Below are 72,089 nucleotides of genomic sequence, written 5' to 3' on the forward strand. Positions count from 1 at the left end.
GCTTGATTTCTTTGATTCTTCAACATTACTCGAAATCTTCGTCACTTCCAAGTACTCCAGTGATTCTGAACGTGTTTAACTCAGCATCATAGTTGTTGACGATCCATAGCTATAACAATATATAAAAACAAGATGTTTTTGTATTTTTATACATTATCATAGTATTATTACACAACATCAAAGTCCAATTGTATCACAACTTTGACAACAACACTATGGTGATATGTATCACTCCCACTTAGTCAATACTTCATCTCACATGAAAACCACTCCCCCTTACATAATGATCGGTAAACCATATGTATTTGTAGTGTGAACTACACATTAATTCTCCCCCTTTTGTCAATATAAATTGGCAAAGGTACGAAAACTAGTGGGATCATAATGAAGTTCTCATTGAGATACTTCATGACTAAAAGAAAACATATCAACTTTGTTTCGATGATTTCACATAATCGAAACTTAGTGTATTCATCAAGCAGTTTATAAAGATACAAGAAAACTTCTATAATATTCCACAGGCGCACTCCCCACAAAGATTTGGCAATTAACCACTACTTCAAATAAGAACTCTCCCCTATAAAATATCATTCACGAAAGAACAACAAGAGCGACCTTACTTTTGCAATAAAAGAAGGATTTATTTGGACATTAACAAATTACATGTGAAAAGACGAGGGTACCCAAATATACCTCAATCTAAAACTTTTCCACCTATAGGTCTTCTCGCTGAAAGTGATTGTCTATGGACTGAGTCGAGACAATACAACAAATCGGTATTCACACTTTGTGTGATCGTCTATGGATACGAGGTCGAGACAATACAACAATCAAAGTGTGATTACTTGAAAATAGGTTCGGACTTAACCGAACTTTACATGATCACTATCAAGTAATACGTAATTAACGTTTGTGTATTTTACTTCTAATTATAATAAAAACAATTATAATTGCGGAAATAGAAAAGTAAAAGACACAACAAGATTTTGTTGATGAGGAAACCGCAAATGCAGAAAAACCCCAGGACCTAGTCCAGAATTGAATACTCTCAGAATTAAGCCGCTATACAAAATATGACAAACTTCATATAGTTGAGACCAAGAAACTAAATCTATAGTTCACCTAGTTTCTTTGTTATCCCTGCGCTTCCGACATTCGATAAGTGCACGCACTGGAATAATTCCTTTGGTTCGTATTCCAAATAGTAAAGGAACAAAAAATCTGTTTGGTAACAACTATATTCAATCTCAGTGATATGAGTTTGACAAAGGCTATTAGTTTAAACCAATAAACTCTTTTGTTGGGTTTCAGATCTATCTATCCAACAACTACCGAAGCAGCAGAGTTTAGACTTTGAAATAAACTAATATAGAATCCACCAAGATACTATATAATGATGTCGATCTACGCAACTAATTAATCAAATCTATCAAAGATAAATTGATTATAGTTGGATCCCATCCGATCAAGTTTTGGGCACACCAGAGATTATGAAACCAATAAGAATTCTTCATTGTCTTCAAATCTTCTTAGATCTTCAATAAACACATGCACACCACAACTTGAATCTCTTGTGATTAATCACGCACAGAGCAGAGTCTGTTAACAATGGATTATCACAAGATGTTCTTTAGAGCTACAAACAGTCTTAAGATCCTTGTCGAAACTCTAAAATAGTTTGAGTGAATCTTATATCAGAAGAGAAGATTCTCAAGCATAAACAAACTAGGTGCAATCAAAGTTCAACCACCGTTAGTCAATCAAATAAATCGAAAACAAAATAAAAAACCGTAATTATCTAGTTTCCCACCAATGGTACTAATAGAACTTCTCAATACCAATGAAGACTTTAAATTGAGCGGCCGTAAGAGATTTCGCCTAATTAGGTTACTCTCCTCTCCGAATAGGCGGCTACACCAGTAACAAAATAACAAGAGGTAGTTTGTTGTCATGAAGGATTAACTTGCTAAAAAGGCAAAATTCAAGTATTTATAGACAAGGAAGTTTGGATACTAAAGAATTTCCAAAACCGAAAATATTCTCAAAGATATTAAATAAGGCACAAATTCGTTTTCCATAATTCCTGAAAATGCTCTGTCCCAAAATAATGATCGAAATCTCTCAGAAAATCTCTAATAAGTAAATGCACATTACTAATTCTTATTTTCCTAAAAATAAAGTTAATAACCTTAATTAAAAGATTCTTAACTTATTTGTGTTTCGATCTTGGTATTCTTTTCCTGTAGATATTAAGGAATAACTTTGAACAATAAAAGATAAACATTATTGTACGTGTTCAAATTATGTCGACATCCTTACTTTGTAAGTCTTCTTTCATACTTACAACCTTGAAACCGATTTGCCACACTTCCACACAAGTTTAGAATTGGTTCATCTGACTTTCAAGAACTATGCGATTGATCAAATAACATTCAATCACAAATCATGGGTTTAACGGTTCTACCAAAATAAGTTTAGGTTCTACCTCCATGTGAGTCTTGTGCATAGTCACACTAGCTTTCCAAAATTCTGTTGACTAGGTACTAGGATCAGTTCCCCACGTATATATGGTATCTAACTTATATGTGTTGCACATGTCCATAGGATCGGTTCCCTTTTGCCTAAAAACGTGTTGCACATGTTCATATGATAGGTTCCTCTTTCTGCTATAAACTTGTTGCACCTCATACAAGGATCGATTCCCCTTTGTGATGTACTGCACCTCTTACTAGGATCGGTTCCCCTTTACCCATATTTGGTCAGACACGAACACAAACTCGATCATACCATCTCAGGTGATTACTTAAGATCGGTTTTACTAATAAAAGTTATACCAATACATAAGTCAGGCCTTTGTGAATAGTTTTACCAAGAACACAAACAAGTCGTGAACGGTTATACTCAATCACACATATTGGTTGTTCATAAGATACGTAATGAATAACAAAACCAATAACACCTGGCGATTTCCTATTCGATTCGCAAACAAGTTTATGAACTTACTTCCTTAGAACACATGAAAAACATTGTTCCCTAGGATGAAATCCTCACCTCATACCCATACATAATCACAATAACATTCAAATGATTATGGCGATGTCTTATCTACAAAGTTTAATGGTTAAGCAATAAACCTCGTATTGTATTCCTTAATACTATGTCTATCTAGATTTCAAACATGCTTCGCAATTATGTTTTCAATATGCACGACTTGAAATATACGTTAGGGAATGAAACAGTTCAAGTCAAATATCATTAACCTCAAGTGGAAGGATGATGTTGTCGTTGTAGCTCCTTGCTTCTTCACATGTTCAAGTATTCGCAATACTTGTAAAGTCTCATTATCCGAATACTTTCAAGCTAACCTAAATTGAAGGTTGTGATCGATGTTGAAGAATCCGATGAGGATCCTAAGGTTGTCAGGGAAGAGCCGGATGACGAGGACATGGAGGATGTCGAGGATACTTCTCTTAGTCCATACTAAGATGATATTGATGAATATTTTTCTAAAGATATCTCTAGTCCCATTCGTACTGGTTCTGTGGAAGGTGATAACCTTCATGTTAATGGCAGCTCTCCATTGGTGGTCCAAGTTAGTACTCAAGTTGCGATTCTTGCTTTGTTGCCGAAGGTACCTGCGTTTTCTGTTCCTAGTGATTTGCAGCTTGTATCTTTGGCTACCACTAGTGCCGTGGTGGTATCTTCCAAGAGTCTTCCATCTTCTCCTGCTACTTCGCTCTATTCAAGCGGTTCGTTTGAAAAGGGTGTTGCTCCAGCGGTGAGGGTCAGCAGCTCAGAATCTCAGCCGAAGAACAAGGTTGTCATTTCACTTGCCAGATTCTCCTTCAATGCTACGCCCACCTCATTGGGAAGTGCTCAGTCTATTTCTAATGCCCATTTTAGCAAGGCTATTGGACCTCCACCTTCGTCACCAGATTGGACCGTACTGGGTAATCTTCCTTCTGCTGGTGACATGGACTTAGGTGGTATTCCTAGTCAAGCATTCTCTTATATTCCCAGCTCGTCCGCCATGCCATTTATTCGTCGTGATGAGGATCCAGTATTTTCGCCACATGCTCGTTCTCAAGCGATTGGTAGGGTTTTTACTGATCTTGAGAAGGGTAAGTTACCTGAGAACTTGAACCTCGGGAGCTCTGACGATGCCATCCTTGAATCTGTGCTTAGGGATTCAAAGGGATTTTTTTTCTGCTGAGGTTGATCGTCGTCAGCTGACTGATTCTTTGGAGATTGCTTCGAGACTGGATGTTTTGACTGTTCAGTATCAGGTGGCCAAGGATCTATTCTTTGATCCAGATTTTCTTCGCTCCAGTCAGAGCTTTGGTGAAATCCGTAGGGGTAGTATCCAGGAGATGGAAGATTTCATAGATACCTACGCTGATTTCCTACCTCGTCTATCCCTGTTCTCGGTAAGTGGTTTCTTCCTCATCGTTTTATGCATTGTTTAGAACCTTAGCCTGTTCTTATGCTCCTTTATTTGCATCTTTGCAAACAAATTGATGTTTGGTGCATCTTTTCAAGTTTTATAGGGCTAAGTGTACTCACTTGAATGCTTTGTTGGAGCGTGATCTTCAAGATTATGCCTTTGTTAGTGCACAACAACCTTCTTCTGGTAATGCCTCTACTGTTGCCAAGGTACCTTTGTTGGAGAACGAGATGAGGAAGACTCAGAAGTCCTTAGAAGCTTGTTTGCTAGCTCTTGAGAGATCCAATAATGCGTTGAAAGTTGCGGAGGAGGGACACCAGGCTGCTGATTCTGCTTTGGCCGCCAAATCCTCCAAAGTTATAGTTTCGTTCCTTCTTCCTTTTAGCTTTGTTTTTGTTTTCGCCTGGTAGCATAGTCCTGAGAGGGCCTACTCCTGCCAGCTGGTAGCTCCGGTGAGCTTAGAAATCTTCGGGAGAAAATATCCAAGTTTAACTCCGATGTTTGGTATTATCAGAAGAAGTCTGATAGGTTAATAAACGTGAATGTTCATAATGAGGCCCAAATCTCCCTTGAGTTTGCTCATAATTCAGAAGTCGTGAAGAAGATGGTTTTGCTTCGCAAAGAATGTGATGACACCCTCAAGTGGAAATAGGATCTCATTTTAAAGCAAAAAGGTGATATTTCCTTAGTTGATAAACGTATCTCATCCCAAGAGATTATCCGCAAAAAGTATCATGCTGATTTTTAAGATGCCCGCGCTTCTTTGGCTAAGGTTACTGCCGAGCGTAATGTATTATCTTCCGAGGTTCGTTCTCTTAGGAAAAAGCTTAGTGAGGTTTCTTTAATTCCCTCTCCCATTCCTCATGCATCTTTGGTCAAGAGATTGGAAGAGTTAGAGACTGTTTACCAGGTTTTATCCTCCGGGAATGCTTCGCTCCGGATAGATGTGGAAAACCTCTGGACCGAACGCGATACTCTAGTAGAGGATCTCAATGCTGCTGAGGAAGATCTTACTGAAGCCCAGTATAGTTTAGAGGATTCCCTTAGGCATGCCATAGGTAGCTTAGGATTTTCTTATTCACACAACCTCCTTCTTCCCCAAGTTGTCTTTGTTTCTTACTTATCCCTTGTTTATCCGCGGGTCTCCAAGAGAAGCTCGTAGGCCTGAATGCTAAGATCATCCATCTTGAAAGCCAAGTATCTTCGTTGGAGATATCTCATCAGTTTGACGTTGCTGCAAAGTTTAAAGTTGAGTCGCTTCAGCAAGACAATGACCATCTTAGTGCTCAGATGATAGAGCTTCGTCGAAAATCAGCTTCTGACATGGAGGTTCAGTCTTCCCAAATGAAGGTGCAATTCGAGTGTTCGGCTATTGATTACATCAATAATGCTTTTGCAGAAGCCAAGCTCCAAGATGACAGAGTTGTGTTTCCTTGTCTTCCTTATCCTTGATTCTATCGTTTCAGACCTTGTTTAAGTAGAACCTTCTTTGTTGTTTTATGTCCTCAGCTGAGGTATCTTCTTTAGCTGAGATGTCTCCCTTCTTTGAAACAATGCTTTTATGGTGGTTTGAACTTTTGTTATCTGCCATGCAACTTTTTAAGAATGCTAGACATATTTTGGTAAAATTTTCACCTATATCACTGCATGAATATTTATTTAGATGTAACGTGTCTAGTTGGTCGTGCAATCGAGTCATCACAAGGTGCTAAGTCATGTTTAACCTTTGGTGGAACATTCAACTTCCTACCAGGATATCATTTGGCCAGAAGGTATCATGGTGGCGAAGGTCTCTACGTGGGAAATATTTTTCCTGTAACCATACGCGTTCAGCGCGATGGCTGCTTTACTTCGACAAAGTATCTCTATAGGGGATATCTTATTTTTTTTCTTATGACTCATGGAAGGATTCGTCACCCCGAGGATCCGAGATTGACATATGCGTTGTTATGCCTTGCCTTGCCTCATCGTCACTTCTGACGGAGGATGTATATTCTAACCCAATTCTATAAATTAAAGCTATTTCTTTTAACAAAAAGCTTCTTTCATTGACCTTTTCTTTTTCAGGGATAGAACATGGTGGGATATCTCCTATACCTTTCTTATCCTGGGTGATCACCATTCTCTTATGGGTAGTACATTTTTAGGTACATCACATTGCAAGGGTGTTGTAGCACTTCTTCTTTTCTGGTTCTTAGGTAGTAAGACCCTTTTCCGGCGATATCATGTATGATGTAGGGCCCGTCCCATGTCGGAGCTAGCTTGCCCCACTCCTTCTTCTTTTGATAGGGTGTCATCTGACGTAGTACGTATTCCTCAGCCACAAAGTTGCGAGGGATAACCTTTTTGTTGTATTCTCGATCTAAGCTTCGTTGGTAATTCACCATCTTTTATAATGCTACTTCCCTTATTTCTTCAAGGTCATCGAGCTTTCCTAACATCAAGTACGTTGTTACATTTTTCTCCCAAGCCTCTGTTTTTGTTATTGGAAGTATGACCTCCGTTGGGATGACTGTTTCAGATCTGTAGGTCAACATAATGGAGTTTCCTCCGTAGCTGACCTCCTTGTAGTTCGATAAGCCCATAGGACATTGTATAACTGTTCGCACCACCTCTTTTTGTGTACGCACAATTTCTTCTTTAAGTTAATTTTTATGGTTTTGTTGGTTGCCTCCACTTTCCCATTGCTCTTATGATATATCGGAGTTGACTTGTTCTTCTGAATGTTGAATGTATCAAACAACATATCGATGTTTTTTCCTTGTAGCTGTTTGCCATTGTCCGAGACTATAGAGGATGGTATTCCTAACCTGCATATGATTTGCTCGAACAAGAATTCAAAGACACCGGTGTCTCTAATTCGTGCCAAAGGTTTTGCTTCCACCCACTTAGTGAAGTAGTTTGTGGCTACGATAGGATATCTTCTTTTCAATGTTCCCTCTATCAGAGGTCCGAATATATCAACCTACCATTTGACGAATGGCCATGGGCTGATAACCGAGTTAAGATCCGTTGCTGGTGCTTTGATTTTTCTGGAAAAGCGTTTGCATCTTTCACATCGTTTAGCCATTTTCTTTGAATCTTCGACCATGCTTAGCCAGTAGTATCCTTGCATTTTGGCTTTGACTGCCAGGGACCTTTTTCCTCTATGGTTACCAGCATCCCCGCTGTGTATATCATGGAGTATTTTCCTTGCTTCGGTTCGTGAGAGACATCGCATTAGAGGTTCAAGAAATGACCTACTATACAATATTCCATCACGAAGGTTGTACATTGCTTCTTTTGACTCGATTTTTTGAGCTTCTTTAGTGTCGGATAGTAGTGTACCTTTGTCAAGGTACTGGTGGTTTGGAATTCTCCAATCATCTTTTGCTTCGTTTACGCTATCTTCATCTGACATGGGTTGATCTTTGTCGGACTCATTTTCTCCTTCGTCCGATTCTTTCATATCTTCATTTTTTTTTCTTTGTCTGCCTCTGTCATGGCCCGAGTTTGAACAACGAAGGTCTTCTTAGTGCCTGAGATTGGTCCTTCTATCGTAGGCTCGTATATCCTTCCAATTTTCACGGCGGTGGTGTTTCTGTCCCTTAACATCGAGGATGAATGCTAAGGCGTCTGCATGTCTATTTTCCTTTCGACATACATGTTTGAATGTTATGTTGTTGATTTTGAATGCGTGCTCCTAGGCTATCTTCAAGTATGAAGATAGCACCGGATCCAAAGTTTGGTACTTGAGCTCGATTTTTCTAATGGCCAACTGGGAGCCACTAGTCAATCGAACATCTGACAAGCCCAACTCCCGTGCCAAGCGTAGACCATGTATAACCGCCTCGTATTCTGTGATGTTATTGGTATATTTTTCGAATTATAACTTGAATGCATAGACGAGTTGGTCTCCTGCAGGGGTCGTTATTACGATCCCAATGCCCGCGCCTTCTCCGTTAGAGGAGCCATCTACGAAAATTTTCCACCTTCATGAGTTTTGAGGTTCCAGCAAATCCTCCGAGTCCTGCCTATCTTCCTCCATTCCTGAGATGTCATCTATTTCTGCTTCGTCGCTGAGAGGTAAGTCCGCGAGAAAGTCTGCCAGGATTTGTGATTTCTCAGACTTCCTTGTTTCAAAAATTATTTGGAATTTTTTGATCATGGCATTCCATTTTGCCACCATTCCAATTCTCTCTGTGCTGCTGAGAATTTGACATATCTGCGCTTTGTGAAGACTCGAATGGTACGTACGTCAAAATATATCCTTAGTTTTTGTGTTGCCATTACTAAGGCATATATGAGTTGTTCCACCTTGGTATAGATGCGCTCCGTCGAACTGAGTGTTTTGCTGATCTAATGGATGGGTTTTTCTTCTCGCCCTTGGTCTCGTACCAACACTGCACTTACAGCGTAGCTTGTTGCTTCTAAGTAGACGGCAACAACCTCTCCTGGATCCGGATTCTGCAAGTCTGGTATGGAGGCTAAGTACTCCTTGATCTTCTGGAAGGCTTGTTCGCATTCTGTGTTCCACATGAACCTGCTTCCTTTTCTTAGTGTATCGAAAAATGCTTTTCATTTGTCCAAAGACTTGCTATGAATCTTCGCATGAAGGCTAAGATTCCATTTAATTTTTGTACGCCTTTCAGTGTTTTTGCATCTTCATTATTGCTCTGACCCTTTCGGGGTCTACTTCTATTCTTCGTTTAGTTACCAAGTACCCTAGGAATTTTCCTGAGGTTACTCTGAACGTACACTTCTCCTGATTTACTTTCATGTGAAAGCTTCTCATGGCTTCGAATATCTCATTTAGGTCTGACGGGTGATTTTTTTCTTATTTTCTTTTGACAAGCATGCCGTCCACGAAGACTTCCGGTATTTTGCCTATCCATGGCTTAAATATTTTTTCTACCAATCGCTAGTATGTTTCCCCCGCGTTCTTTAGTAAGAAAGGCATTATTGTATAACAATACAAGTCTTATGGGGGTAAAGAATGCAGTATGCTCATGATCTTCTTCTGCAAGTGCGCTTTGGTTGTAACCGTCCATAAAGGATAGTCAATATTGGATAGCGGGTAGTTGTCCATGGGGAATGCCTTGTTGAGCTTGCTAAAGTCGATGCAGATATGCACGCCTCCGTCCTTCTTAGGTACAATTACCATATTGGATATCCACGTAGGATATTTGATTTCTCGTATGATCCTGCTGCTAGAAGATTTTGCAACTCCTTTTCCACTGTCTCCTGGTAGATATCAGCCACCTTGCGAATACGTTGTTTGAATGGTGCAATTTCTGGTTTGATCCGAAGATGGTGGGAGACCAGGTTCGGGTCAATTCCTGGCACGGCATCCATTGACCATGTGAAGATATCTGTGTATTCTGTTAGTAGTTTATGCAATTGAGCTTCCTCATCTTCTTCCAATAATGTTCCGATGGTGATCGTCTTTAGCCCATTCTCCGTTCCAATGTTGATTTTCTTTGTTGGTTCCATCGGAAAGAAGGTTTGCTTCTGAGGTTGAAGAGGAGTGTGTTTCTGTAATTGTCATTTAGCAGAAGTGTCCACTACCGGAGTAGTGGAGGTACTTGATTCGTGGGCCGAGGGTGCTTCGGGGACTTTGAAGCTCCATTTTTTACTTCTTTGGTGTTCTCCCTCCTCCTTTTTCTTTAGTGAACCGGACCTCCGCTAGATTTCATATCCTTGCATCCAGAACGTAGAACCTTGTGTTGGTTACTAAGGGACCTGCACTTACTTACAAGATAATTTCTCCTTTTGGTCTAGAGACTGCTCCATTGAAACCGTAGATTGTGCAAGTGGATGAGTCCATTTTCTCAGCTTTTAAGACCATACATAAGTAAGGTTCATAGAACAACACACTTAATGAGGTGCCCCCATCAATGAGGATCTTCGTAACGTTCCATCCATGGATTGGAAGAGTGATCACAAGAGGATCGTTGTGCATTTCGACTTCCTGTTTGACATATCTTGTTGAGAATGTTAATGGCGTAGCTATCTATTCTTCCCAAGTGCTAGTTGGTGGTCCACTTAGCTTGAATACCTCGTGGGTTTCTAGCTTTTTTCTGTTTCGAGCTAGCTCGAGGATGTCTTCGAGCAACTCCTCCTGGCCTCCGTTTGAGAATGTGATTATGTTAATATATTTGCCATATTGTGGTATCTTTACCCTTTTCTTAGGCGTTGCCTCAGTTTCGGCAGGTTGTATTTGTACGTACTCCATGAATTTTCCTTCGTCTATAAATCTCTGAATTGTGTTCCTCAGGTGGTAGCATGTGTCTGTTGTATGCCCGTAGTATTGATGGTATGCATAGTACCCCTTAGCATCCTTTGTTTTATCCGGTTGCTTCCCCCAAGTGTTAGGGTATGGAAATCCCGGCTTTGCTCCTTTCTTGCTTAGAATGTGGGAGAAGGTTATGTTTAGCTTTGTGTAGACTTTATCTACAAAGTCTTCCCTTTCCCCTGCTTTTTTCATCTCCTTATTTTGATCTTTTATCCCAAGAGATGGTTCTGCCCCCTGCTTCGTTTTGTCTTTTAGTTATCTCCGGAATTGGTTTCAGAGAGTTAGTTCGTTGCGGAGTCGTTGTTGTTTTGGTTTGTGCCATGGGGTTGTTTTTTTGAATTTCCTCGAGTATGATGTAGCGATCCTGGACAACTCGGAGCTCCCCTTTGGAATCGAGAGCTCTGTTGTGGAATTCCACGAAGATAGCTGAGGTTCTATCAAGTCCGTACTTATAGCAATTAATGCTAATTTCAAGATTGACTTTCCAAATTGCTTGGCACGTATTTTGCCACCTGTCTGTGTATTGCATCAATGTTTCCCTGGGTCCGATTAGGAACAACAAGAACGAACTAAGATTTTCATTCATCACTAATGATGTCAAACATTATACAGAAGTTTGATGGATGGTTCACCATAGTAATTCTGAATTTTCCAACGAAGAACTGGTGAGTATATGTCTTTGTATCTTTGTCCTCATTGAGAAACTGCATCATAACAGTATCTTAACTAACTTTTTTTATGTTTTTCAGAAATCCATCGCTCAAATCAAAGTTACTGAAGAAAACGGAAGAGAGTTTAAACATTTTTAATGTTATGAACTCTATAGATAATATCGCTGGAATTGATGTAGTTTGATGATATTGTTGTCGTTATGAAATTAATAAGTATATAATTAATTTAGACAATGATAAGAACTTCTTTAAATGTTTTCATTAATTAATATTAACGTCACTTCTTTTATAAGATATAAACTTAAACAATAATAAGAACTTGAAATAATTACATCAATAAAAACCTATCACAATCTTTGGCCTCCTGGTTTTCTTCATTTGACATAACTTCTATTCAACGCGCTCTTAAACAGTTTTTTCTTTGTTTTTGAATTTACTGTTGTTAACTTTTAAAACTGGAGCTTTTCTTTGCTTTTAAACGAAATATTTTGCTAAATTAACTTCTAAAACTTGCACAGATCTTTCTGTTTTACCATTTTCTATTTGTTTTTGAAATTACCAAAAATTTTATTTACGGTAGCCTCAAGTTTTGCTTCACAGAAAAGACAAATTTCCTTATGAGACATTTCAAAAGAAAGATTGAATTTTGGTGTGAGTTGTATGTTTAAATGGGTTGGATATTTATATGGGGAAAAATAATCGTTTGAAAATCTGTCCGTTTCCGCCTCAATTAGAGACAACCGACTCAAGGTGATCCGAGCCTCGTCTCAATGTGCTTCGATGCTCGATTCACTAGGTACCGAGTCCCGGCTCAAAGAGAGCTGGTCGACTCCAACTGAGCCATATGACTTATTTGGATTCGAGAAACCTTTTCCCCGCTACCCAAAACTCAGTTTTTCCATCCACATGTGACATGCATATTATCAAATTTATTGTGTCCCATTGGACTTGCTTTTAGGCCACCTTCCCTACACTTAGAAGGGGTGTTCTAAAGTTACGAAATGACTAACTTATCCTTTATTCTTGTTTAAATTATAACTAACTTAATAATCTCTTTCCTAAACCTACTTACGACACTCTAATTAATAAACACAAAGACACAATTTTTTCTACTAACCAAATTTCATTATATAGTTTGAAGGTTCAAATTCAAAAAAAAATAAAATAAAATACTTTTTTCCAAAATCATTATATTCTCCTTCTTCTTTTCTCTCAGTAACTTTTTTTTTTAATTATTCATTTAATATTATACTAATCACTAATTTACTTAACTTAATTATTATACTAATCAATACTCTAACTAATCATTACACAAACTTAATAGGAATGATAATTTTGGTTTTAACATAAATATTTGGATAAGGGGTGGCTTCAGTTTAATTCTAAATGTATTACCAAAAATAAGATCATGATCCCCTCAAAAAAAGGATGGTCCCTACAAAATTGTTCTGAAATTTGGGCTAGTAAAAAAAAATTATAATCTATATTGGGATTCTTCTGAGAGGTACCCATCCACAATTTTAATTTTATATTCTTTAATTATATTTTTATTTTATCATTTTTGTTAACCAAAATCACATTTCAATTTATTCAAATCAAAATATTAATGGCATGATCGTTGTTGATGGTGGATTATCGAGGAAGGTTAATTTTATAAAATCATAGTTTCGTATATTTCTGACCCGGCTTCAAACGGATATACGAAATTTATATTTTATATCTAGACATTAAAGTATTCGGTACGATGATCTCCGACTGATCATGTAAGATCTTCAAAGCATAATTATATAACGACAATATTAAAGTCTCTCGATTGAGCTTTCAATATTCCGCATATATTAACTTATGTATAGAACCTTAATGATTGGACGTCTCCTAGATGAGTTGACCACTAGTATATAGCGATAATGTCTTCAGGATGTGACTGGCGTTGGTCACAATTTCCCTTCAGGTATTTCCTGACTATGCAGAACGAATATTCAGAACGAGTACGATGCTCTTGCTATCTCATACCCCGATTCTCGAATCAATTTAATGCTTCTAGAAAGATTGCATGCTAGTATAGAGCGACATATTAATTAATTCTAGAGCTATATTCATCAGCTAAATTTCTAGAAGCTATTATATTTTCACCATAATATTTTATTACTTCAATTCACGGTTGAATATTCACCTTTTGGGCATATGGGCCACCACTGAGTAACCGCCGAGAAAATAGTGCAGGTGTATTTAATATAATGCTCAAACTAGCACCTAAAAGCGTGGACGAATGAGGATATGGAAAACTCATCGAAGGAGAAGAGAAAATACATAAAATAATAATAATAAATAAATCGCGGGACAGGGCCCATCAGCCGGCCGACCATGCCGTCGAAGCCGCAGCCGTATTTTGGCTTTTTTAGAACTATATTATTGGGGATGCACATATTTCGGTTTGGGGGCTGCACAAGAGTCATTAAGTAGTAATCCATATTATCCCTTATCCAGCCATTTTTAATAATGGTTGATTTTCCTTCCATTAGATTAGTGTTAATTAAGGTGATTATGATTAGTATATAAAATAGGATTAATAATATCGCTAATAGAAAATCAGAACTTTTTTTTTTCTCATTTAGAAGACTAAGAAAGGTGGTTTTGATGAATTTTTTTGAAAACCTTGGGAGCAAAACATCTCACCCAAACCCTTAAAATACGCAGGAGAACCTTATAATCAACTCATAATAACATTTGATTTGGGAGGAAAATCTGGGTTTTTGATTTTACGGCTGGGGTATAATGCCGACTCAGCCGCCATTGTTTCGTATGGATGGAAATCTAATAACTTCAAGACGTAATTCTTAGACACGATTGGGTGAGGATGAACTCCTGGCTCCAGAATCTCCTGTGTCTTTCACGGCTGGTAAGTCATCCGTGAATGGAACAAACATCTTGGTAATCTAACCGTTTTTTATGTCGAGACTCCCAATTAATTCATTTGTTTTTCTTGTTTGACTTGGACCAATATGGTTGAGTATCTAAAAAAGGCTATTTTTTTCAAAATATAAATAAATTAGTTGTTACATGATTGAACCCTATAAAAGGAGACCCTTTTATCATATTTTCCTCACCTAAATTCTAGTCTTAAGATTTCAACATGGTTAATCCAACCCCTACACTTAAAAAGAAAATTATGTTATTATTATAGCGTAGTTGTCGGTCATACAACATAATGAAGATCTCGACGTTGACATAGATCAAACATCTATGTCTTTTTGGAACCGTATATTAATAATTTTTGTGGCATTATACGGAAATCAAAATTCAAAATCTTTGGCACTCGTCAAGGACAGATTCGAGAAAATCTGCGAAGAATGCGAAGTACTCAAACATGAAATTAAAGTCGTAAAGGAAGCCCAACCCACTATGCCGTCTGCTATAAAAGTAAGTTTAGAATAATACGTTTCATTAGAAATTTTTTTCAATAATACCATCTAACATTTAATTGATTTATTTGTTTTTCTAGTGATGTATATGAGGAAGTCGGTAGGGAAAATTTTTTAGTTTGAAGATTGCTTCGGTATCTTGGAAAACGGTACCTATGATTTTACCATATACTATTGTTGATGGTGGGTTTTAGTTTAGGGCGAAAACTGTAAAATTCTGTCTAACTGACCCGGTGTCAGAAATAGTAGACCTTGATATGTCTATATAACGCAAAGAGTCTGAAGAATATATTAAAATCTGATGAGTGCCTATGATGCTCCTCATATTGTATTGAAACTCAATCTCCTAGATGAATTGTTCACTAGTATAGAGCCTAATGAGTATTTAAGCTCCTAGTTGCATTATTCACTAATGAAATAAAGCCATTTAAAAGTGATGAGTTCCTATGCCACTTTACATATATATGTATTGAGCAATTCAGTATATGATGAGTGCCAAATATTGTATATATTTATCCCTTTTTGTTGGCAATTTAACTCATCTTTTATGCATTAATTCTACATTTTATCCCATATTCTGTATTTTCATTGTTTTCAAGAATAAATATTTTTATTAATTAATTTTGCATTTTTAGGTAATAAATAAAGTTCGGATGAGTCGCGGGGCAAAAAGAGCAGAAAAGTAGTGAAAAGCCGGGAGAAATTACGCAAGGAAGCCGCGAAGAATGGTGCGCACAACCTCATTTTCTACACACAAAAGCGCCTCCGTTCTCAGCCGTCAGATCAGTTCTCAGAAGCATCCAACGGTCGCTCCCTTGCTGTTCATCAACGTTTGATATCTCCGCCTTACACTACAACACCTAACTCCATCTCACGCCGTTAGTTTCGTTGTATCTCATCATCCTACGGTTGCTGAAGGCTATGTTCCATATTATCGTTGGATGCATTTCAGATGGATCGATCCAATGCCTATCACTCGCCGAACATCGAAGTCTGATGAGTCCGATAAACACCGGAACACCAAACCCTATCTACCCTAACCGATCACACTTTTCTCTCACTCGATTTCCTCTCTTCTCCTTTCTTCTTCACAGCAACCTCCATCACCTGCTCCTCTACCTGCTACACCCATGTCCACCACCATAATCACCACCTACACCAACTGCCACCAACTACCCCCCATATCTGCAAAAACCCATCCACCTAGCCTTTATTGTTTCATCAAACCCACACTCACGCCTCTGAACCCTAGGGTGTGGAGTTGATGAAGTAATTCATGCTAGACACAGCAGCAGGAGCGTGAGAAGAATCAGAGCAGAGAGATAAAGCATGGGTCGACGATGTGGTGAAGACCTGTCAATCAAATTAGGTAAAAAAAAAATTCAAACCCTAGGTCTGTAAAATTAGGGTTTTTAATTTAGGGTTCATAGGTCCTTTTTTTGTATAAATTGAACACAAGGGTGTCGAATAGAGGGTGTTCTTGGACTAGCCAAGTTACCAATTAGGTCTAATTTTAGTTTGTAAAATTTTAATTTCAATTTCAATTTATGCCTGATACTGTTTTAATTTAATGTTAATTTCTTGTTTGCATGTTGTTTTAACCCCACTGATAATTCCATGTTAATGTCTACTTTCAATTTCTTTTGATTTTCAACTTCAATTTCTTTATCAATTTCACTGTCTTATATACACTGTCCATGTTTAGTCTAATTTCTAGTTTCATGTTTAATTTGATGTTAGTGCACTGTCCATGCTAGGTTGTTTTATATCTGTTAATCCTCATTGTTTTGTCATTGTTAGTGCCATCTTTAGTTCACTGTAGTTGTTGTTCACTGTTGAGTAATGGAATGATAAGTTAAAACCTGGGTGCATTGTGTTGATTGAGTAGTGGGGAGAAACTAGTGCTCACTAGTGACAATGAGCAAGCTGGTTCTCTTCCCACTCTAGATGAATGCCTAAAGCCATTGCCTTGGCTTTGCTTTTCTTTTCTTTTTTTTAACTGTTTTGTTACTTCTTCTCCTCCCTGCCCTTGGCTAACAGCCTTGGTTTATTTGGTTTTGTTTCCAGTACCTTTGCTTCACTATCACATTTACTTCACTTTCTGTCACTAATTCAGTTACACCAAAACAGCTCAGTTGTGTTTGAACACAACACAAAAATCTCTAGGAAAACAACAATAGCTCCCTCCAAGTCCCTGTGGACAAACCCCTGCTTATTCACTTTCTACTTTAGATCCTGTGCACTTGCAGGTGTAAATATAACCATAGTTTTAGGTTTAATTCCTTACCTATCAAGTTTTTGGCGCCGCTGCCGGGGACTCGGTAGCGCGCTGTGTTGTCTCTTTGTTTTTCTTGCATTCTTGCTTGCTGACCATAACCATCATTCCCTTCTTGCACTGTCATCTTGCATATATTGCATTGTTAGCTAGTGCATCTTCTTGCATATACTGCATATTCATAGCATCATTGCATCTTGCATTCTTGGTGTAACTTAGTGTAAGCCTGTAGCTTTAACTGCATATCATTAATTGTTGTTAGTTTGCTAGTTTATTGTACTTCATCTTAGCTTAGTTTGCATCATTGTAACCTTGTAAATATTAGTTACATCTTGCATTTGGTCTTTGCATTGGCATAAACTGCATACCAACCATTTTTTTTTTTCTTGACATATTGCATCTGTTCATATTTGCATTCTGTAGTTTTAGTCTGCATCTTAGTTTAGCTGCATTCTGCACTCTGCAATTCTGCATTGTTCAATAGTCATCTGCTTTCTTAGCTTCTTGTCATTCTGCATATTAACCTGAAACTGCAAATGCCTTCTCACTTTGATTGCCAACTGCACTGCACATCTGTAGCTGTAACCAGCACTTTTGTTCTACCCATTTCCCCTGCCACTTAACCTGCTTACTGAACTAGAACTGAACTCATAATTTGAGTGTTCAGGTAGCTGGTGCAAAGAGAAAAGAGCTGAAAATTGTCCTAGTGAAGCCATTGTCCTGTAACATATCCTCTGCTGGGTTGTAAGAACTTGACCCTTGTTGCTGCTGCCTTGCCTGCAAGCCCTGAACTGAACCACCTGCTGCTGCTGGTGCTCTTGTGCTGCTGTGGTGCTCCTGCTGGTGCCAGGCCAAGAATCCTGTGAGCTGCTGCACCTGTTGCTGTGCTGCTAAGGCTGAAACTTGCTGAACCAAAGCTGCAGCCTGAAACCCAAAGCCTGCTGCTGGCCTGTTGTTGTTTGAACTGCAGTAGTGACCCTGCTGCCAAGCTTCTGTTGCTGGGCTGTGCAATAAAGAAACAAAAGCCCAACTGGGCTGTAAGCTGCAGAAGGAGATTGAACCAAGCCCAACTGGGCTTGAGTGTTGAAGCCAAAGCTTAGGATGATCCAAAGCCCAACTGGGCTTTTGCAACCAAACCGAACAGCTGGGCTGTGCTTTATAGGTAAGCCTAAACCCATTAAGAGAACCCAACCTGTGGGCTTCCATTTTTAATTTGTGGGCTTGTAATAATTTTTGTTTTTCTTTATTTTTTATTTGGGCTTGTAATAATTTTTTCTTTTTCTTCTTTTTCTTTCTTTTATGGGTTTGTAATTATTATTGTTGTTTTTATTTTCTTTTATGGGTTGTGCTAATTTATGCTAAGCTAAGTTTAAAAAAAAAAAAAAATAATTAAAATTTTCTTTTGCTCCCATTTTAAACCAAATTTTTTTTTTTACTCCCATTTTAAACCAAATTTTCTTTTTCCAATGTCTCCCACCCCAAAATTTTCCCAAAAATCCAAACCCTTTAAAAACCAAATTTTGGGCTTTGTAACATAGTTACTTAGCTCTTGAGCCAATCATGTCTGGATTTTGGTCTGCTCCTGGAGATGGAAATAAAACTCTTAGGGAACTTGCTTATGGACAAACTTCACGTTATGAACCTTCCACGGACCATGATGTCAATAGTCATAGGAATTATTATGGACATTTTCAAAGTCCTGAGCCGCAATACATGAACCCTACTGACTATTCATACATGCATCATTCATCGCAACGTGAAAATGAACATTTTGCTAGTGCCTCACTCACCCAATCATCACTTATGGATCAATTAGAAGCTCGAATCGCAGCTTTAGAAATGCAATCACATGAGGAATCTGTCACATCTAATTTTCTTAGGCAACCTGAAATCTATGCATGTCCCGCATGTGGTAGTTTAGACCACCCTGTTGAGCATTGTCATATTTTGCATAATTTTAGGCCATCTAGAGAAAATCCAATGTATGAAATGCCCATGAATTGTGAGAATGGTAGTCATTGGGACCATAATCAATCCTTTGAGGGTTGCGATCAATATTTTGTAGACCCTAATGACCATGCACACATGTACCATTCACCACAATTTGAACATGAAGAATTTTGTACTCCCATGAATTTAGACTCCACCACAGAAGCTTTAAGACTCTGTAAGCAAGACTATGATAGATCTACAGCACGAATTCATGCACATTTAGATCAGATTTTGCTTCACCGACAAAAGGAGGAAATTCATGAGGAAATGTATGTTGTCCCTAATGAAGTGTCTAGTCCCATTCATGTAAATAATGTTGAATATGAACCTAATTTAGAGGAACATGAATCGACTAATGACACCACCGCTGTTAATGAGGACCAATATGCATGCTACCATGATGATGATTATGATATATTAGAGGAACATGAAAATATTGTGGAACCTGTTGGTTCAATAACATATGGCTTCTCGCCCTCGACCTTCATGAATGTTGTTCTTTCTAATACTCATTGTAATTCATATGATTTTGATATTGACATGGGATTCGTACAATTATTCTGTGAAGATGAGCATGACATAGGAATAGTTGGATCTTCTGTAGACACTAATATGCATGAAAATATATTTGATGTGTCTGATTCTCTACCTAGGTCACATTGTGATATTTCTCCTGATTTGCCGATGCATGAGAATAAATTTGTTGATGATGTTGATGATTCTGAGTGTGAACTTGCCAATGTGATTGATGATTGTGAGCATGATGTGACATGTGTAGACGATTTAGGAGATTTTGATTTGATTGATAATGATATACCTATTCTCCTACATGAGTCACAATCTGTTGGCCTTCCACCCAACCTAGATTTGGTTTGTACCCATATTGTCAAACCAATTTTTCTGAAAATTCCTAACCTAGGTTTGGAACTGTATGCTTCCCAAGTCCTCTTGGACTATTTTGCTTCTAAGTATAATACATTTGAGGAACCACAGTTGGAATTAGCATGTTTGCCCGTCCCTAGCACAGTTCATTTCGAGCTAGACCTTTTGCATGATGAACCCCCAAAACTGCGCGATTTTGTTTTCAAAACTATATCTTCTGTAAAATCCAGGTTTGGGGGTAGCTCATTTTGTTTCGCAGTTTCACTCGCGTTTCTTTCCTGCTATATATGTGTGAAGCTGTTGAAATGTCTACACTTTGTCTTTTGGGTTGATCCTCAACTCTTTAGATTGTTAGTGTATGGTGAATATTTTTGTACATAATCCAGTAGTTAAAATTTCTTAAAAACCCTTTTGTTCCTTTTGTATATATTTTGCTAATCCAATATGATCTCGGCTGAAATATGTTGGATTTTTGCCTTGAATAACGGAGTTTTAATTCTGCTTTCGCCGAAATCGGGTATTCTCTCTCCTTTTACTCTACTCAGCATGTCCCTTTCCATATGTTGCATTTTAACCCTTTCCATATTTTGAAACATTGAGGACAATGTTTAGTTTAGGTTTGGGGGTATAGAGTAGATACCACGATAATATGCTATAATTAAAAACAAAATTCCTTCTTCTTTTTGAAAAAAATTGAAAAATTCCAAAAAAAATTGAAAAATCGAAATTCAAAAAAAAAATTAAAAAAATGAAAAAATCATAAAAATGGAGCTCATTTACCTTGAAATGTTGACTCTTGTGCAAATATGTTTTTTTTTTATTAGGAGTCTTAGTCTAGATATTTAGGCACCCTGATTCTAGCACAATTCACATAGTGATAAGAAATTTGCACGCGCACGATCTACCAATACATGTATGGCCTCGATCTTCAAGGTGTTGGATAGGAAGTTACGATTGCCAATCACTTTAGAATACTGAACGAAACTTGACTAGCTTGTTCTTTGGTTGGTTGGGATAGAAGGTGGAGGTTACATTAAGAAAAACAACCATCGAATTTAACTGGGTGCATCAAAAAGGGCTACCTCTTGCAAAGTGTCATGTAATCTTTTGTTTCTTTTTGTTATGTATCAAAAGTGTTTCCTTCAAAAAAAAAAAAAAAAAAAAAAAAAAAAAAAAAAAAAAAAAAAAAAAACGATGTATATATTCAGAAAAAAATATCAGAAAAAAAATACAAAAAAAATCAAGTATTTATCAATTCCATTCTCTCTTGTTCCAAAAATAAAAAGAGAATTGTCAATGTAAATAAGAGTCATGTAAATAGTTATCTTTTGTGTTTTGTTGTAAGCAAGGAGGGTGTATGCCATTGATGTACAACGCGAGAAATTGTGAAATACCTCCAACTCATTCACAATTATCGTAAAGTCCGGACAGCTAGCTAGATTTCGACCTCAGTTCTTAGCCTGAGAAACTATCTCTTGGTGATTAGTAGTCATGACTTCAGATCTTTCTTTACACATGTGTAGATACACTTTACACTCTTATCACATGTCTTTTTGTTATCAGTGCTAGGATTGTGCCTTCGATAGCTAGATTGACATCTCCATTTTGCTGTGAGCTTAACTGTTTTGCACATGTCACGTTTGATGGAATCTGAGCTTATATTTTGACCTAGAACTTTGTAGGTACGTTCTAAGCAAACCTTCACGAGACTTCAACTCGTCCACTAGGGACACTTAGTGGTTTAAAAGGCTTAGTGCATACGCTAAATGCATTCGAGAGACCAGCGACAGTGGTATAGTTAGGATTTCCTTAATTTTGTTTTACTTGAGGACAAGTAAAATTCAGGTTTGGGGGTATTTGATGAGTGCCAAATATTGTATATATTTATCCCTTTTTGTTGGCAATTTAACTCATATTTTATGCATTAATTCTACATTTTATCCCATATTCTGTATTTTCATTGTTTTCAAGAATAAATATTTTTATTAATTAATTTTGCATTTTTAGGTAATAAATAAAGTTCGGATGAGTCGCGGGGCAAAAAGAGCAGAAAAGTAGTGAAAAGCCGGGAGAAATTACGCAAGGAAGCCGCGAAGAATGGTGCGCACAACCTCATTTTCTACACACAAAAGCGCCTCCGTTCTCAGCCGTCAGATCAGTTCTCAGAAGCATCCAACGGTCGCTCCCTTGCTGTTCATCAACGTTTGATATCTCCGCCTTACACTACAACACCTAACTCCATCTCACGCCGTTAGTTTCGTTGTATCTCATCATCCTACGGTTGCTGAAGGCTATGTTCCATATTATCGTTGGATGCATTTCAGATGGATCGATCCAATGCCTATCACTCGCCGAACATCGAAGTCTGATGAGTCCGATAAACACCGGAACACCAAACCCTATCTACCCTAACCGATCACACTTTTCTCTCACTCGATTTCCTCTCTTCTCCTTTCTTCTTCACAGCAACCTCCATCACCTGCTCCTCTACCTGCTACACCCATGTCCACCACCATAATCACCACCTACACCAACTGCCACCAACTACCCCCCATATCTGCAAAAACCCATCCACCTAGCCTTTATTGTTTCATCAAACCCACACTCACGCCTCTGAACCCTAGGGTGTGGAGTTGATGAAGTAATTCATGCTAGACACAGCAGCAGGAGCGTGAGAAGAATCAGAGCAGAGAGATAAAGCATGGGTCGACGATGTGGTGAAGACCTGTCAATCAAATTAGGTAAAAAAAAAATTCAAACCCTAGGTCTGTAAAATTAGGGTTTTTAATTTAGGGTTCATAGGTCCTTTTTTGTATAAATTGAACACAAGGGTGTCGAATAGAGGGTGTTCTTGGACTAGCCAAGTTACCAATTAGGTCTAATTTTAGTTTGTAAAATTTTAATTTCAATTTCAATTTATGCCTGATACTGTTTTAATTTAATGTTAATTTCTTGTTTGCATGTTGTTTTAACCCCACTGATAATTCCATGTTAATGTCTACTTTCAATTTCTTTTGATTTTCAACTTCAATTTCTTTATCAATTTCACTGTCTTATATACACTGTCCATGTTTAGTCTAATTTCTAGTTTCATGTTTAATTTGATGTTAGTGCACTGTCCATGCTAGGTTGTTTTATATCTGTTAATCCTCATTGTTTTGTCATTGTTAGTGCCATCTTTAGTTCACTGTAGTTGTTGTTCACTGTTGAGTAATGGAATGATAAGTTAAAACCTGGGTGCATTGTGTTGATTGAGTAGTGGGGAGAAACTAGTGCTCACTAGTGACAATGAGCAAGCTGGTTCTCTTCCCACTCTAGATGAATGCCTAAAGCCATTGCCTTGGCTTTGCTTTTCTTTCCTTTTTTTTAACTGTTTTGTTACTTCTTCTCCTCCCTGCCCTTGGCTAACAGCCTTGGTTTATTTGGTTTTGTTTCCAGTTACCTTTGCTTCACTATCACATTTACTTCACTTTCTGTCACTAATTCAGTTACACCAAAACAGCTCAGTTGTGTTTTAACACAACACAAAAATCTCTAGGAAAACAACAATAGCTCCCTCCAAGTCCCTGTGGACAAACCCCTGCTTATTCACTTTCTACTTTAGATCCTGTGCACTTGCAGGTGTAAATATAACCATAGTTTTAGGTTTAATTCCTTACCTATCAGTATACTCATATATGAAATTTATCCAGAATAGTATTGGTGCATGTAGCAACAATACCAAATATTCTGTGAATTGAATTAACACCTTTCCTGTATCATTTACTAATGCATGGCTTGCCGAATATTTATTCTATGCTATGTTCCCCAGCTGAACTCTTAATATTGACATGACATGACAATTAATGTTCGCTCACAGCGAGTAGCATAAATTTTCTCAAGTGTCAGGATTAACATGTGCATGGAAATACTCAATCAGAGGCACGTAAGTTACGCTGCAATTTGACATAAAATTAGTGAATTTTGCATCAATGCTCAAACTTCACCAAAATAGATTGATTTTGTGACAGCAAGCAAAATTCAAAATTTCTAACCTAATCTTATCAATTTGCAAAAATTAGGTTTTTGCGGCCTGCGCAATATCTCGAACCCTATTGGTCGAGACCAAACCTATGCAAACTAGGAAGTGGATCCACCATGGAACTAGTAAAAACAAATCCTACCAAAGTCGAAAAACAAGAAATAAAGAGGAATTTCGGAACATGAAGGCAGGAGCAAAAGGGACGCGGGCGCGCAACTTCGTCGGCCAGTTCGCCTGAGCGTGCGCCGTCATACCATCAGTCGTCCATGCCCATAATGTTGCTTGCCGACCCTATTTCCCATCGACCAATCAAATCTATCTAAATGCGCAGCCTACACTTTTAATTAAAGGTGGAAGTTGGCTTTTCGACGCACCTAATTCCTTAAGGAATCGAATATCGGCTACCCATGTCAGTCTTAAAACAATCACGACCACACAATTTTGCCGGCTTATTTAACGAGCTTGGCCTCCTCCCAGCATGACCAAATAAGCTCCATGGTGTTCACCGGCGGGACCATTACTATTCCAAACAATCGGGATTCTCCTAGCCCACCAATAACATCCTTGATCGCTATCCAAAAGTAGGCTAGTCGTACTGTTGAAAAAGAACTTCAACGAGTTAAGACTGGCCATGGCAGTCTCAAACTCATCGCAACCGTCTAATTTAGCCAGCCTAGTTGGATGGTTAGATTTTGTTTCAGGCGACCAATTAGGTGTCGGCATGCTCACCGGCGACTCGCCTTTACCCTTTGCCAACCATCTTGTTCAGGACCTGCCAGCAACACATCAAACCGATTACTCAAAGTAAGATCGGTTGCACGGTTTTGAAAACCATAATTTGTGCTAGCGGCAGCGCGTTACTCTCGCAAAACGATATCGGCCGTCCAACTTGGCTACCCAAATTGACCGGTCTAGATCTAGTTTTATACGACCAATGAAATATCGGTATGCTCGTCGGCGACCCACCTTCAGCCCTGGCCAATCGAACTGCTCCAGCCTGCAGCTAAAGCCTAAAACCGTTAGCTCAAAGTAGGCTGGCACACGGCATTAAAAGCTTCAAGGTCGACCAACGACAGCGCATAACAGTCGCAAAACAATCTCGGACATCAAACTTCGCCAGCCGAATCGACCGTCCTGGATCTAATTTCAGGGAACCAATGAGATGCCGCCGTGATCGTCAGCAACCCCTCTTCCATAAGATAGCCACATATTGCAAAAGTTTGTTGTTAGAGCATAGCTCGGTTGAACCCACCAAGCGTTGGTATGTCAAGTTTGGTTGTCATATTTTAGTGAATCAAAACTCGTTTAAAGAGTCGCTTGATTATGTACTAGAGTCAACATCGTATAGGTTAGCTTGAAAGTATTACGATATGAGATATTACAAGTATTGCGAAGACTTGAAGAAGTGAAGAAGCAAGGAGCTACAACGACAACATCATCCTTCCACTTGAGGTTAGTGATATTTGACTTGAACTGTTTCATTCCCTAACGTATCTTTTAAGTCGTGCATATTGAAAACAAAACTGCGAAGCATGATTGAACTCAAGATAGACATAATATTAAGGAATATAATACGAGGTTTACTGTTTAACCATTAAACTTTGTAGATAAGACATCGACATAATCGTTTGAATGCTATTGTAATTATGTATGGGTATGAGGTGATGATTTCATCCTAGGAAACAATATTTTTACATGTGTTTTAAGGAAGTACATTCATGAACTTGTTTTATGAATCGAAAAGGAAATCCCCAGGCGTTATTGGTATTGTTATTCATTGCATATCTTTTGAACAACCAATATGTGTGATTAGTATAACCGATCATGACTTGTTTGTGTTCTTGGTAAACCTATTCACAAAGGCCTGACTTATGTATTGGTATGACTTTTATTAGTGAAACCGATCTTAAGTAATCACCTGAGATGGTATGATCGAGTTTGTGATTTGTGTAAGACCAACTCTGGGTAAAGGGGAACCGATCCTAATAAGAGGTGAAACACATCACAAAGGGGAATCGATTCTTGTATGAGGTGCAACAAGTTTATAGCAGAAAGGGGAACCGATCTTATAGACATGTGCAACATGTTTTTTGGCAAAGGGGAACCTATCCTATGGACATGTGCAACACATTCAAGTTAGATACCTTATATATGTGGGGAACCGATCCTAGTACCTAGTCAACCGAATTTTGGAAAGCTAGTGTGACTATGCACAATACTCACATGGAGGTAGAACCGAAACTTGTTTTGGCAGAACCGTTAAACCCATGATTTGTGATTGAGTGTTCTTGATCAATCACGTAATTCTTGAAAGTCAGATGAACCAATTCTAAACTTGTTTGGAAGTGTCTCAAATCGGTTTCAAGATTGTAAGGATGAAAGAGGACTTATAAAGTTAGGATGTCAACATACTTTGAACACGTGCATTGAATGTTTATCTTTAATTGTTCAAAGTTATTCCTTAATAGCTAAAGGAAGAAAATCCCAGGATCGAAACATAAATACGTTAAGAATCTTTCAATTAAGGTTGTTAATTTTATTTTAGGAAAATGAGAATTAGTAATCTGCATTTACTAGTTAGAGATTTTCCAAAGAGATTTTCGGTCAATATTTTGGATAGAGCATTTCCAGGAATTATGAAAACCGAATCTGAGCTTTAATGAATATCTTGAGAATATTTCGGTTTTGGAAATTCCTTGGTGTCCAAACTTCCTTGTCTATAAATACTTGAAGTTTGCATTTCTGGCAAACTAATCCTTCGTGACAGCAAAATTCCTCGGTTGTGTTGTTACTGGTGTAGCCGCCTATTCGGAGAGGAGAGTAACCTTATTAGGCGAAATATATTACGGCCGCTCAGTTTAAAGTTTTCTTTGGGATTGAGAAGCTCTATTAGTACCGTTGGTGGGAAACTAGATAATTGCGGTTTATCTTTTGTTTTCGATTGATTTGATTGACTAACGGTGGTTGAACTTTGATTGCACCTAGTTTGTTTATGCTTGCGAATCTTCTCTTCTGATATAAGATTCACTCAAACTAGATCGCAGTTTCGACAAGGATCTTTAGACTATTTGTAGATCTAAAGACGTCTTGTGATAATCCATTGTTAACAGACTCCATTCTGTACGTGATTGATCACAAGAGATTCAAGTGATTGTGTGCAGATGTTTATTGAAGATCTAAGAAGATTTGAAGACAAAGAAGATATTGAAGATTTCTGATTTGGGGTTCATAATCTTTGGTGTGCACAATACTTGTTTCGTTATAATAGGATCCAACTATAATCGGTTTATCCTTGTGGTAGATTAGATTGATTAGTTGTGTTGATCGACATCAACACAATTTATTGTGATTAAAAGTATTGATTGCAAAATCTTAACAATTACTTTGGTAATTGAGAATAAGATAGATCTAAGAACCTGAAAAAGGAGTTTATAAATAGGAGAGCCTTTGTAGAACTCATATCACTTGGTTGAAGAGAGTTGATACCAAACAGATTTGTTATTCCCTTACTGTTTGGAATACGAACCAAAGGAATTGTTCCAAATATGTGACTTATTCACAATTTGGAGGCGTGAGAATACAGACGGAACTAGGTGAACTATAGGTTTAGTTTCTTGGTCTCAACTATACGAAGTTGCTTTATTTTGTATAGAGGTTTAATCCTAAGAGTATTCAATTCTGTAAAAGGTCCCTGGGTTTTCTGCATTTGCGGTTTCCTCGTTAACAAAATCTTGCTGTGTCATTTACTTTTATTTTCCGCAATTGTAATTGTTTGTTATTATAATTTAAAGTAAATTACACAAATGTTAATTCCTATTTACTTGATATCAATCCTATTGGGTTTGGTTAAGTCTGAACCTATTATCAAGTAAACATACTTCGTTGTTGTATTGTCTCGATCTCGTATCCATAGACGATCACACGAAGTGTGAACCGATTAGTTGCATTGTCTCGACTCAGCCATAGACAATCACTTTCGGAGAAAGGACTTATAGGTAGGAAAAGTTTTAGATTGAGGTATATTTGGTTACCCTCGCCTTTTCAATTGCATTCCTTAATTTATAAATATATTAGTTCGTAAATAATCGATTTTAGAACTTAACCATCTCAGGTACGTACACCGGTTTGCATACTTAAGTAGCCGGACTGAGTTTGGGTTCGCCAGTACGCATACCACCAACCTCAGTAGAATTCCGGAACTTGAACTTTACGCCACTATGCATATGCATAATTAAGTTTCCGGACTTCACTTAACCAATTAGTATGCGTACGGGTATGCATGCCATGGTTCCCGGACTTTCACCAAACCAAACAGTACGCACACGGGTATGCATACCATGGTTTCGGATATGGACAACATATACGCAAGTACGCATACTATGTTATATCCAATCATGGTTCGTAGTTCAAAACTCCATTTTCAATCATTGAAACTTTCTTTGAGGATGACAATAGTTGTTTTCACTAACTATTAGCATCAAAGATATTTTCAAGTTATTGAAATAATCAATTCAAAACATTCTGAGTCTATATCAAATGACTGTATCACACAAATCATGTAAGATGTTACTTGGAAATTTTCACATGATCATATTTTGACTTGCGTCAAGAATATAAGATGAACTTGGTTAAAGCGAAAACTTACAAACACATATTTTGAGAAATATGTAAGCGAGTTAAACTCAGCACGAAATATCAAATGTGTATAATCGAATATTATATAGTAATACGACTTTTGTATCAAGAAGGGAGATAGAGTATAAATAGAAATTCTGAGTGATATATGAGTTTCAGTCTCCACATAACTTTTGTTGATGAAGTTCCACAAGCTCGCCTTAGTAGTTCTTCGTCTTCAATCAATGAACTTCATGAAGTCTAAAGCTCAACTACACAATCTATCCTAGTCCGAGACATTACTATAAGTAGACTAGAAATAAAGACTTATAGTTTTGATAACTAAACTTGACAAACAAGCTTGAGATAGCAACGCTTGAGACCGAGCAGTGCTCTAACAAAGAGGTTTATAAGGTAATCTAAATGGAGACGAAGATGAAGAAGAAGATGAGCAGCGACGACCATGAAGGCCTGGAAAAGAAGTAGTTATGGATAAATATGAAGAGAAGAACCACCACAACCACAACCAAAAAAACAAGCCAGAGAGAGGGAACTTGCCGAATCACGGAAGACAAAGCTTCATATTCCGGATGGTGATTATGTAACTCTGATAAAAATGTTGCATTCTCTTTTACATTAACAAAAAAGACAAAATATTTCATTCAAATGGTGTATTTGAAGATACATTTTATGTAAATTATAATCTTACCTCATCCTCACAAAAAAACAAAAAACAAACGATCCTTCATGACAATTCCAAAAAGACTTCATATTATGTTTTATGGACTTCCTAATCTTACCGCGGATTCATTTACCTCCTCCTCTTCATCTTGACTTGGATCTTCATCCGTCATTACAATTACTTGATCTTTCATAAGAGAGATGCATGAAGCTTTCCATAGGTCCATTTCCGTCGCGTAGTTTGCACACCAATCCATCCAGCAATTATGTTGGAATATCGGCCAAAAGACTTCACAATTCAAATGAGGTAATGGTCAACTTGGATTAAGTTTGATCCGATAAAATGGCATCCTTGAACAAACGCAAGAAAGAGTCTTCTATCTTTTAGACCCTCACGGTAAGGTTTTGTTGGCGGCACATAAATAAACCTATTACCGAAGGTTTAAGTTGGATTCCGATTATATGGGGACGCAAGGTTTTGTAAGATAACTCATCTATAACATCATCTGCATCATAAACAACATATTTAAGCCTTCTCAGCCAAAGCTATACAACAACATAATTCACGTGTTTCGCCTCAACGTCAACAATTAGAGCTTGAATTGACTCCAAGGTGTCCTTGAGCTTTCTTAAGTCTTCTTTTACACCTCATGCTAGCGTAGTATGTTGAGAAATTACAGTTATCAAAGGTTTCAAGATCTTAGTTACACCGCTAACTAGAGTATTTTCCATCGCCAAGAGAAAATTATGTAAAAGATCGACAAAGACAAGGAACAGATGCAGACGAGGTAGCGAAGAAAAATGGAGATGATAGTGTTTTTGAAAGTGAGTAAGAGTGATGATTGAAGGTGTTGCAGAACTACCAATGTGGAATATAAAATAGAAATGACACTTGGATACTCGGTGCCCCAATGCGCAATAAGTTCCTCAAGTTTTACCCGATAATCGTCTTCCGTGATTGACCAAATTAAAGCCTCTTATTCACGTGCAAAAAAATCCCACAACCTTTTATTCTCATCATACTCCTTCATAAATTTCTCCTTTTTATTTTCTCGTACTCCATCTGGTAGTGACTTAATATCCTATATGTATTTCATCTTAAGCGGTTAAATTATTGGTTGACATTTTTATCTAACATTGTTCCCTATATGAAAAGTGTAAGAAAAATTTTGGGCGTCCGGAAATACCTTACAAATAACATACATCAAAGCAGATTCTTGGTCGGTTACAATCACCTTAGGAAGAGCATCCTCCCGGAACATCAAGTTACAATGCTCTAATGCACAAACATAACTTTATTTCAACCCGTCTCTTAAAAAAACAAAAGTCCATGGTGAATAACACCTTGGTTGAGGTATGCCCAACTATGTTCAACAACGACATCTCATATTTATTTGTCTTGTAGGTGCAATCCATTATAATCACTCGCGGAAAACATAAAGCTAATTTAACGCAATCCGGATGAGAAAATAAGAGGTGTGTGACTAGGCCGAAGTCATCCGATTCCTTTTGACCATGTAGTTGTTTTTCCCCACCAACCACATTAATTGTTGCATCACTACCCTACCTTGCAATTCTTTCTTCCTCAAAGTACTTTTAGCGTTGTAGATATTTCGTATAGTGGATTTGTTATTAGGGTCATTCACCTTCAACTTGCTTAGGATTTTAATTGGTGCTACACGGGCTTGACACATCTTACCTATTTCCAAGTATTCATAGTATTTGATTCTTGCGACTCTTGCATGTCCATGAAGATCAAGTGCACGTGGTTCGTTACGACGACAATCCATCTTTTTATTCATAGTCCAATATTTTCCATCTTCGTTCTCTTCTATGTAGTTGAAAACGATCTTGAAGGGGCACTCTCTTTTCTTCGTTCTTTCTCCCCGTCTTCCCAACATACACGGAACCATTTTTATGCTTATCAATGTTTTGTTGATTCTCTCACAAACCATTTCAACCATGTTCCATCGGATTTGTTTCCCGATCACTAGCACGCAATTTATTAACAATCCATGTTCATAATTCCAGGCCTTTGCTTCCGCTTTACTTCTCCCATCTCTACAGGAATACAAGGTCACATATATACTTAGTAAACGTTTGGTATATGTAATTTTAACATATAAAGTAAGACATCACTCAATTTGTTACCTACCAAGTCATTTTGGAAGTGATCTCGATTATCTTCGTGAATGGTGTTAATAGCCGAAGGTTGATCGTGCATTGGTTGAGGTTCAGCAATCACAATCTAAAAGAATACAACATGGTTAGATAACTCAAACAAAGAAACTAGCAAAAGGTTCGGCTAATTAGAAAAATTGGAACCAGATCCGAACCTGGGAAATTCTCAGATTAAAGCTAGGTTCGGCTCATACGAAATGTAAGAAAAGACGAACCTTTAGCTTTCAGAAGTTCGGTTAATAATTTGGATGTACACTTAGAGCCGAACTTCTGACTTAAGGAAAAATTGAAGTTACACTACAATGTTTGGCTGACATAATGTGAGCCGAACAATACACTGTAACTCGAAGAAAAAACACAAGAAAACAATAGGCTCGGCTATCCACTGAAAGATATCAAACAAGCCGAACCGTATGTATTTTTTTTAAAAACTATGGAGTTCGGCTTAAAATATAATGGCCGAACCGTTCTTCCCGCGCAAAGTCCGGCTCTTATATTACAGTTTAACCCAGTTTTGAACTCAGAAGAAGTTTGGAAAAATTCAAATTTTTGGAGAATTGAAGCTAAAAAAGAGAGATTAGACGTCGTATACGAGTATATATATGTATTATTAGTAGAAAGTTCTTCATTAATGTATTCGTCCTCTGGATTTGGCTCATAAAAACCATCATTTTGAATTTTTGGTTGAGGTTGAGTAGGAGTTTGAGCAAAATCATTCTCATAATCCAAAAAATTGGCCAAATCCGGATCATTTTTATAGTTGATTTGTATTTTATTGTCTTTACGGGATGAAGATTTTCCCGGATAATTTGAATCATAAAATTCCCTCAAATATCAAAAATCCTAGTGTGTTTTTTTCTTCACTTTTTCTTCCTCTCTCAGAAACCCCACTCTCTCACTCAAAAATCATATTTTTTTCAATTAATAACCCTAACAACTTAACTTAGTCAATCGTTAATATTATTAATTAATCATTATTATTAAAACTAACCATAGTCATTAACACTAGTTAAATAAGGATGGTTATGTCATTATCAAAAAGGATAGATAAGTGGTGATGGTGTTTTTTTTTTATTATGAAAATTACTTAAATTGATAGGAGAAAGATTACACAGGATACTCCATGATGTTGGTTACCCTTATCTCTTCAAACTGATTTGAGATATTGGTGTCTACCAACATGATATTATCCCTAGATTGAGAACCAGACATATCAACTGACAAAGAAAAACTTAAATCCGACAACAAGACAGAGTTTAAAAAAATAGGCATCAACAACCAATGTTGTTTGTTAATTTCCTGTTTCCGCGCTTCCTTAGCCAAAGTGTCTTCCGCTTCATTTCCTTATCTGTTTGAAAACATGAAGCCCAAAGTTGTCACAGGCCTTCAGAATCTTCATTGCTTCTGAGACTATGGATTTGTTCCTCCAAAAATACTGCTTTGCTTGTCTTGAGCATAATATATTATCCTTTGGCAATCACCTTCAACCCAAAAATTCTTTAACTTCATGGTCTTTTCCCAAGTTACTGCCTCTAGCATGCTCAGAAGAAGCCCTAAAATTCCCAACTATAGCTTGTGTTGCATTACCTGTATCGCATCTCAATATTATACCATAAACTAGCAGGAGATATAAAGTAAATCCATGATGCATCAAAATTAACTTTGAGTTGATTAGACTGAGGTCTTGACCATCCATTAGTATGAGTATTTAATTGATTACTTAAAACAGAAGAAGAGTTAGAAATACCTCCCTGTTTTAGTTGTCTCGGTGGAGACCAAAATGCCAAATGTCTCCGTACAACAAGGGATAATTGAATACTTGTGGTTGATTTGGATTGGAAGATTCTTAGACGTTTTTCCTTCCAAATCAACCAACATTTTGTGGCCATGATTTCTATATCAGTAGTATCATACACCCTTGCTATCCAATTTGTGAACAGTTGAGCAAAAGAGAAATCTATATCATTACTAGCATTTATTCCCACTACTGGAGGTTGTAAGGCAACTGATTTAGCATATGGGCATTCGAAAAATAGATGCTTCAGAGATTCACATTCATGCTAGCAAAAAATGCATTTCATGTCAATATTATCTCTATATTCCCCTGGTTTTTTCCTAACAGGTAGAGCATTATGAATACACTTCCACAAGAAAATTTTGATTCTTTGGGAAACATTCAATTTACAAAAAGCTTTCCAAAGAACGCGTAATTGGGGGATACTAAAACTAATTGGGGGATAGAGGAAAAGGACAAAAACGGGATTTAAATAGTAAAGCAAGGTCACCCCTATACATGTATTTTAATTAATTCCTAATCTATCCCTCACTAATCATGTTTAATGGTTAATTATAATTAGTTAAGTCAATAGGTTCGTTTGATGATGATTAGTATAAATCATTAACGTTGAATTTGTTGATGCAACAACATTAAATCAAGATATTTATGATCATGAAGCTTTAGGTGAAGAACCAACCCAAGAAATTAAACAAGCTGAACATACAAGTACTCCAATTACCCATGTATAGGTATTAATGTATTGAAATTTGATTTTTTTCATTGAATCCGCCATTGTTACGCCTGAAAAACTCAGTGCCGGCATGGTAAAAGTATTATCGAGCATGTCGGTAGTGGTGCCGGCATGGTCGATTCCAAAATGAACCATGCCGGTTTGAGGACAAAAACATACAGAAAAAATTTGTCTGAAATAGCAAGTATCGGCATGGTATTCATCCTGAATAACCATGACGGAACTCAGTATCGGCATGGTCTTCATCCTAAATAACCATGCCGGCACTCAGTACCGGCATGATCTTCATCACTACCGGCATGGTCTTCATCCCTACCAAATGTAAAAAAAAAAAAATCAAAGTGAGGAGCCGGCAGAGAAGGAGAAGGGAATTTGAAAGGGAGTGACAAATGTTTCGAATTTAAAAGGGAGTAGGGTATTTTTATGTTTGATTTAGCTTTTATTGTTTTAAAGGGTAGTTTCGTATTTTCGCCCCAAAAAACACCCCTTAAAAAACACTATTGGTTGGGGGAATTAATTTATATCCCCCAATTAGTTTTAGTATCCCCCAATCACGCGTTCTTTCTGGAAGGCTTTATTCGGTGTTTTTTATTTGGAAATTGGTGTTTTTATTTAGAGACCCTATTTTGGCATTATTCGGTATATGCCCCAAAGATATCATACCCATAGAAATGCAATTACATATAGGCAACTAGAGATATCAAAGAACAACGATTTAAATATACATGTAATCACCATGTCCGAACTCATAATTACTTAAAATTTAATCATAAAAATCCCGGAAGAAAAGATAGTCGGTAAAATACAGGTCTCCTTCTCCGTTAACATGCAAACAATACTCACAAACATAAAACACAGTTGTTAGCAATGATTGGGGTCTTAATTTTCCTTTTGCTAAATTACTTCATTTGAATTTCATTGCTTCTGATCACTGTCCTGTTTTACTTATAACTGATCCTATTCCTAAGCATCTTTGGAGACCATTTAAGTTTTTTAGAACTTGGTTAGGACATAATGGTTTCAAAGAACAACTTGATAATTCTTGGAATGTAGAATTTCAGGGTAGTCCTGCTCATTAACTCAAACAAAAGCAACATAGTGCTGGAATAGCTTTATCTCAATGAAACAAGATGGAATTTGGAGATATCCACAAAAATATTAGAATCCTTCAAGATAGTCTGGAAACTGCTCAAAGTGAAGCTTTTTCTGACACACGGCATGATAGAATTAAGTTCATTACTAATGAGCTTGAAAAATGGTATAAAATTCAGTCTGAATTCTATAGAGAAAAATCTAGGGATAAAACTGGATAATAACATTAGATATTTCCATACTATGGTCAATAAAAGAATGCATTCAAATACTATTAATGTTCTTTGTGATTCTGAAGGTAATTGATTAAGGGATAGAACTGATATTAGTAATTTGCTTACTACTCATTTTAGTAAAGTTGCTAGTACTTCCAATCCTGTTTTCACTAATGATGTTTTTTATGTGATTCCCAAAATCATTACTGAGTCTGATAATGCTATTCTGAACATTACTCCTACTGACTCTGATATTGAGAATGTTGTTAAGAGCATGCCTGCATGGAGCTTCCCTAGACCAGATGGGTTTCAAGCAGGTTTTTGCCAATCTCAGTGGCAGTTTGTTGGTAAGGATATTATTGAAGTTGTTAAAAGGTTTTTTCAATGTGGTCACATGCCTAGAAGTCTTAATAAGACTTACATTTCCCTTGTTCCTAAGTGTAAAAGTCCTAAATTGTCTTCTGATTTTAGACCTATAGGTTTGTGCAATGTTTCTTATAAGATTATATCTAAGATTTTGGCTAATAGAATCAAGCCTTACTTGAAAAAACTGATTTCTCCTTACCAAGCTACTTTTTTCCCAGGAAGAGCTATTCATGACAATATCATTATTGCTCGTAAAATGATTCATTCTATGAAACATAAGGAAGGATATTCTAGTACCATGGCCCTTAAACTTGATCTGTCAAAAGCTTTTGACAGACTTGAATGGAAATTTCTAAATGGTGTTTTACTGAAATTTGGTTTCAATACTGATTTTTGTAATCTTATCATGCAATGTGTTACTACTACCAGTATTAGTGTTTTATTGAATGGTTCTCCTTGCAATCAATTTGAGCCTACTAGGGGTATAAGACAAGGAGATCCTTTATCTCCTTATATCTTTATTTTGGCCATGGAATACCTTTCTAGGTCCCTTTCGATATCTGAGACTAATAAAACTATAGGTGGTGTTAAAGTCTCTAGGAAAGCTCCAACTATCTCTCATTTGCTTTTTGCATATGACATTCTCATTTTTGTCAAGCTGATATGCATCATGTTAATGAATTTTTGAAGATTTTACAGAATTTTGGTGATTTATCTGGTCAAATGCTAAACTTTGATAAGTCTTGTGTTTATTTCAGTCATAATCTAATCCCTGATTACTGTGAATTTCTTGCTGGAGCTCTTCAAATGTCTGTTGTTACTGATTCTGAGAAATATTCAGGTGCTCTTTTACTTCTATGACACTCTAAGTTGAAATCTTTTGATCCCATTGTGCAATCTTTTAAGGCTAGACTTCAAAATTATGTGAGTATCACCTTAAATCAATCTGGTAGGTCTACTTTGATTAAATCTGTTTTGAATTCTCTTCCAACTTATCAAATGGCTTGCTTTAAAATTCCTACAACTTTGCTTAGTAAACTGGATTCACTATAGCTAAATTTTTGGTGGGGTCATAAGACAAGTAAAGGTATCAAATTTGTAGCTTGGGATAGTATTAACCAAGCTAAAGATTTAGGAGTCTTAGGTTTTAGAGATCTTGAAATTTTTAATACTGCTCTCATTTGCAAATTAGTTTGGAAAATTGTCACAGATCATGAGGATTTGTGAGTGCAAATTTTAAGTGCTAAATATTTTAAAGATTGCAACATACTTCATTTGGCTAAGATCAATGAAAATTGCTCTTGGATTTGTAAGTGTATTGATATCATTAAAAAGAACAGTTTTTGGGCTATTGGGTGTGGTGCAAAAACCAAAATTTGGCTTGATTGCTGGGTTATTGGTCTTGATCATCCTCCTATTCCTGCTGAAGGTCCAGTGAACACTGTTTCTTACACATATGTTTCTGATCTTTTTATAGAAAATACTAGATCCTGGAATGTTCATTTAATCTATTATTTGTTTGAAAAGGATTGTGGTGAAAAAGTTATTGATATGTTTGTGCCTACTACTGGTAAGGATAATCTAATTTGGTTACCTGACAGAAAGGGTCAATTCACTGTTAAAAGTGTCTACAATGTGTTGATTAGAGGAACTAACCTTACCGCAGGTTCCATTAATGTCCCAGTTCAGGTTTGGAAATCTCTCTGGAAGGTACAACTTCCTCATAAAGTAAAATTGTTTGCTTGGAAATGTATAAGGAATATTATTCCAACTAGAGACAAGCTTGCTAGATATAAGAATGACATTGAGACTCATTGTAGCTTATGTAACCATGTGGCTGAATCTTGTGATCATCTTTTTTTAGACTGTCCATATGCAAGATCTGTTTGGTTAGCAGTTAATATAAATGTGAGTACGGTTCTAGCACAGCATGGCTCATTTAGGAATTGGGTTATCTCTTGGTTCTCTGTTGGTGCTCAGTTAGTTTTTGGCTCTGGTATTATTAGGAATGATATAAAAAAAACTCTTATGGTTACTGCATGGACTATTTGGAAAGATAGTTGCACTAAAAAAATTTACAGAATAAAAATCCTAACAGGGATATTTCAGTTGCAGGAATTAATAATCTTACTGTTTTGAATACTCATAATTCAAATAGTAACAATGTTCACTTACAGGTTCAAAGATGGAAGCCCCCTGATGTTGGATTTTTAAAAATCAATTTAGATGCTTCATTTATGCAGCTTAATTCTCAAGGTGGAATTGGACTAATTGCTAGAGATTTTGCAGGTACCTACATTGGAGTCCAAGGGAAGTACTTTGATGGAGGAATGAAGAAAGTAATAGAAGTGGAGGAGCTAGAATGCAGAGCTACGCTGGCAGATGTTAACTTTGCAGTCAATGGAAGCTATAATAAAGTAGTTTTTGAGAGTGATAGTGAGGTAGTAGTTAAGTCAATAAATGAGCAAATTTCATATGTTCATTGGATGAATAAGCATTTTATCCTAGACATTAAATTTTTGCTAGGAAATTTAAAGGTTTGGAAGTGTATTTCTGTCAAAAGGGATGCAAATGGTGTTGTAGATAAGCTAGCAAAGAAAGCTAGAATATCTAAGTCGATTTTTACATATCAATCTGCTTTTCCTCTTGATGTAAAAGAGTGGATTGATATGGACAACAATGTACCCTCTTAATTCTATTAATAATTTCCTTTTTGCATCAAAAAAAAAAAAAAAGAGTAACAGAACTACATGGTAGAGTCCTCTTGGCCCGCTGATCCCATCATATCCCTGTAGAAGTCTGGAATAAAACAAGCATCTTTCCAAATAATCTCTCTCAACTCCTCCGGAAAATCAACTGCTTCGATCTCCACTTCACGTCTTTTATAAATGGAGCTTTTTGCCATATAACGCGCAGCCGTATTCCCACCCCTTGAACTTCCAAATCCTACTATTTTTTCGTTGCCTCTAAGCTCCATTCCAAGGGAAATCACCAGCATATCGAGACTTGCGAAACGAGAAAAATAAGCCTCACACGCTCTGCAAATACTGAGGGGGTCACGCGTCTTAAAGCATTCTTTATTAGAGCAGCGACGTGTGGCACGAAAGAGAGCTGGAAGTGTAGAAGAATTACACTGGACATGGAAATCAGATAGTTTACGTCTCTCAGCAAGTTTGACACCAGCCTTTATTCCCATGACTGCTTGATGAAAAAAAGATATTCCATTTTTTGAGAACTTGGCAGAAGCAACTAATGGCTTTGCGAGTGTATTGCGTAAAACAACTCCATATCCTCCATATCCTCCATAGCCTTCTTCATTTCCAAAATAAGCATACACATTAATCCAAGTCCAACGTCGTCGCCGCTCTAACTCTTTACCAACCCATTCCTCATCACTCCATAGCCAACGTCGCCATTTGTCAGAAGACAGAAATGACTGACGCTGCGAGCCTCATCCTGCAAACATCTTTATTGTCATTACATCATCTAAAAATATGCTGGAAAGAAATATGTTTGGGGCTGCAATGGTTTCATACACGAGCTCCTCACTTGTTTGTTTATAAATGCATCAAAAAAATTTTGAAAAAATCCAATTGAGTGGTTATTATTACTCACTTCTTTGTTCTCTTCTGTTGGTGTTGAATCGGTCATACCTACTTTTCCTTCTTTGCTCTTTTCTATCGCTGTTGGTGGGAACACCAGCATCATGAGAAGATGCATGAGGATTAAGCATTCTCCAATCAATAGTACTGAATTGCACATCCTTTACAGACCCTCTTTTTCCAAATTGCACATCATTTACAAACCTTTTGTTTCCATAGTGCAATTCGCAAACACCATCGCTGAAGATTTCAGAGAATAGACAAGTCACTATGAGCAACTGTTTCACAGAAACCACAAAATCATGAAGACTGCCATATGAGTCTTCATAGTTATACGGGTTTAAATCATATAAAAGGTCCATGATACATGCTTATATGTGCAAAAAAAAAAAAAAAAAAAGAGAAAAGAGAAAGAAACTACATGAGCCTACTGCAGGATCTAACTCATATATGTAAAAAAAAACAGCATTAAAAAAAAGAAGGAAAAATAAAATAAAATCTGTAGCCTAATACAGAGACAGAGTAGAAAATACTGAATATTATTTAGCTTTGATCCTTGTTCAAGAACATGGCTTATAAGTGTGTAATTAACCCAAAGTCTGATTTAAAAACAAAGTAGGGTCCGGTCCTTTTTAACTGGATCATACATACAACGATAGATATTATGAATTCAAATTGAATACCTCATCGTTACGCAGCGGCAGGTGTTTCACGTTTACAAATCTCCTCATGCACCCCCAAATCATAAGAAACCCAATTTTATCAGAAAAGTCAGTCATTCTAAGACAAAACCAAACAAAAACAGCCTACGGAGATTGAGAGATAGATTCTTACCAGCAAAACAACTAAATGATCCCCAAACCCTAAGGTCCTCTTTCTGCGGCTGGCTCTCAAAGTGATACTCATCTTAGACAAAGAAAACGGGTAGAGCAGACCGGTCCAAACCCGGCCTGTTACTGAACTTTGTTTTTTTTGTTCTAACTTCTCTGATTTCACATTCTACACTTCCCTATTTCTCATCCATTAGTAAAACTTCAATAAACTAATAGCCTTGAAACGGAAAAAAAAATTACTCAGAAAAGTTATTAAGTTATAAAAAATTGCTTTATTTATTGACGTTGTCGATAGAATTACATGGGAATTCAGTGTTTGACCCTCACCTCACTCTTTCTTACTCTAATGATCTTGGACTTGATCAAGATAAACATACAAAGTTTTGTTATAACTCACCAGCAGATAAACAACACATCCAGTAATATTTTGTGATTTCTTGAAATTTTTATTTATTCGTTTGACCAAGTGTGTATGGATCAGATGCGCCAATGACAAGGTCTTGCATTTTCAAAATTTTCCACTAAACCCAGATACTTCTCCTTTATTGCACCAACATCTTTAGTTGTAAAGAAGAGAGTATTGCACATGAACAGTCCTATAAGCATCGCCAAATCTTCATTTTTCCTCCTTGTTATAGATTTTTCCATTTCCTCATCTTCATCATCTTCTGATAAACTAAGAGAGTGTTCCATTTCCTCTAATTCATCATCTTCTGACAAATTAGGAGACTGTTCCATTTCCTCCTCTTCGTCAGTTTCCTCTAAATCATCATCAATTTCCTTATCTTCCTGAAATCTTAACAATCGAAATATTGTCTTTTGTATCTCTTTCTTTGTTGCAGATTTCCGATCACCAAAATTCCTAATGTAAAACTCACTCTCTTTAAAGTCACCAGCATACATTGCCTCCTTTGTTTCACGTTGCCTGTCTTCAAAGAATGACATCCTAGTTATAACACTGAACTCTTCCGGTGTGGACGTTAGAACATATTTTACACCATCCCTGACAAATTCAAACTTTATTTCATCATTTTTTGCTTCTTTAAAACACATCAACAACTGACTGCAAGCATCATTTAATTTGTCCCAATGAGATGCCTTATAGTTTCTTTCCCAGAACAGTAAGAACAAGTACCCAAATGGAGATTATTTAATCACATTAATTTGTTCAGCAGTCAATTTCACTTTTCGTTTCTTCATTGCAGTAACTAGAGAAGCCAAACCGTTAAAAGCTGTTATATATGGCCTATCTCCAGATACTACAAAAACAAATTTGAAACATTTTTATTTATTTGAAACAGATTCACCATACAATTGAAGTAACAAACAGCTGAAAATAGATTATTTTTTAATACCTTTCTTAGATGGTCCACACCCAAATTAACTTTTTTTCTTTGTTTTCCAGAACCTTTCTTATATGTCTTCTGTTTTCTTGCTTTATTTGATTCTACATAAACAAAATATAACTTTTTAGCATGACAATAATCACACAATGATTTTAGTAAGAATAATTAAATTTGAATAACATATATATATATATATATATATATATATATATATATATATATATATATATATATATATGCATATACAAGTTAGACTACCAAAAATTAAAGTGTCAAGATAATAATCACACTTTGTTTTGTGGTTACTCAAAACAGCCATTTCTGTCATTTTGCAAGTATGTGTGTAATATCTCCACAACATTCCTCTCATTATGACCCCATCTATAATACTTCCTTTGGAGATAGCTGTTTGCGGATTTTTAAAATATTACTCAAAACAACTTCTCATAAATTATTAACTATAAAGTTGATTTTGTCAAAAAAATTGTATGTGGAGATATTAATCACATATTGTTAATCTACAGAAATATATATATATATATATATATATATCAACATGAATACTAGTAAAAAAACTTTGTAAAAATAAATAGTCAGAGAGTCGAGACAAAGCATAAGTACCTTTCTTAGACTTCTTACTTTTTGAGCTTACTTCTACATAAACAAAAACAGATTTTAATAATAATAAATTAAATTTGAATAACATATATATCTGCATAACAAGTTAGATTACCAAAAAACTAATTTGTGAAGATAATAATCACACTTTGTTTTCTGGATATATTACTCAAAACAGCCATGTCTGTCATTTCCAGGTATGTCTATAATATCTCCACAGCATTCCTCTTTTTTGCGGTGCTACACAAATACTATTACCAGATAATATCCATATATAAACATTCATTTCTTAATGAAAAAACAAATACAGCTTCTCATAAATTGAACAACAAGTTTTTATTAACTAAAAAGTTGATTCTGTTACGATTTTTGTACGTGGAGATATTACACACATACTATTAAACTTCAGAAATATAAATAAATCAACGTGAATACTAGTAAAACTTGAGACATTACATCATTGGAAAACATAGATTTATTACCTTCTTCATCAGAAACATTAATTTTCTTCTTACGTTTACCATATTTCTTCTTATTGATGTTTTCTACGTAAATAAATACAGATTTTAGTAACAATAATTGTATTTGAATAACATATGTATCTGCATAAAATCCTATCAATTAAATAACAAGCACAATTATCTAAAAATTAATTTGTGAAGATAATAACCACACTTTGTTTTGTGGAGATATTACACACATACTGTTAAACAACAGAAATATAAATAAAATCAACATGAATACTAGTAAAACTTGAGACATTACATCATTGGAAAACATAGATTTATTACCTTCTTCATCAGAAACATTAATTGTCTTCTTAATTTTACCATATTTCTTGTTATTGATGATTTCTACATGAACAAATACATATTTTAGTAAGAATAATAACATATGTATCTGCATAAAAGCCTATCAATTGAATAACAAGTACAATTATCCAAAAATTAATTTGTGAAGATAATAAGCACACTTTGTTTTGTGGAGATATTACTCAAAACATTCATTTCTGTCAGTTCAAAGTATGTGACTGATATCTTCACAGAAATTTTGTATCAAACATGAAACCAATTTCGAAGATGATAAAATTTCGTACCGAAAATGTAAACATATCAAACATGAAACCAATTCCGAAGATCCAAATTTCGCACAGAAATACATCATACAAAAATAAGATACAAATTTCACAGAAAAACAATTATACAGAACATTGAATATATAAATCAACAAAAACGTATACCTCTTTCAGAAGATTCAGTTTCTCTTTCACTTTCTTCATCTGATTCAGTTTGACTTTCACTTTCTTCTTCAATTTCTAGGTCACAAAAATCAGTTTGTTCTTCATCTGATTCATTTTCTTCTACAATTTGATTTCTTTTTCGTTTGTTAAGTTTTCCTCCAGATTTTAATGCTCCTTCAGAATAAAAATTCAACTTTTAATTATCAAGTAAAATAAACAAGTAAAAGTTTTAACAACTAAAATACCTTTATGTAACTACTTCAATGTTTGGTGTTCTTCTGGATCAGATTCAAAATTCGTATTTTTTCTAGGTTTTCTCTTTCCCATTTTATGATGATAAATCATTTTGATGATGGATTTCAGTTAACAATTTATCGAGAGTAGAATTTGGTTTTAAAATTTTTTCTTTCTGAGAGTGTTTGCAGTTATGTAACAAGCGGAGAAAGAAATGGGGATATAATGATTCATATCCCGGAAATTAATATTTTATTGAAGGTTATTTTGGTAATCTAATTTGTAATATTATTGTAGGGCCTTAAGAACAATTTGCATATTTATTTAAATGACCCTGAGATCATAAGAGTAAGACCCATAATATATGGGGTCATAAGAATAATTCATTCGAAACAAAAAGATTATATTTGGTGATCCAAACAAATTTCAATCAACAATGAAATGTCCTAAATGACCCTCCCTTTTAGTCTAATTACTATAACTCCTTATGTATCCTATTTCTTAGGGGTATAATTGGCAATCGAACTCTAATATAACATATCTAAAAATCCGCGCATTGGAATTTTACCAAATTTTATCTCGTTGGAATGGTTTTAAAAAAATTTACGCAATGAGTACAAACAACAATATCCAATTTAGAATTGTTATGAAAAATTCGGAAGTGTTTATCATTTTAGGCACAATTTTCGAAACTTAAATGTATATCCATTATGCAAACCACCACAAAGGATACATGGTACTTTATGTAGCTATATTTTGGTTTATGCATCAACTTATTTTTTATTCCAACTAGCAAAACGATGTACTCCCTCCATTTCAAGAAAAGTGATGCACAATTTTCGAAAATTGAATGCATAGCCATTATACAAACCACCACAAAGAATGCATAACACATTATGCAGCCATATTTTGGTTTATACATCGCCTGATTTTACATTCAGGAAAAGTGGATTAATCCGTAATATAGATCTGGTCCAAGAAAAATCAGATTTCCAAAATAAAGATCTAGATGAGAAATCGGATTTGTTTCCCAACAAATCAAGATTTCCGATTTTGGAAGGATTTCCTAAAACTAGTGATTTCTGAAAATCGTTATCTTCACTCCCTTAAAAGAAGAATATTTTGTGCTGATTTCACAAACATCTTGGGAAAAGATTTTCAGAACCATAACTAGGGTATGCCATACATCTTCGAGTGTTGAAAATATGGGTAAAAGGAAATCAAGAGAAAAGTCGCTTGAGACCGACAAATTGGAATTGAATCCATTTATTCCATCTAGTGATATTGAGAAAATTAAATATCCCCACTTGATCAGACAAACATGAACTTACAATCTTTTTTGATAATACATGTTTTGAGAGTTATCAAGCTTTAAAAGGAGTAAATTTCACTGCTGAAAAGAGGTTCGGTTCAGATGTTTCAGAAAGAAAATATGTGAAGTTTGTTCAAGACCGAAACTGGGGAAATTTATTTAGGTTTGAAAAATAATCACCAGATATAGTAAGAATCTTCTATGCTAATATTCATAATATTTATCATGAGAATCTTACTTTTAGCACTCTTGTTGGATACACTTTTCACCATGTCGACGGAAAGATGATATCGAAGGTCATCAAGTACAATGTGAAATGAAATCATACGATTACTGGTTTTGAAATTTACCACGATAACATTTTAATACGTATCACTGGAAAATCGGTTGAATGGAAGAGTGGAAGAATGCTAACCAAAGAAATACTCTTCTAGTTAAGGGTTTTCGGTAAACTTGCAATAGCTACTCTCTTTTCCTACACAAGAGATACATCACAATGGGACAAGGAATTTGCTGAGTATGTATACTTTCTTTTTGAAGGTGATAAGCAAATTGATATATGTGGAATGGTTACAAATCAAATGAACAAGATTTTTGAATCCATCAATGCCACATCTTCCCAGAGAAATCTTGGATATCGATGTCTCATGACCAGCGTGTGTGAAAACACAATGGGGAATAGTTTTGGAGATGAGAAAATGACTAAAACAGTCTCTCAGGGAATTATCAAGCAATTGTGCAAAACCCGAAAAGAAAGAGGAATTATTGTTTCAATTGCTCAAACCTACAACAATGAAGATCTCTTGTTCCACATCTTACGTCTTGGAAGATAATTGAATTGTATCCAGAAACAGTTAGCCTTTGCCGCTCGAAATGATCCTGAAACTCTTCAAGGAATCTTAGAAATCAGTGTTGAGTCTTAAAAGGCGAAGTGGACCAAGACTCTGAACAAGAATATGATGAGCAGATGATAAATAAGGAGTAGTCTACCTTCTTATTTTCAAAGAAAAATAGATATCAGTTTTTGATTTATTTCGATTATTGTATAAGGTCTATTTTTGAATATAACTATCATTATTTATGAATAAAAATTATTATTTTATATTTTTTCTTGTGATAGTTTCTGATTACATAGCCCGTGCTTGAATGTTTATATTTTTGCTATGTGTTTTTGGTTTATGGGATGTATGACTTCAATTTTCACAACCTTAATATTCGAACTCATATGGTGTGAACCCTTATGGTTTATGTGGTTTTTTGATTCAACGGGATTAAGTTCTTGCCCATGTTGGTAGGCTTTATCTAAGGATCATAAGGTGTTCCGATTGAAACTCATATGTGAAAAGTCACAATATATATGTTGAATAAATTTGTGTTTACATGAGTTGTGTTTAGCATAAACATATGTGTTTCGGGTTTTCAACTTTTGATATTGACACGCATTAGTTAAAAACCGTTTCAACCTTTCTCTGGTAAAGGTTGCTCTTGTTGTTGTTCTTTTGTTCTTGCGAGAGGATGACAACAAACTGGGGAGAGTTCTTATGTGAACTTGCGCTTAATGATATATCTTTCTGTGGAGAAGAGGATGCAGAATCTGAGGTAACAAATTTGTTAGTTAATCGTTTTTCTGTTTAAGAAAAGCCTGTTTATATTGCATATATTTTGTTTTCTCTTAACAAAATTTCGGTACAATTGATATATTCCATTATAATATGTATGGATATGTGTGTATCTGATTCAATTGTTTCTGGTTAAGAAAAACTGTGTCAATTTATTTGGCTTATTGTTTGGCATCTTCTTTATTGTTGGGTATCAAGTGTTTTTGCTTAACAAAATTTCGGTGCAATCGCGGTGCTATAATATCTATGTTTGTTTCACTTGCTTCCGGTTAAGAAATAATTATGCAAGTCAATTTATTTTGGTTTGTATGTATTGTTTATGGCTAAACAAAACACAGGATCATTTGTTTAGTCCAATTCGATTCCGGATAAGAGAAACTAAGCTAATTTTGATCTTAGTTAGACTTATCAAATTGAAGGATTCAGTTATTCAAGTCTAATCGAATTCCTTGACAAGAAAAACTAGTTAACTAACCTAGTGTTTGTCTTGTCCAAAGACAAAGGTCTAAGTTATTTTCTGAATAATTAGAACATGATGAGAGAAATAAAGTTAATTCTGATCTTTATTTCGGTCTTATCGAAATAAGCGATTGTATGTGTACAATCCGTATAACAAGGGAACTAAGTTTATTAGTCAATTTGTTAAACTATTAGGAAAAATTTCTTCGGGAAATAGTTTTACTTGATAACATATTGAAACTAAATTACTTGTAGGTTCGATTTTAATATTGGTTATCTAAAAGTGGTATGTGAAACCTTCATGCTTAACTCTTATAGGTTGTTTACAAGTCTTTTGGATTTGTAAGATCCTTTTGGTTTGACCTGTATTTGCTCAAACCTTCATTTTGTGACAAAAAGGGGGAGAAATATATAGAGTAAACAAGTGATTTGCAATCAGTAAGGAAAGGACAATTGTGCTTAAACGTTATATCTATCGAAAGAGTAAAACATTGACTAAGGTGGAGAAACATATCATATTGTTGTGTAGTCATTTTGTACTACAAAAGTAGAATAACAAAGATGTTCGAATTGAATATCTACCTATCTTACCTTTAGGGGGAGTATAAGCTTTGTTATTCAGATGTCAACAACGACATTTGTTGATTGAATATATGCATGATATTGTGTTGTTGAAACTTGGAATCAAGCGTATGTATAATGAATTCTTGTAATTTTTTTATCCATATGTATTAAGAGTTTTGTCACTAAATTTACAAAGGAGATGATTGTTAGATCATATCGCGGTTTAACCCACCAAGCGTTGGTATGTCAAGTTTCTAAGAGTCACTTGATTATGTACTAGAGACAACTTAATTTAAGTTAGACTAGAAAGTCTAGGAATATTTAGACATACAAGTATTACTCGAAGACCTGAAGAACAAGAAGAAGTAACGAGCTACAATGACGACATCTTCCTTCCTCTTGAGGTTAGTAACATTGACTTGAACTGTTTCATTCCTAACTATCTTTCAAGTCATGCTATATTGAAGAAAAAAAACTGTGAAGGATATATTACTCTAGTGGTGAGACATGATCACATGATCATAATATTAGGGAATTAGACTACGAAGTATAACGCTTAACTTTTGAATTTCGTAGATATGACATCGACATAATCTTATGAATGTTGTTATGATTATGTGTATGGGTAAAGGTGAAAATTTCGTCCTTGGAAACAATGTTTTACATTTTTTTAAAGGAAGTATATTCAGAACTTGTTTTATGAATCGAAAGGAAAATCTCTAGGCTTTTTGGTATGCCTATTCATTGCAAAACTTTGGATTACCAATATGTGTGAGATGGTAGAACCGATCGTAACTTTGTTATCTATCTTGGTACAACTAATCACAATGCCTGACTTATGATTTGGTATGACTAGTTTTGATTAATTAGTGTAACCGATCCTAAGTAATCACCTGGGATGGTATGATCAATATTTTTAATTGGTGTGACCGATCCTAGTAATTGGTGTGACCGATCACAGAGAAGTTGTGTAATCGATCCTTGTAATTGGTATAACGGGTCCTAGTAATTGGTGTAACCGATCCTAGTGGCCGGTGTGACTGATCACAAGCAATACCATGTGTATACGGTAAGCAGTCCTGGTAATTAATGTAACCAATCCTGGTAACTGATATAACCGGTCCTGGTAACTTGTGTGACCGATCAAAAGTGTTCCGTATTATGGTATAACCGATCCCATCGATTGGTAGAACCGATTGAACCCATGGATGTGATTTGATATTTGATCGATAATATAGTTGTCTTGGAATACAGATGAACCAATTCTAGACTTGTTTGGAAGTGTGGTATAATTGATTCCAAGATTGTAAATATGAAAGAGTATTCACAAAGAAGAGATGTCAACATTCTTTGAACACGTATAGTATCTCTTATCTTTTATTGTTCAAAGATATTCCTTAGTACTCAAGGAGATCCTGTTCTGAAATAAATTAAGAATATTTTAATTAAGGTCATTAGTTTTATATGCTTTAATTACCTGCAATTAAATGCATATCTCTAGAGAATAAAGGTGAGTAATGCGCATTTACTAATTGGAGGTTTTCTATTGAGACATTTCGAGAAATATTGGACAAAGCATTTACTCGGATTATGAAAACGGAATGGGCATTTATTGCATATCTTGAGAATACTTTAGGTTTTGGAAATTCCTTGGTGTCCAAACATCCTTACTCTGTAAATACCTAAGTTTGCAGTTCTAACAAACTATCCTAAGAGCCAGGAAAACTTCATCTTTTTGTTGTTTCTGGTGGATCCGTCTAATCAGAGAGGAATGGTTGATTTGATTGACTAACGGTTGTTGAAACTTTGATTGCACCTAGTTTGTTTATTCTTGAGAATCTTCTATTCTGATATATTATTTACTCAAATTAGATCGAAGTATCGATGAGATCTTTAAAACTGTTTATAGATCTAAAGATATTTTGTGATAAGACATTGTTAACAGACTCAGTTATGTGCATGATTTATCACAAGAGATTCAAGTGGTGTTGTGCAGGTTTTAATTGAAGATCAAATAAGATTTGAGGATGAGGAAGATTTCTTATTGGTTTTCCATATCTTTGTGATGCACAAACCTTGATCGGCTGGATTCCAACTAGAATCGGATTTATTCGATTGATTAGTCGCGTGAGATCGACATTCACAATATATTTCTTTGATATTTATTTGGATTGAGTGCGAATCTAGACTCTGGTAATTCGGTAGTTGTTGGATAAATTGATCTAACCAGGAAAATGAGTTTATTATCTTAAATGGAAGAGCCTTTTCATATGACTTGATATATCTTATCTTAAATAATCAATATAGTTGTTATCAAACAGATTTGCTGTTCCTTTACTGTTTGGAATACGATCCAAAGAAATTATTCCAGTGCATGCACTCATCAAAGTCGGAAGTGCGGGGATACTGAGGAAACTAAGTGAACTAGGGTTAGTTGCTTGTTATCAACTATAGGAAGTTGGTTTAGATTTTGTATAGCGGCTTAATCCGTATATGAAAAGAAGTATAAACATGTAGCGCCCCATTTTACCTAATCTGAATTTAATCCACTAAATCCATACTTAAGGTGATAAAAAAAAGGGTTTGAAACATTTAAGTTGTAAACAAAAGAGAAGAACAAAACAACACAAGAGTATTCAGATCTAGACCCAAGATAGCTCTATTCAAGACATTACTAACTGTTTACATTCAGTGAGTTGTGATAGATATTTAGACACTATACCGTGGTTAGTACTTTACTTACATACAAAAGTACATCACTCTAAAGAACTACATACACAGAACTTCTCCCAAAAATTTACTGGCAGTTACCTCCCTATACACAAATCAAAACCCTTTACTCGACCCAAACGTTAAGCTCTCCTTCGCCCAAGTCAACACCACTTACATAAAAGTTACCTGCCACTAAAGAGAGATGGAAATAGTGAGCTAAACAAGCGCAATGGATATTTACACTACTCAAAAGTAATCATCAAAGTTGAACTTCAAAAAATTGCAAATTTCCAAACGTTAATAACGCATTTAATTCACAGAAATAATCAAGCATGCATATGTACAAACTTCTTCTTCGAACAATGTATACTATTGAGTGCCAAATTCCATACTTAATAGGGTGATATTGATGCCAAATTCCACACCTCATAAGCATAAAAGCAGAAAGGAAAATAGGTATAAACGAAGAAGCATATCCTATATACCACGGATGGAAATTATTATTTCCCATAACATTCATAAAGGCAAGCAAAACATTTAAGGTCCTTTCCGAGTAATGGAAAGGATAAAGGAATCATCAGAGTTTTCGAGTATCAACATTCAACAATTCATGACTTTGTTTAAGTGCATAAACATGGTTTTGTAAAGGGACATCAGTGGTTACAAAAGAGTAATGTAAATCAAACCTGAAGCTATGCCGACAGTATATCGATACAAGAAACACTTTAACACATAGAAGCTAAATTAGGATAAAGAACAAACCCAAAAGAAATCGTCATATAAGAAAAACATCACAATTGCACTGCCGATAGTCCTAACTGAAAAAGAAGGGGTCTAACAACCTCACCCAATATTTTGCTAACAATCTGTATGGACTAACTCCAATATACTTTCAAGAGAATCAACTAGAAAGTTAGACTCAATCTTAAGAAAAGTATATCAAAGAGTTATTATCTCTATCTCTCAATTCAATCTGCAATCAGCATATAGGAATCTACGAGCCCGATAGAATATAAGAGATATAACTTGAACGGTACCAAAAACCAATGTTCAAGGATCAATCAATTTCAATCAACAACCAAGGGTTGGATTTACCAGTTGATCGATTCAACGCACAACCTGTGATATTTCAATTATATAACAAAATATAATGCGGAAAATAAATAACACAGACACCAGAAGTTTTTTAACGAAGAAACCGCAAATGCAGAAAAACCCTGGGACCTAGTCCAGTTTTGAACACCACACTGTACTAAACATCTACAGACACTAGCCTACTACAAATATAACTTCGGTCTGGAATGTAGTTGAACCCTAATCAATGTCACACTGATTCAAGGTACAGTCGTGCTCCTTACGCCTCTGATTCCCTTAGCTAATCTCACCCACAACTAAGAATTGATACGATCCAAAGTGGAAGACTTGATAAACAAATTTGTCTCACACAGAAAAGTCTACAGGAATAGATAGATCTGTCTCCCACAGAAATACCTACGAGTTTCTGTTCTGTCTTTTGATAAATCATGGTGAACAGGAACCAATTGATAACCCGGACTTATATTCCCGAAAACAACCTAGTATTATCAATCACCTCACAATAATCTTAATCGATTAACGAAACAACATATCGTGGAATCACAAACGATGAGACGAATATGTTTGTAACTACTTTTCTATCTTGCCTATCAAAGATATAAATCTCAACACAATCTTATGATTTTACTCAATCACGATAGAAAATAGCAAGATCAGATCACGCAACTACAGATAAAATAGTTGGGTCTGGCTTCACAATCCCAATGAATCTTCAAGTCGTTAACCTACATGGTTCCGTGAAAAACCTATGGTTAAAGGAGAATCGACTCTAGCTTATGCAACTAGTATCACACAGGAGGTGTGGGATTAGGTTTCCCAGTTGCTAGAGTTATCCTTTATATAGATTTCAAATCAAGGTTTGCAATCTAAGTTACCGTGGTAACAAAAAGAACTTAGCTTGTTATACACAAATGAAATGCAACTTCGTTTAGGTTTGAGTAACCGTACCTAAACGTGTACACTTAGTCGGTTCAACAATAGTTAACCAATGGTTAGCCATATGAGAACTCTCATATTAACCTTATTCATCTTCACCATAACTAGTTCAAATGACTCAAATGAAACTAGTTAGAGAATTTTTCAATTGCTTAGATCTCATAGAAGTATACAAGACACAATCGAATCAAAATCGATTTTGATTCACTTGAATCAATTCATGAACATTATAGCCACGGTTTGCAAAGATTGCATTCCTTATTATATAACTAGTTCATGAACAAACCGATTTTAGAAAGTAACCACCTTGAGTATGCAAACGGGTACGCATAATTAAGTATCCAGATTGAGTTTGTTTTTAACTTCCAAACTCCAGCAGAAATTCACGGACGTGAACTTTACGCCAGTATGCGTAAGGGTACGCATACTTACCCGGATTTCCAACAACCGCCAGTACACGTACGGGTACGCATACTTTAGGTTCCTTGTTTTGGACTTTTACTCAAATGTGAGAACACACTATGTTTATATCCAAACATGGTTACATGTTCTAAACTCTGATTTCAATCATTGAAACTTTCTTAGAGGATGTTAAAATAGTTGTTATCCACAAAACTATTTTCATCAAAGCAATTTTCAAGCTATTGAAATATCAACATGACTTTCTTCACGAGTAAAGATGAACTTGGCCAAATCATTGAACTTACCAACAAATATTTAGAGAAATAGGTAAGTGAGATAAAATCGGCTTGAAATAGCAAATGTGTATAGTTGAAGTCTATATAGCAATACGACTTTTGTCTCAAATAGGAGATATAGTAGATAGACTTTTGAGTGATAGATAATTTCAAGTCTCCACATACCTTTTGTTGATGAAGTTCCACAAGATCCCTTGAGTAGTTCTTCGTCTTCATTCGATGAACGCCATGGAGTCTAGAGCTCAAGTATACTTACTATCCTAACCCGAGATTTAACTATAAGTAGACTAGAAATCAGGACTTACAGTTTTGGCAACTAAACTTGACAAACAAGCTCGAGATAACAACGCTTGCGAGTTCGACTGAGAAATGCTCTAACACCAACCTATAACACGAATTATAAAAGATAATATAAAAACAATAGATAAAACTCTAAACATTAGCAGTAAAACTTGAGTCTAATCCGAATGCAAAAGCGTTCTACTTGCTGAAAACATGGTTGCTTAGGTGAAGAACAAAATCACTCGAAACTGACATATCTTATAACCCATAAAATGAACTGGAATACTTAATACCAAGTTGAAATCCTCACTCAAAGTTGTATGTTGATCAAGGAAATATCACCAATCCAATTCAAAGTCTAACATGCCTACAAGCAGGCTAAAACAATTCTAAACAACCTAAAAAGAACCCGAAACAAGACTTCTAGTCTAAATTAACAAACTTTCTGAAGAACCCAAAATCCATGATGATTTATAGAATCATTGAAAGCATAATTTCAAACTCTAACGAGCTCTAACCCCTATCACTTCTCAGTAATTACATAGATATGAAATCAAATTCAATTGAAACCCTAATTATTTTGATATAAAGTTTGACAAGATCAAGATAGAATCAATAGAAGAAGAATCAATAAATCCATTATATTGTGTAGAATCATTTGAAACAAAGACAATTAGAGTTGAATCATACCTTAAGCGTTTAGTCAAGAACACCAATAAACCCCATCCCCTATTCAATTAATCTTAAGTTCCTACTGAGATTAACAAATTTAAGAGTTCACGATCTCCACTATCTTTCTCTCGAATCAAATTCCAGAATTTTAAGGTAGGATTCCACTATATTCTTCTGATTTTTCCTTTTACTCTTAGTTTTGCTTTCTCACCTTCTAAGCTACAGACGTTGAAAGAAGAAGATAGACTCATCATATAAGTTCGAGAGTTCTAATCATCTCATTTTCTTTTCTTTCCAAACGCACCCCTAGCACAAAGTAGTCCAGTGTGTCAAGATAAAAATCCACCATGTGTCTACAAGTTTTGAAGCCTAATCCCAGGAATATCATTTATCAACGCCTAATGTATTCTTAAGCTAATCTAACACCATCTAAAACAGGCCCACAATAATAGGTAACTAGCCTCCTAGTAGGGAAAAAAAACCTGATACTAGTCAAAAGCTATCCAACCACATGGTTGGTTTCCCATAAAAAATTGAAATATTAGTGCCTAGATAATTCAATAAACAAAAGAGAAATTTTAGGTCGTTCCAAAAAATCGCCATATTCTGAGACTATTCAATTCTGGACTAGGTCCCCGGGGTTTTCTGCATTTGCGGTTTCCTCGTTAACAAAAGCTTGTTGTGTCTTTTACTTTTTCTTTTCGCAATTATAATTGTTGTTATTATAATTTAAAGTAAATTACACAAATGTTAACTCCGCTTTACTTGATAGTGATCCTATATAATTTGGTTAAGTCCGAACCTTTTATCAAGTAATCACACTTTGGTAGTCGTATTGTCTCGATCTCGTATCCATAGACAATCACACAAAGTGTGAATAGCGATTTATAGTATTGTCTCGACTTTGTCCATATACAATCACTTTTGGTAAGAGTACTTATCGGTGGATAAATTAAAGATTGTGGTGTATTTGGGTACCCTCGTATTTTCACAGGTAATAAACAAAAATTTATCTAGACGATTATGTGTTAGGTAATAACGAGTAAGCAACAAAAATTAAATAATAATCTAGTTTACCACTAATGGTACCATTAGTGCTTCTTGATCCCCCAAAAGGCTATAAACTAGTTAATCGTGCTTTTGTTCAAACTGAATCATACTACTTGCTACTGAAAATAGCCTCATACTTGTTCTAGGTGTATTCCGGATGATTTTGTGATAATACAAACTTCCACTGTTTATAGTTGTATATGTCAAAAAATATAAGAGGGTTAGTAGGGTAATGTGACTTGTTCGATTGTGAGAAATGAATGTTGATGACGAACAATCCTTACCTAAACTAAGGTGATGACCGTTCAATGACTGCTTCAGTCGCATATGGGAGGTAGGGATGGTCTAGGGAGGAAATCCGAAAAATATGAGATTAAAGTTTCTCAGTTGTAGAGAGTTGCGGACAAAGAAACTCTAAGAGAGAGTTGCATAGAACTTGTTGTTGTTCTAGCTATTATGTGTTGTTTTATAGAATGTCCAATATTAGGTCTATTTATATCTCTAGGTGGTGGGATAAAGATAAGGATATAGGATTACGACCTTCTCTTAGATCCCAAGAATAACTAATGGACAACATGTCTAGTCTATATTTAAGTTGACTCCACATCTGACTATTCTTTTTCTGTGCAGGTTGGATGATAACTATACATTTCCGTAGACCTCCAGACCAAAACCCTAAGTTTATCCTCTCATTTGTGACGTGACCATCCTTTGTATCTAATGTGTCGTATGACATGTTAGCATTCTTATGAGTCGTCATAACTTTTCACGTGTTTGCGAGTGGAGGCAATCTATAGTTATATATTAAGAGCTCTATAAGGCTTTTTATAGCCATGTATATGTCTTGTGGAGAGAACGAGCTTGGATGAGGTATATCATGACTTAATCGGTGAACCTTGATGTTAGAGCACTGCTCGGTCGAACTCGCATGCGTTGATATCTCAAGCATGTTTGTCAATGTTAGTGATCAAAACTATAAGTCTTGATTTCTAGTATACTTATAGCTAAGTCTCGGACTAGGATAGAAAGTGTAGTTGAGCTCAAGACTCCATAGCGATCATCATACAAAGATGAAGAACTACTCAAGGAACTGGTGGAACTTCATCGAATAAAAGGTATTTGGAGACTTGAACTTATCTATCACTCAAAAGTCTATCTACTCTATCTCCTATCTTGAGACAAAAGTCGTTTTGCTATATAGACTTTGATTATGCACATTTGCTATTTCGAGCCGAGTTTATCTCGCTTATCTATTTCTCGAAATATGTATTGGTAAGCTTTTGAAAAGTCGAGGGTACCCAAATATACCTCAAGCTAAAACTTTTCCTACCTACAAGTCCTTTCTCCGAAAGTAATTGTCTATGGACTGAGTCGAGACAATACAACTAATAGGTTCACACTTCGTGTGATCGTCTATGGATACGAGATCGAGACAATACAACAACGAAGTATATTTACTTGATATAAAGGTTCGGACTTAACCAAACACAATAGGATTGCTTATCAAGTAAATATGAATTAACGTTTGTGTAATTTACTTTAATTATAATAAAACAATTATAATGCGGAAAATAAAAGTAAATGACACAGCAAGATTTTGTTAACGAGGAAAACGAAAATGCAGAAAAACCCCCGGGACCTAGTCCAGAATTGAATACTCTCGGGATTAAGCCACTACACAAAATTACACTTAATTTCGTATAGTTGAGACCAAGTAACTAAACCTATAGTTCACCTAGTTTCGTATGTATTCCCACTCCTCCGACTTATGAATAATTCACGTACTTGGAACAATCCCTTTGGTTCATATCCCAAACAGTAAAGGAATAAGAAATCTGTTTGGTATCAACTCTATTCAACCGAGTGATATGAGTCGTACAAAGGCTCTTTCGTTTATCTTAACATAAACTCCTTCGTCGGGTCTAAATCTATCTTATGTTCAATCACCCAAAGGTAATCGATTAAGATTAAGCCAACAACACCTTTAATCTGAAGAACCGTGTTGATGCCGATCTACTCAATTAATCAATCCAAACTACCACAAGGATAAACCGATTATTAATTGGATCCTCTTTTACCCAAAAAAGTATTGTGCACACCAAAGATTATAAAACCCAAGTCAGATCTTCAATGTCTTCTTTGTCTTCAAATCTTCTTAAATCTTCAATAAAAACCTGCACACAATCACTTGAATCCGTTGTGATCAATCACGCACAGGACGGAGTCTGTTAACAATGGATTAACACAAGATCGTCTTTAGAGCTAACAACAGTCTAAAGATCCTTGTCGAAAATCTGAACTAGTTTGAGTGAATCTTATATCAGAAGAGAAGATTCTCAAGAATAAACAAACTAGGTGCAATCAGATTTCAATCACCGTTAGTCAATCAAATCAATCAAAACAAAGATAAACCGTAATTATCTAGTTTCCCACCAACGGGTCGCGCTAGAGCTTCTCAATCCCAAAGAAGACTTTAAAACGAACGGCCGTAAGAGACTTCACCTAATTATGTTTCTCTCCTCTCCGATAGGCGGCTACACCAGTAACAAAGACAAAAGAGGAAGTATGTTATTACGAAGGATTAGTTTGCTAGAAAGGCAAACTTCTTGTATTTATAGATAAGGAAGTTTGGACACCAAGGAATTTTCAAAACCGAAAATATTCTCAAGATATTCATTAAAGCACAAATTCGGTTTCCATAATTCCTGGAAATGCTCTGTCCAAAAATAACAATCGAAATCTCTCGGAAAATATAATTAGTAAATGCACATTACTAATTTTGTAATTTCCCTACAAAGTGAAATTAATAACCTTAAATAAAAGATTCTTAACTTACTTATGTTTCGATCCTGGGATTCTCTTCCTTTAGCCATTAAGGAATATCTTTGAACAATTATAGAAATAAACATTCACAGCACGTGTTCAAAGTTTGTCGACATCTTTACTTTGTAAGTTCTCTTTCACAGTTACAACCTTGAAACCGATTTTCCACACTTCCAAACAAGTTTAGAATTGGTTCATCTAACTTCCAAGAACTATGTGATTGATCAAACCAACATTCAATCACAATCATGGGTTTACGGTTCTACCAAAACAAGTTTCGGTTCTACCTCCATGTGAGTACTACGCATATGCACACTAGCTTCCAAAAGATTCGTTTGACTAGGTATTAGGATCGGTTCCCCACATGTATATGGTATGTAACTTATATGTGTTGCACATGTCCATAGGATCGGTTCCCCTTTCTGCTATAAACCTTGCTGCACCCCATACAAGGATCGGTTCCCCTTGATGTACTGCACCCTTACAAGGATCGGTTCCCTTTACCTTACTAGGATCGGTTCCCTTTCCCTTACTAGGATCGGTTCCCTTTCCCTTACTAGGATCGGTTCCCTTTCCCCAAGGAAGACATAATCCGATCATACCACAGGTGATTACTTAAGACTGGTTTTACTAATAAAAGTTATACCAATACAAAAGTCAGGACTTTGTGAATAGTTCTACCAAGAACACAACAAGTTGTGAGCGGTTATACTCTATCACACATATTGGTTGTTCATAAGATATGGAATGAATAACAAAACCAATAATTCCTGGAAATTTCCTTTTCGGTCCACAAACAAGTTTATGAACTTACTTCCTTAGAACACATGTAAACATTGTTCCCTAGGATGAAATCCTCACCTCATACCCATAAATAATCACAATAGCATTCAACTGATTATGGCGATGTCTTATCTACAAAGTTTAATGGTTAAGAAATAAACCTCGTATTATATTCCTTAATATTATGTCTATCTAGAGTTCATATATGCTTCGCAGTTATGTTTTCAATATGCACGACTTGAAAGATAAGTTTGGGAATGAAACAGTTCAATTAAAATATCACTAACCTCAAGTGGAAGGATGATTATTGTCGTTTTAGCTCCTTGCTTCTTCACATCTTCAAGACTTCGCAATACTTGTAATGTATCATATCCTAATGCTTTCAAGATAACCTATACGAAGTTTAACTCTAGTACATAATCAAGCGACTATTAACATGAGTTTTAGTTCACTAAAATATGACAACCAAACTTGACATACCAACGCTTGGTGGGTTCAACCGAGCAATGCTCTAACAATCTCCCCCTTCGTCAATTTTAGTGACAAAACTCTTACATCATATGGATAAACAATTTACAAGAATTCATTACACTCCGCTTGATTTCCGATTCAACAACACAGTAAAACTGCTTACATTCAATCCTTGAAAATGTCACTGTTGACATTATAATAACAAATTTAATACTCCCCCCAAGGAAGATAGGTAGATATTCAATCCGCACGTCTTTGTTATACCAATCAATATGACATGTTACTCCCCCTTAGTTTGTGCTTTCACTCTTTCGTTAGATAAAACATTCAAGTACCAATGTTCTTTTCCTTAGTGATACCAATTAATATAAAATTAATGCCAGTATCACTTGTTTACTCCATATATTTCTCCCCCTTTTTGTCACAAAAATGACAAAGAAACGAAAAAATAAAGGACAACACCAAAAGAATCTTACAAATCTCAGAATAGACTTGCAAACCTGTAGAGTTAGGCACGAGGGTTCCACACATCATGTTCTGATAACCAATATCAAAACCGAAACTACAAGTAGTCTTATTTTGATATGTTACCAAGGAAATAATTGCCCGAAACAATTTTTACCATTTAGTTTTGCAAACCAAAAACAACTAATCAAATTAGTCCCTTTGCTAAACCGATTGTTCAAAAACAACCGCTTAATTCGATAAGACCAAAATAAAGATAAACTCCATTTTTCTCATCAGGTTCTAATTATCCATAAACTTAGACCTTTCAATTTTAAACAAACCAAATACTAGGTTAGTTAACTAGCATTTCCTTGTTTAGGCATTCGATTAGACTTGAATAACCGAAACCTCACTTCGATAAGAAAAACTAAGATCAGAATTAACTTAGTTTCTTATCCGGAATCGAATTGGACTAAACAACTCATCCCGTACACAAATTATTTCGTTAAGCCATAAATAATTCATGCAAACCAAAATAAATCAACTTGCATAATTATTCACCTCAACCGGAAGCAATTGAAACAACATAGACATTAAAAGCACCGCAATTCCACCATAATTTTGTAAGCCTAAACCATTGAAACTATACAAAAGCAAGATAACAATAGTTTTTCTTAACCGGAACCAATTTAAGCACACACACATCAATTTTACCAAAATTTTGTAAGCCTAAACGATTGATACCACACAATAAAGCAAGATAACAATAGTTTTTCTTAACAGGAACCAATTGAAACACACATCCACACACACATCATGGAATAAATATCAATTGAACCTAAATTTTGTTAAGCAAAAGCAACAAATATATATAATATAAACTCAGGCTTTTCTTAAACAGGAAAACAACTAACTAACAAGATTGTTACCTCAAATTTCGCATCCACTTCTCCAATATGATATCATCTTCGTCCAGGGAGAATTGATATCGAAATATCACCACGTTGTCATCCTTATGCATAAACAAAAGAATAACAACACACCTCAACCTTTACCAGAGAAAGGTTGAAAACCGGTTTTAACAATTGCAAGCAAAAGTTGAGAACCGTCGAAACACATATCCTTTTATGCTAAACCAAAACCGATTCAACATATTGTGACTTTTTCACATACTGTTTCTATTAGAACCCCTCATAATGGTTTGATAAAGCCTACCTACTAGGGCTAGAACTTAATCCCGCTAAATCAAAAAGTCACCCAAACCATGAGGGTTCACAATATATGAGATCGAATATTAAGGTAGTAAAACCGAAATCAAACATCCCATAAAACATACATAGGAATAATATAAAAGCAATTAAGCATAAGCTATGTAAACCGAAAACTATTACAAGAAAAATTACTAATCAAATAATTTTATTCATAATAGTTTTATTCATAATAGACCAATACAATCAATGAAAGAGATCAAAAACTGATGTCTATTATACTAGATTAAGTAATACAACACATCACTTAATCTTCAGTGGTGCTCTTGTTGTTCACCGAGGTCTCTTCTTAAATCATGTCTCAAGGGACTTGTCCGCAACCACTTCTTGTTTTTCAAGTCTTTCAACTTGAATCTTCATACCAGCTATATCAGCTTTTGTTTCATCAATCTTGTCCTTGAGCAATCTTGATTTCGAACAGTTGTAATGAGATTGGTTCTCAGTTCCTCAAACCTTGGATATAGTCAATCATACTATCAGAAAGAATCCACTTGGTTTTGGTTGTATCTTGAAGGTTGTAAGCCAGCAGACATGACTCATCTTGTGATCCAACAGAACTATCGGAGTCATAGTCAGACATAATGCCTTTCTTCTTTCTCTCTGTATTGATTCCTTGACAATCCTTAACCTTTTGAGATTCCTCCTTATTAGTCTTTGAGACACTGCGAGTTACTAGAGGCATGATCGGTTATAATCGAATATAAAGGATTCCCCAGGGTTTCGAATACAGATAAGAAAAAGTTTCTCCTATTAAAAGAGACAACTTTCGGACCAAAAGACCTCTGGAAAATTCGAAAATATAAGACAATATATTACCTTTCCTTAGTCCAAGATTTCTAAGTTGGAAGGTTTATTAAACACATCCGAAAATTCCAAATAATCACCTATTTTGGAAAATCATGTTAAACATGAACATATTCAACTACCATGGATTCGCGGCAACCCATATACTTTCACAGAAAATTTTCTGATAAACAACTACACAACCAATTGTGCCTCTATTTTATTGTGCCTTTCCTATCAAAGATTAAGAGCACGAAAAGATGAGAAAGCACAACATATGATACAACTAAGTTGTATCGAAGTAAGCTTTTTCCAGCTTACCGTGAATATCAGAAACATAGTTCATGTTTCTTTTAGGGAATTTCTGCCCAAGATATTTTCTCCCAAGACGATGATCTTTTCTAACTCTAGAGATATGATCATGTGGAGAAAAAGTACTAATATGAGAATTCTCGGAGATAGCTAGATCTCTCTTAATTCTTTCAATGAGATTTTCATAAGATTTTCTCATTCTAAGGACTTCCTTATTATTCACATTAGTGTGATTATCCGAAACAACTATCGGAAATTCCTGATTGTTTCTTTTGGCAGAGATTCTCTCTTTCCCTTCCTTCTGAAGTCGTTCCTCATCAAAACCAGAACCGTTTTGATATGGGTGCGGAAGAACCTTTTTCCAGAAACGATTATCAACTCTTTCCTCTGACTCCTTTGAGTTGATCTTATCGGGATGTAGTATAATTTGTCTTTCTACTGAGGAATAATCTTTCAGTTTTTTAAGACAAGAAACTTCTTTCAAAAATTTTACCAACCGTATGTTGAAGAAGTATAAGTTTCCTGTCAAGTGACTGGAAGTTGTATTCCTTAGAGTCAACACGGAATCGGTTCAAAGTTTCCTTTGTACAATATTTCGTTTGATCATCAGTAGATCTAGAAGCTGGTTTCTCATCCTCTTCTAACTTGATGTATTTAGGCAAACTACCATCATCTTGATCTGTTTCAGATGTGATTAACCCAGTTTTGTCACAATCTATAAAAGTCGAGCAAGAACTTTTAGTTTCCTCATCAGAAGAAATCACAACAATATCATTAGTCAGAATCATAGGATGTGTCTCTTTATCTGTAAGAGATTTACCAAGAGCTTCTAGTTTGACAACGAGATCCGTTTTCTCTTTGGCTAGACAGTTCAGTTGAATGTCTTTTTCTCTGATCTCCGGCTTAAGAAGATTCGACTTTGTCTTTAGGATAAACACTTTAGAAGACAGAGATTGTTTTGGCTTTAGGAGTTTTACCAACTATTTATCAGCATCTTCTTTTTCCTTAGAAAAAGACATAGATGTTTTCGTTGCTCCTGGATCATGAGTCAACGAAGTATTAACATCTTCAACTTTTGAGCATTCAAACTCTTGCATAACGTTAACTGAATCAGAAATAGATTCAATTCTTATAGGTTGGATCGCAGCAAACATAGATTGTTATATCTTTTCGTGTTTGCCTGCTCTGATACCAATTGAAAAGGCAAGGGTACCCAAATATACCTCAAGCTAAAACTTTTCCTACCTATAAGTCCTTTCTCCGAAAGTGATTGTCTATGGACTGAGTCGAGACAATACAACTAATCGGTTCACACTTTGTGTGATCGTCTATGGATAAGAGATCGAGACAATACAACAATGAAGTATGTTTACTTGATATAAAGGTTCAGACTTATCCAAACACAATAAGCTTGTTTATCAAGTAAATAGGAATTAAGGTTTGTGTAATTTACTTTAATTATAATAAAACAATTATAATGCGGAAAATAAAAGTAAATGACACAACAAGATTTTGTTAACGAGAAAACCGAAAATGCAGAAAAACCCCGGTACCTAGTCCAGAATTGAATACTCTCAAGATTAAGCCGCTACACAAAATTACACTTAACTTCGTATTGTTGAGACCAAGTAACTAACCTTATAGTTCACCTAGTTCCGTCTGTATTCCCACGCCTTCGACTTATGAATAAGTCACGTACTTGGAACAATCCCTTTGGTTCGTATTCCAAACAGTAAAGGAACAAGAAATATGTTTGGTATCAACTCTATTCAACCAAGTGATATGAGTCGGACAAAGGCTCTTCCGTTTATCTTAACATAAACTCCTTCCTCAGGTCTAGATCTATCTTATGTTCAATCACCCAAAGGTAATCGATTAAGATTAAGCCAACAACACCTTTAATCCGAAGAACCATGTTGATGCCGATATACTCAATTAATCAATCCAATCTACCACAAGGATAAACTGATTATTCATTGAATCCTCTTTTACCCAAACAAGTATTGTGCACACCAAAGATTATAAAACCCAAGTCAGATCTTCAATATCTTCTTTGTCTTCAAATATTCTTAAATCTTCAATAAAAACCTGCACACAATCACTTGAATCTCTTGTGATCAATCACGCACAGAACGGAGTCTATTAATAATGGATTATCACAAGATCGTCTTTAGAGCTAACAACAGTCTAAAGATCCCTGTTGAAACTCTGAACTAGTTTGAGTGAATCTTATATCAGAAGAGAATATTCTCAAGAATAAACAAACTAGGTGCAATCATATTTCAACCATCGTTAGTCAATCAAATCAATCGAAAACAAAGATAAACCGCAATTATGTAGTTTCCCACCAACGGGGCGCGCTAGAGCTTCTCAATCCCAAAGAAGACTTTAAAACGAACGGCCGTAAGAGATTTCACCTAATTAGATTACTCTCCTCTCCGATAGGCGGATTCACCAGTAACAAAGACAAAAGAGGAAGTCTGTTGTTACGAAGAATTAGTTTGCTAGAAAGGAAAACTTCGTGTATTTATAGACAAGGAAGTTTGGACACCAAGGAATTTCCAAAACCGAAAATATTCTCAAGATATTCATTAAAGCACAAATTCGGTTTCCATAATTCCTGGAAATGCTCTGTCCAAAAATAACAATCGAAATCTCTCGGAAAATCTAATTAGTAAATGGACATTACTAATTCTGTAATTTCCCTACAAAGTGAAATTAATAACTTTAATTAAAAGATTCTTAACTTAGTTATGTTTCGATCCTGGGATTCTCTTTCCTTATCCGTTAAGGAATATCTTTGAACAATTATAGAAATAAACATTCACAACACGTGTTCAAAGTTTGTCGACATCTTTACTTTGTAAGTTCTATTTCACACTTACAACCTTGAAACCCATTTGCCACACTTCCAAAAAAGTTTAGAATTGGTTCATATGACTTTCAAGAACTATGTGATTGATCAAACAAACATTCAATCACAATCATGGGCTTACGGTTCTACCAAAACAAGTTTCATTTCTACTTCCATGTGAGTACTACGCATAGTCACACTAGCTTCCCAAAGATTTGGTTGACTAGGTACTAGGATCGGTTACCCACATATATATGGTATCTAACTTGTGTTGCACATGTCCATAGGAACGGTTCCCCTTTCTGCTATAAACCTTGCTGCATCGCATATAAGGACCGGTTCCCCTTGATGTACTGCACCCCTTACAAGGATCGGTTCCCTTTCCCTTACTAGGATGGGTTCCCTTTCCCTTACTAGGATCGGTTGCCTTTCCCCAAAGCAGACATAATCCGATCATACCACAGGTGATTACTTAAGATTGGTTTTACTAATAAAAGTTATACCAATACAAAAGTCTGGACTTTGTGAATAGTTCTACCAAGAACACAACAAGTTGTGAGCGGTTATACTCTATCACATATATTGGTTATTCATAAGATATGCAATGAATAACAAAACCAATAACTCCTTAAAATTTCCTTTTCGGTCCACAAACAAGTTTATGAACTTACTTTCTTAGAACACATGTATATATTGTTCCCTAGGATGAAATCCTCACCTCATACCCATACATAATCACAATAGCATTCAAATGATTATAGTGATGTCTTATCTACAAAGTTTAATGGTTAAGCAATAAACCTCGTATTGTATTCCTTAATACTATGTCTATCTAGAGTTCATATATGTTTCGCAGTTATGTTTTCAATATGCACGACTTGAAAGATACGTTAGGGAATGAAACACTTCAAGTCAAACATCACTAACCTCAAGTGGAAGGATGATTGTTGTCGTTGTAGCTCCTTTCTTCTTCACATCTTCAAGACTTCGCAATACTTGTAATGTCTCATATCCTAATACTTTCAAGCTAACCTATACGAAGTTTAACTCTAGTACATAATCAAGCGACTCTTAACATGAGTTTTGATTCACTAAAATCTGACAACCAAACTTGACATACCAACGCTTGGTGGATTCAACCGAGCAATGCGCTAACAACTTTCACTTTGGCCAAGTTCATCTTTACTAGTGACGAAAGTCATATTAAGTTTCAATTACTTGAAAATTACTTTCACGAAAAATAGTGTGTGAACAACAACTATATAACGTCCTCTAAGAATATTTCAATGATTGAAATGAGAGTTTAGATTACATAACCATTGTTGGATATAAGCATTGTGTGGTAACTCATACATGTATAATTCATTATTCATTGAACCAAAGTATGCGTACTTTGCTGCTCAGGAAAACCGGAGCTAGAGTCCGCGAACCCAGCCTGCGAACCCAGTCCGCGTACTGTCGGTGGTTCTCATCCCGAGAATTTCTGCCGGAGCTTGTGAATTGAAAACAAACTTATTCTGGGTACTTAAGTCCGTGTACCAATCCGCGTACTTGAGTAGGTTATTTTCTAAAAACGATTATTCGTGAACTTAAACTTATGTTAACTAAGGAATGCAAGTTTGCAAACCGTGGATATAAAGTTCATGAATCGATCAAGTGAATCAAATCGTTTTTTTAATTGTGTTTATATTATAAATATCTAAGCAATTGAACAACTCTCTAACTAGTTCATTTGAGTCATTTGAACTAGTTATGGTAAAGAAGAATATGGTTGACATGAAAGTGCTCATATGGCTAACCATTTGGTTAACTACTGTTGAACCAACTAGATGTACATGTTTGGGTACGGTTACACGAACCTAAAAACGTGCATCTCATTTGTGTGTAACAAGCTAAGTTTCGATCTAACGGTTGAAAGATATTAGCTTGAATCTAATCAGGTTTTCATCTAACGGTGAATATTGAATGCTTTGTTACTAAGCTAACATTGATTGCAAACCCTGATTTGAAAGACTATATAAGGGAGAACTCTAGAAACTAGGAAACCTAATCCCCACACCTCTTGTGTGATACTAGTTGTATTAGCTAGAGTTGATTCCCCTTTAACCTTAGGTTTCCATCGAGACCTGTAGGTTAACGACTTGAAGAGTTCATTGGGATGGTGAAGCCAGACCGATAATACTTTTTTGTAGTTGTGTGATCTGATCTTGATATTTTTATCGTACTAAGTACAATCTTAAGTTGGGCTTGAGATTGATTTCTCTGATAGGCAAGATATAAAAGAAGTCACAAAGATCTTCGTCTCATCGTTTGTGATTCCTCAATATTTTCTTTCGCTACTCGATTAAGATTATTGTGAGGTGATTAATAATACTAGGCTGTTCTTTGGCAATATAAGTCTGGTTTATCAATTGGTTCCTGTTCACCCTGATTTATCAAAAGACGGAACAAAAACTCGTAGTATTTCTGTGGGAGACAGATTTATCTATTACCGTAGACTTTTTTGTGTGATACACATATTTGTTTATTAAAGTCTTTGAATTTGGTTCGTAGGAACTCTTAGTTGTGGGTGAGATCAGCTAAGGCAATTAAGTGCGTAGTATCCTACTGGGATCAGAGACGTAAGGAGCGCAACTGTACCTTGGATCAGTGTGATATTGATTGGGGTTCAACTACAGTCCATACCGAAGTTAGTTTTTAGTAGGCTAGTGTCTGTAGCGGCTTAATACAATGTGTGTTCAATCTGGACTAGGTCCCGGGGTTTTTCTGCATATGCGGTTTCCTCGTTAACAAAACTTCTGGTGTCTGTGTTATTTCTTTTTCGCACTATATTTTGTTATATAATTGAAATATCACAGGATGTGCGTTGAATCAATCAATTGGGAAATCCAACCTTTGGTTGTTGAATGAAATTGATTGATACTTGAACATTGGTCTTTGGTACCGTTCAAGTGATTTCTCTTGTATTCAATTAGACTCGCAGATTTCTATTTGCTGAGTATTGAATCGAGAAAGAGAGATATAACTCTTTGATATACTTTTATTAATATTCAGTCTGACTGTCTAGTTGATTCTCTTAAAAGTATATGGGAGTTAGTCCATACAGATTGTTAATCGAAATATTGGGTGTGGTTGTTAGATCCCCACTTTTTCAATTGGTATCAGAGAAGGAAAACACGTTTAAAGACCTTACAAGTCGGTGTTTCTAGCGATCTGACTTTATGGACATGAATTCTATCTCCATAAACGTACCACCAGTCTTCGATGACTCAAACTACCTAGGTTGGAAATTTGCTATGCGTGCTTTTCTTCAAGCTCGTGATTTTCAAACATGGGTACGTGTTGTTAATGGCTATGATCATCCGGTTAATACAGAAGGCGACGTATATATACCTAAGGATATTGGTAGATATAGTCCATAAGAAATCCTTATTACAAAGCAAAATTTTGACGACTTAAATGCCATCATACATGCCATTACCCCAGATTTTCAGTACCATGTGACTACGTGAACTAAGTCTAAATAAGCCCGGGATATCTTAGAAACCGTATTTGAAGGAAACACCAATGAGAAAGAAGCTACGATTCAAAACCTAAATTCTGATTGGGAAAACCTTGGTATGGCAGATGAAGAAACATTTGATGAGTTTAATCACAAAGTATCTGAAATTGTTAATGCATCTTTTGCATTGGGTAAGACCATTCCTGAAAAGGACATTGTGATGAAAATTCTCAGATCGTTGCCATCTAGATACGATTCTAAGAAGCATGCCATCATTGAAGAAAATAATCTCGCAACGGTGTCCAGATATACTCTGGTTGGGAAGCTAAAGATCTTTGATCATGAGCATATGTCCAAGTCCAGTAAGGATGTTGCTTTCAAAGCACTTGAAAAAGCGGGGGTCTAACAACACCACCCAGTACTTCGCTTAGCAATCTTTATGGACAAACTTGAATATATTTTTAAGAGAATCAACAAGACTCAATCAATTAAAAGTATATCAACGAGTTTATATCTCTCTCTCTTGATTGGATTCCTCAAATAGAAACTGCGAGTACTAATCAAATGCAAGGAATAACTTGGATGGTACCAAAGACCAATATCCAAGGATCAATCAATGACAATCAACAACCAAAGGTTGGATTACTCTAATTGATGATCTAACACACAACCTGTATTATTTCAATTATAAAGATAAGACAATATAATGCAGAAACTGAAATAACACAGACACCAGAAATTTTATTTATGAGGAAACCACAAATGCAGAAAAACCCCGGGACCTAGTTCAGATTGAACACACACTGTATTAAGACGCTACAGACACTAGCCTACTCCAGGTTAACTTCGGACTGGACTGCAGTTGAACCCCAATCAGTCTCCCACTGATCCAAGATACAGTTGTACTCCCTACGCCTCTGATCCCAACAGGATACTGCGCACTTGATTCCCTTAGCTGATATCATCCACAACTAAGAGTTGCTACGACCCAAAATCGCAGGCTTTGACAATAAACAAATATGTCTCATACAGACAAGTCTATCAAAGGATCAATCTGTCTCCCACAGAAAAACCCTAAAGTTTTTGTTCCGTCTTTTGATAATAATCAAGGTGAACAGGAACCAATTGATAATTCGGTCTTATGTTCCCGAAGAACATCCTAGATAAATCAATCACCTCAAAACAATCTTAATCGTATGGTAGCGAAACAAGATACTGCGGAATCACAAACAATGAAACGAAGATGTTTGTGACTATTTTTTATATCTTGCCTATCGGAGATATTAATCTCAAGCCAATCAATCCGATTGTACTCGTACGATAGAAGATGCAAGATCAGATCACACAACTACGATAAAAGTAGTATCGGACTGGCTTCACAATCCCTATGAAGTATTTAAGTCGTTAACCTGGTTTAAGAAGAAGAAAATCAAAGGTTAAAGGATAAACGACTCTAGCACGCAAACTAGTATCACACGTGAGGTGTGGGGATTAGTTTTGCAGAGTTGCTAGATGTCCGCTTATATAGTCTTTCAAATCAGGGTTTCGTCTTGGTCACAAAGCAAACAATATCCACTGTTAGATGAAAACTTGATTTAGATTCAAGCTAATATTTCTCAACCGTTAGACCGAAAACTTATCTTGTTATACACAAATGATATGCACGCTTCTAGGTTTGTTAACCGTACCCAAACGTGTACATTGTTGGTTCAACAATAGTTAACCAAAAGGTTAGCCATATGAGCATTTCATACCAATCATATTCTTCTTCACCGTAACTAGTTCAAATGACTCAAATGAACTAGTTAGAGAGTTGTTCAATTGCAAGGAAATCTTATATACTACACAAGACACAATTGAAGCAAAGATGATTTGATTCACTTGAATCGGTTCATGAACTTTATAGCCACGGTTTGTAATTTGCATTCCTTAGTCTTTATAAGTTTAAGTTCAGAAATCATCTTCAGATATATAACCTTCTTAATTTCGTACACTAGGTTCGTGTACTTAAGCAACCAGGCAAAGTTTACAAACTCCAGCAGAAAATCTCGGCAAAGACTTTCCGCCGGTTCCCAGAATGGGTTCGCGGACTGGTACTCACGCAACTAGTTTGTCAACTCCAGCAGAATTTCTCGGGATGAGAAGTTCGGCGGTTCGCAAACTGAGTTTGCGGACTTGGAAACAAGCCATTCTTCCGGTTTCTCTTGATCAACAAAGTTCGCAAACTTTGGTTCAAGGGATAAGACTTATGCACATATGTGTTTCCACAACAATACTTATGTCCATCATTGGTTATGTAATCTAAATTCTCATTCCAACCATTGAAACATTCTTATAGGACGTTATATAGTTGTTACACCATTTCTCGTCAAAGAAATTTTCAAAGTGATTGAAACACATCATGACTTTCGTCACTAGGTAAAGATAAACATGGTCGAAGCGAAACGCTTACCAACACATGTTTCAAGATATAGATAGGCGAGGTATACTCGGCTTGAAATACCAAATGTGTATAATCTAAGTCTATATATAACATACGACTTTTTGTCTCAAGAAGTAGGAGATAGAGTAGATAGACTTTTGAGTGACAGATAAGTTCATGTCTTCACATACCTTTTTGTCCAGAAGTTCCACCGGTTCCTTGAGTAGTTCTTCTTCTTGTACGATGAATCGCCATGAAGTCATTGAGCTCAACTACACTTTCTATCCTAGTCCGAGACTTAGCTATAGTAGTCTAGAAATCAAGACTTACAGTTTTGATCACTAACATTGACAAACATGCTTGAGATAGCAATGCATGTGAGTTAGACCAAGCAATGCTCTAAAAATCTCCCCCTTTGTCAATATTAGTGACAAAACTATCAATACATATGGAATACTAAAAAGATAAAGAAACTTTAGTATGTCCTATTCCACATGTCTAAGCTTCAACATTCCTCGAAATCTTCGTCACTTCCAAGCACTCCAATGATCCCAAAGGTTGTAAGTTTAGCATCACCGTTGTTGAAGATCCATATCCATAACAATGAGAAAGCATCGGTCTCGATCATTGTTATATAGTGTCATAGTATTATTACACAGTGTCATAGTCTAATTGTATCACAACTTCAACAATAATACTATGGTGATATGTATCACTCCCCCTTAGTCAATACTCCATCTCACATGGAAACCACTCCCCCTTACACAATGATCCGAAAACCATATGTATTTGTAGTGTGAACTACATATTAATTCTCCTCCTTTTTGTCAATAAAATTAGCAAAGGTACAAGAACGAGTTCATAATGAAATTTTCGTAAGAGACATTTCATGACTAAAATAAAAAAAATACATACCATCTACTTTAGATGCAATCATATAGTCGAAGCTAATAGCATTCATCAAGGAGTTTAAAGATACAAGATAACCCCTTTAAAATTCCACAGCCACACACCCCTCAAGATATGACCATTAAGCACAAGTTCAAAAGAACTCTCCCCCTTCTGATGTCATTCCCAAGGGAACAACAAGGGCGACCTTAATTTCGAAAAGAAAAGAAGGATTTTTATTGGACACCAAAAACCATAAGAGTGATTTTCTATATCCAAAAAATCAATCAAATTAAAGTAAACTCATGATTAATTTAATCGGAATACGCAATCAAATTAAACACAAAAGTGATCAACTTAATTGATTATGCTCGACATAAGAGAACTTATGGAGCATACGACTAACATACCCATTAGAAAATGAATAGGATAGTCGTTCATAGACTCAACATAAGAGGAATCTTACAGAGTAAGAAAATACTCAACTAGATTAATTACAAGAGAACCCATAATTAATCTAATTGGCATACACAACCAAACTAATTACAAAAGCAATCAATTTAATTTTCATTTGTTTTGCTCGACATAAAAAGACTTATGGAGCAA

The 72,089-nt window shown here is 35.8% G+C and overlaps 2 protein-coding genes across 3 annotated transcripts; both read right to left on the bottom strand.

Annotated features, from left to right (window-relative positions):
* Positions 1 to 38,174: 38,174 nt before the first annotated feature.
* Positions 38,175 to 40,120, bottom strand: LOC113273972. Of its 2 annotated transcripts, none has more exons than XM_026523530.1 (3): positions 39,944 to 40,120; positions 39,274 to 39,500; positions 38,175 to 39,114 (listed from the first exon to the last, which is right to left on the bottom strand). In XM_026523530.1, the coding sequence occupies exons 1-3, from the start codon at positions 39,946 to 39,948 to the stop codon at positions 39,110 to 39,112; spliced, it is 237 nt and encodes a 78-aa protein (XP_026379315.1). In that variant the 5' UTR covers positions 39,949 to 40,120; the 3' UTR covers positions 38,175 to 39,109. The 2 variants fall into 2 exon arrangements, with proteins under 2 accessions (XP_026379315.1, XP_026379314.1); XM_026523529.1 differs by having other exon boundaries at positions 39,274 to 39,538.
* A 450-nt stretch (positions 40,121 to 40,570) lies between these two features.
* LOC113272665 lies at positions 40,571 to 45,115 on the bottom strand. Its single transcript, XM_026522472.1, has 8 exons — positions 45,082 to 45,115; positions 43,298 to 43,471; positions 42,849 to 42,911; positions 42,540 to 42,671; positions 42,061 to 42,093; positions 41,469 to 41,540; positions 41,252 to 41,352; positions 40,571 to 41,152 (listed from the first exon to the last, which is right to left on the bottom strand). Exons 1-8 carry the CDS (start codon positions 45,113 to 45,115, stop codon positions 40,571 to 40,573), a joined length of 1,191 nt encoding a protein of 396 aa, XP_026378257.1.
* Positions 45,116 to 72,089: the final 26,974 nt, after the last annotated feature.

Source organism: Papaver somniferum, chromosome 4 (assembly GCF_003573695.1).
Source record: "Papaver somniferum cultivar HN1 chromosome 4, ASM357369v1, whole genome shotgun sequence".
Lineage (NCBI taxonomy): Eukaryota > Viridiplantae > Streptophyta > Magnoliopsida > Ranunculales > Papaveraceae > Papaver > Papaver somniferum.

Bases quoted from the DNA above. Each gene is read 5' to 3' on its own strand.
- LOC113272665 (XM_026522472.1), bottom strand. From the start codon at position 45,115: ATGGTGAAAAGTGTATCCAACAAGAGTGCTAAAA. The intron at 41,541-42,060 runs GTACTTATGCTT...TTGTTTATGTAG, and splicing joins AAGTAAGAAGTCTAAGAAAG to AATCAAATAAAGCAAGAAAA. The intron at 41,153-41,251 runs GTGATTAAATAA...GCTTGCAGTCAG, and splicing joins TGACTGCTGAACAAATTAAT to TTGTTGATGTGTTTTAAAGA.
- LOC113273972 (XM_026523529.1), bottom strand. From the start codon at position 40,039: ATGACTGACTTTTCTGATAAAATTGGGTTTCTTATGATTTGGGGGTGC. The intron at 39,539-39,943 runs GTATTCAATTTG...TCTGTGAAACAG, and splicing joins TGCCGCTGCGTAACGATGAG to TTGCTCATAGTGACTTGTCT.